This window comes from Camellia sinensis, chromosome 10, assembly GCF_055761805.1.
Source record: "Camellia sinensis isolate YWXY chromosome 10, ASM5576180v1, whole genome shotgun sequence".
Lineage (NCBI taxonomy): Eukaryota > Viridiplantae > Streptophyta > Magnoliopsida > Ericales > Theaceae > Camellia > Camellia sinensis.
Window position 1 is genome coordinate 149,480,578 of NC_138970.1, and position 72,089 is coordinate 149,552,666.

Below are 72,089 nucleotides of genomic sequence, written 5' to 3' on the forward strand. Positions count from 1 at the left end.
GGCTTGACCAAAAGCTTGACTCGAGGCCCAACGATCACCTACAACAACAAAATAAAAAAAAATGGTGAAAAAGCAAAGTCAAGTCAAGCCAAGCCAAACCCAAGCCCAAGCTCTGGCCCATGCCCATGCCCGAAAATGACCTGAATACCCATGGGTTTGGGCCTAGATTTTTGGAAACTAGGTCGGCCCAATCCGATTTTGGCTGGAACTTGAGCATGAGCAGGCATGGATTGGGCTGACTTGAGCCTGAGACTAGTTGGATCGAATTTACATCCCTACTCCTAGCATCCCCTAGCATGAACCTGCCGCATCATGACTTCAATTGTAGCTCACTACGATGTTGTCACCCACCATTGTAAACCCTAAACATCTTTCCTCACTCTCTTTTCTTTTCTTCTCCTATCTCTACCTCTCTCAAATTTAAATGAGTAATGCTAGAGACCCCAAATATTCTACCAAAAGTTTTACCAAGTGTCTCACATGGGTGTAAGACCTACACAATGTGGGTCCCATGTGGGTCCCACACCCATGTGAGACATTTGGTAAAACTTTTAGTAGAATTTTTGGGACCTCTAGCATTTTTGAATTCAAATTCCTAACTACTCTCAACTCTTAGCCTTATCACTCAGCCATCTTCGAACCAGCATTCAAAAATACCTCAAAACCCTTAATTGGCGGTTATGATTCGATGAGGAGGTGCTAGCATCAACCGGCAATATCTGATGAGAAGAAGACAACAATGAAGTTCATGAACTGAAGAGGATGCAAGCTCAGCGACAGTCGTAATTGCAAGGAAATGAGGCAGCGTAGACGGTCGCAATCCAAAGTTGCTATTCACATAATCATAAATATACAATAAAATTAATAACCATAAGAAATGTATTAGACAAATACAAAGGATGTGTAACCAATGAGAGTAATTTGATTGGCCATAACTCTTATTGCTCACTAGGAGGTCAATGATTCGAATATTCCCATCTACATATGAAATCAAATACAAAAGATACGTCGATAGACAAAATTAAACATCTAACTAACTATGTAATAAGATGCAAAATTAAAAGGAAATGTCCCCACTTTTGTTTCACAAGCCTAATTCACTAGGAAAATGATTTATTTACAATTTTTCAATAAAAAAAAATTCATATTAAAAATTATGTAATTAATTTTTTTTAAAAACAATCAAAATTCATTTAATCAATATTTATTTTTGAAACAGTGGGACTCAAAATACATTGAACCACCACCGAGGGGCCAGCTGGGTTGGTAAGGAGGTTTGCTCCCTTCCATACGGACCTGGTTTCGAATCCCCTAGCTGCTCAAGTGGGAGTCCGCTGGTTAAGGTGGCGCGGCTAGCTCCCCCCAGTTTGGCTTGTAGAGTCGGCTCCACTGGGGCCGGCTTTGGGGGTGTTCTGGGCATCAAAAAAAAAAAAAAAAAAAAAAATACATTGAACCCGCAAGTTGATATGACATTAGAAAAAGGATAATTTATATTGATTTTTCTTGAAATTTAAAAAAAGGGACTACATTGAGCTCACAAGTTTATCACAGTTATATTAGATTGCCTTAAGATTTTAATTCATATAATATTCACTCTCTTTTTATCTATAATTCATTAGTCATATGGATCTAAAAATAATTTTAGAAATATATAATTTGTCTTATTTATTCTTATTTCTTTATACCATCTGTATTAATTTAATTGCTTTAGTTTTATTAACAGATACAATTCAATTATACCTAATTTATATAATTTATTGTATTTTTCTTTGGATTAATTACATCAAGACTTTCTCAATTATTTGTGAATAACTCACTCCTCTCATCTATGAATCTGTAAATTTTATCATCTTTAATCATAAAAATGTATTACTCTCATTTCTTTTTAAACCACCTTTAAAATAATTTGGGTGACTGTTGTGCATTATGTGCAACCGCCATTGTTGTGTGGCTTTTGGGTCATAATGTGCAACAACCCCTATTGTGCGATTTTTGGGCGTATTTCGAGACTCATTCAGATGATCAAAATCATTTACTTTTTAAAATATATTAAGTAAAATATACCTGTAAAAAAATCTAATTTGACTGAATATCAGGATTACTTTTATCAAATCACTTTTGTATATAAAAAATGAATGGTGAGTATAATTTGAAGTATAAAATGTGGATGATTTTGATGTTTCATTTGGAAAGTGGGTTGATTTTTTTCGTCTGGGGTTAGAAAGTTCGTTTGGATTGGATTTTTTTTGTTTTTTTTTTACTTTTGTAATAGAAAAATTGATTTATGATTTTGATGTGATATTTTATCTCATTAACTTTTTAACCTATTTTGTCTTTTTTAGACAAATTAGTTCCCAATCTCAAAAAAAATAAAATAAAAATAAAATAATGCCAAACGGGGGCTGAATCATTTAAATGGGTCCAAAAGGCAAGACAATAGTCACCTCAAACTTTCTCTAAAAGAGATGTTTTTTTTTTATGATTTTTATAATTAAGGAAATGTATTATTTCAACATTTTTAGACCACTTTTTATAAGATGGTGTATTTGTACGAATTGTCTTTTTTTAAAATTTATTTATATAATTGATGGGGTTAATATTACATATGTAATTTGAGTGGGCTTAATCTAAACAATTTGATTTTTTTTCAGTATTTGGACAATATATTTTGAATTTGTTACCCGCTTGAATACAAATCTATAAGTTCAAATTAAATTTAAGCCGAACTTGAGTAAACACATTAAAACTCAATATACACAAATTATTAGTTGTTAGATAGTGTTAAAATAATTTGCATCACTACATCATATTCATTATATATTATGTATACATAGAGCACAATACAAAATCTTACTATTTTTTATTCTTGCTAAAATATGATAAAAACTACTATTGTCGCCCTCAATTCTCATATCTTTTCTCTCCATATTTCTTCCTTACAGTAATTATTATTTTTGATGTTATTAATGATTTTACAACTAAAAAAAAAAAAAGAAAGAAGAAAGAGAAATTAATAGGGTAATTTTAACAAATTAATCAACTTAAAAAAAATAATGTTAAGGATAATTCAGACAATTTGAACATAACTCAGTTGGAGTTAAACAAACAATCTGGGGTTGAAAATTGAGTTTGAGCAAGTCTAGGCAGCTCTTAGTAGAATTTGGGCTGAGTTTGAAAATTCTCTCAACACCCAACCAAATCAGTCCGAGTTACATTCCTAGCCAATATAAACAGATTCATAAATAAAAAATGAAATAGTATTCGCTAATAGTTAAGGGATATAAGTGTAATTAATCATTTTTTTAAAAAATTTCAAAACTAATTAATGTATTGGTTTAGGAATAGACTATTTAATTAATTTTTTAAATTTTTGATTAAAACATGAAGTGAAAAAAATAATATATTGGGATGAAGTAAAAAAAAAAAATATATTGGGAAAAAGTGAAAAAATAGAGAAAAAATAATTTTTTTTTTATATATTTTTAACTTTCTAATTTTTTTTAATGCTTTTTTAATTTTTTTACTTTTTAATAATTATTGTAAATTTTATCCTAGGATTTTCCTCATCGACTCGCACTCAACAACTTTGCTCGTGCCTGGTCCGCTCTTTCGTTTAGATTCATATAGAGAGAGAAAACCGAGAACAAAGAGGGAGCCAGAGAAAAAAAAAAGAAAGAAAAAAAGAAGCAAAGAAAAAGTGTGCTTTTTGCTACGTCCATTGTCTCTGAAAAGCAAGAGACACATAGAGAACTGTATGTAGAGAGAGAGAGAGAGAGAGAGAGAGAGAGGACAGAGGAGAGAGGAGAGAGAGAGAGATGAAATCTGGCGAATTCGGAGTCATTTAGGCGTTGTGAAGTCTGAATCTACAACCACAATCTGATCCTCTCTCTTTTTCGAGCATTTTGATATATAATGGCGACACCATTGACGGGTCTTCAGCACATAGCATTAATGGCGGGTCCTGTGAACCAGGTCGATCAGTCCAACAAGTCCTGTGCCAATAACTCGTCTCTTAGGTCGCCAATTTTGATTTTTTTGTTCTTCCACAAAGCCATTCGGACGGAGCTCGATGGCCTCCACCGCGCCGCCATGGCCTTTGTCTCCGATCAGGAGGGTGACTTGAATCCTCTGTTGGAACAGTATCACTTCTTTCGGTCAATCTATAAGCACCACTGCAATGCAGAGGACGAGGTTTGTTTACAAATTAATTGAGAAAATTTTGAAATTTGGACATACCTAGGTCTTGATTTTGAGTTTTATGGTGTTAAAAGGTTAATTGTTCCTTCTATTACTTTAATGCTGTGTTTAGTTTGTGTTTGGTTGGTGGATTGGAGTAGGGATTTGGCAAGAGAAATGAAATAGGCAGGTAATATGTGAATAAAATATATTTATATTTCATCTAATTTCACACTCTTTTTCTCTTTTTTTTTTTCCAAATCAGTCTCCAAATCTCCTAACCATAACCAAAAACACAGTGTAAAGCAATTGAATTTGGCTTCTGTTTATTTGTTTAATCTGATTATTCTGAGGAATTTAAGGGATTTATGTCGTGTTTGGTTGAGGGATTTTGGAATGGATTTGGAAATAGAAAGAGAAAAGGGAGGTGGAATAAGAATAAAATATTCTTACATTTCACTTACATTTTCCCTTTCTCTTCCAAAATCTCCCAACCAAACACAGCGTTAGGGTTTTATAAGTCATTGTATTCGTGTTTTTTTATTTCATCTTCTATGCTTGATTATAGAACCTTATATGTGCTGTAAATTAATTTTCTGTGGAGAAGTTTGCATTGGCATGGTGGTGATTGTTAAATTAAAGTGTAATTCTAATTGTGAGCAGGGTTCAAGAGTTGAATCTTTCTTGCATGTGAGTGTCTCATGTTCTTCCTAATGTGTTTGGCGACATTTCTGGGTTTACTTTGATAGCTTGGTAGGGGAAGAGTAACATAGTATTGGACAGAATGTTGACAAGTTAGTTCGTGTGCATTGTTGTGTGTGCATAAAATAGTCAGAATGCACCTACGTGTGGTTTAATCTGCAAATTTTGATCACTTTAGTGCTTGCCATGTGTTTCGCCTTGCTTGAAAAAAATGTAGATACTTAAATAGCTGGAGTTGGTGTCTTGTTCCTCAGTTGCTGAGGTTAACACAATGATCAGCGCATGAATTTGTTAAAACCTATCACCTACTTCACCCACTAAACCTAACCCACTACACCACTACCACCTCACCTACTCCACTAAACCTAACCCACTACACCACTACCACCTCACCTACTCCACTAAACCCACTACACCACTACCACCTCCACTTCACCTACTCCACCTACCACCTACTACCACCTACTCTTCTATATATAGGAATCATTGTAGCATTCAATAATTAAACAATTACAAACATCAATCAATAATACAATTCTCTTTTTCTCTTTATACATTAAATTTCTACATGGTATCAGAGCAAGGTTAAACACTTAGTATTTTTCGCTTCACCGGCGGGCGGCAACCTCGCCTTGGCCGTCCGCCGGACCTCAACCTAATCTGCTAAAATTTTTCTACACATACCTTGAAATTTCCTTTCTGAGTGCACTACTGTTCAGTCGCCGGAGACCACCACCGCTTGCACGTCGATGTCCCTTTGCCAAAGCTCCGTCGCGACACCGGCCTTCCTTGCGTCTGGTCTCAATCCCCTGCTATTCCAAGCCACAAAAAAGGGCATGACTTTTGAGGGCTCGATATCTATATCCATGTATATCTTTTGGGCAGTCTATATACACACTCATATAGTGTCTTCTACACCGGTAACATGGTACAAGGGCCCAACCCTTCTTGATGCCCTCGACATGATTACAGAGCCCAAGAGGCCATCAGACAAGCCTCTTCGTCTCCCACTTCAGGATGTCTACAAGATTGGCGGTATTGGTAATTTGGCCCACTTTTTTGATCAACACCAGCATATAGTTTCAAAGAGATAACTATATTATATAATTTTTTCTATTTTAAAATATTTTTTCACCGTCCAAACCTTTTTTTTTTATCTTATATATATAAAAAATTGGATGGAACTCACGTGGGTGCTACTTTTTCTTTTTCTTCTTTCCACAGCCCAACTTTTCCTTGAACCTCAATTTTTTATTATTAAAAATAAAAAAAATTAAAAAAAAAAATAAAAAAGTTCATTCCATCTAATTTTTCTGCTCAGTCTTGTACCTTCAAGCCATTCGGATTTGCACAATACACTCATTTTATTTCTATCGGGATTTCGCCCTGATCACAATTTTACACCCAAAAAAAAAAAAAACAACAACAAACCCAAACAACCACATCCACAGGCGGGATTTTTCTTCTCTACTCTGCCGCCGGTCTCTTCTTCTTGCCTCCGTCCTGAGCGGCCCTTGCCGGTGCTGCCTCCGTGTTTTCTACGCCGCCCAGCACGTTCACTCCCCCATACTCCTCCACTGCAGCATATGGCGGACCTCCAAATCGGAACATCACGGTGGCCTTCCGCTTCAGCTCCTTATTTTCCGCCTTTAGCACACTTATCTCTGCTCGCGCATCCTTATACATGCGCTGGAGCAGAGCCAGTTGGGCGTTTAACTGCTGCACCTCATTTGTCCTACTCTGCAGCCGGTGCGACAAGTTTGTGACCGCAGTCATGGTTTCCACACATGACTTCAATGTATACTGATTGGCCTCAATATCCGTTTGCACTGCCATTTTTTGCTCCACCGACCGCATCGGAAAGTTCAACGGAGCAAAACCAGAGGTGTTTGGTTGAGGTTCACGGGCCACCGCACCTGTTATCTCTCCTGTTGACTCGTTGAGGTCGGGAAAGAGAGTGAGCAGACCACGGGAAGATGAGGCCATGTTCTGGGTAGCTGAACGGGAAGAAGAGGCCATGTTTTTTGGGTTGCTGAGTGTTTCCGAGAAGGGTTGGATACAGAGTATTTACAGATTGTTTCAGAATGACAAGTTCAGAGGTTTCAGTCTGGTTTGGTTTCCTCCGCCTCCGCATTGGTTTATATTGACACTGACGACGCGGCCGACACGCCGCTCTGTCGCTCACGTGCCTCGCCGCGTCTCCGGCTCACCTTTTGATGGCTCGACGCTTTCTGTTGGGCACGACTTTTGATGAAGTGGGCGCGCCTTTTGAGGGCGCAACTTTTGATGGCACGCCTTTTTATGGATTGAGCACGCATTTTGATGGCACGTTTTTTTATGGATTGGGCACGCCTTTTGATGGCACGCCTTTTTGAAAAATTAGGCACACCTTTTGAGGGTGCGACTTTTTAAGGGTCCGACAAGACTCTGTAAACTGTCCCGACATTGATTCCGGTTAGCTCCTTCATGGGTCCGACAAGACTCTGTAAACTGTCCCGACATTGATTCCGGTTAGCTCCTTCATGGGTCCGACAAGACTCTGTAAACTGTCCCTACATTGATTCCGGTTAGCTCCTTTATGGGTCCGACAAGACTCTGTAAACTGTCCCGACATTGATTTCGGTTAGTTTCTACAAGGGTCCAGCAAGACTCCGTAAACTGTCTTCTACAACGGTCCGACATGACCCCATAAACTGTCTTCTACATCGGTCCGACACGAGCCAGTGTCTTCTACATCGGTCTTCTACAACGGTCTGACACGACCATACAGTGTCTCATATCCTCTTTTATTTTTTATGTATTTTCTTGTTTTGTTACTCTCTCCAAACTCAAGTTGGTTAGTTCCTATCCCCCTTGAGTTTGCGGGGGGCTGTTAAAATCTATCACCTACTTCACCCACTAAACCTAACCCACTACACCACTACCACCTCACCTACTCCACTAAACCTAACCCACTACACCACTACCACCTCACCTACTGCACTAAACCCACTACACCACTACCACCTCCACTTCACCTACTCCACCTACCACCTACTACCACCTACTCTTCTATATATAGGAATCATTGTAGCATTCAATAATTAAACAATTACAAACATCAATCAATAATACAATTCTCTTTTTCTCTTTATACATTAAATTTCTACAAATTGCTAGGATGCATATAATAAAATTGGAATGTGTCCGTGAATTTTATTAATTAGGACAATGCAATCTGTTTAATCTGCACCAGCCATCTTGTCACATTGATGATTGTCATATGTAACATTTGGAGTTGGTGTCACATCCTTGTTTCCTGACATTAACACTTGATGTTTGACGTGGTAGTTGCTTGTATTCTTGCAACTTCATGTTGTATTTATTTATTTTTACTTTATGTACTTCCATTGCTTGATAAGGGGATAAAGTTAATTACTTTCAGTTTTATTTGCTAATTATTTATTTTTCAGTTCTCATTTATGCAGTTTGGTATAGAGTTGAACTACTATGTTGCAGTGATACATATCACTGATCATTGACTAGGGTTTCAAGAATGAAGCTGTTCATAATCTGTTAGGGCGTAGCTTGCTAAGTTGTTTGTTCAAGCTAGTTTTCACAATAAACAAATCAGTGGCAATCTTTATTTTGAAGCTCCTTTATCATGCAAGCAGCACATGAGCAAAGCCCAAGCTAAGCTTAGTCTAATTTGTGAACCTCAAAACCTGTGAACTAGTGAATTTCAATTTGGTTCTACTAGATGTGGAGCCGAGGGGGTTGGTAGGGACCCAATTGTTCAGGCATTAAAGCATCCGGATCTCCCTATTTATTAGTAATCATGACTCTTTTCTTCCTCCCTCTTTTATTTTGGACTTCTTAGATTAGGAAACTCTTAAATATTCATTCAACTGGTCAATATGTTCAAAAATTTGTCAAGATCAAATAATCTCTAAAGCTTGACTAGTTTTTTTAAGTAAGAATTTCATCATTACTTTCTCCTACTGTTTAGATAAAACCATGGACTTTAATACCCTTATGAAGTCCCCTTATAACGACTAAAAGTGATTATAGGTTAATGGACACAGACACGAACAACACAATGTATGATGATTTCCAAAAAAATTTAAGTCATGGGTACATGACCCTTTATGTGTTTGTGCTTCTAAGGTGGTGTGGTAATACCACCAGACCAAATATAATGAGTAGTGGAGTCTTGAGCTAAGCCTTGGCTAAACCTTGAAAATTTTAATTGTTTTTAATCTACAACAAGAAAATTTTATTGAATATGAAAGAGGAGTATAAATTACAAATACATTCCCTGCGGTTTACTGAAAATAAATTTGACTCCCTTAGGTTCTGGAAATTGCATCTCACGTCTTGAGGTTTAAATCACATAACAAATACTCCCTTTCGTTAGTCAACAGATTGGTCAACTAACTGGTTTTGGTGATGTAATCAGTTTTATTTTCTAAAAAACATATTTTACCCTCAACATACTGCATCTCTTTCTTTGTGAAACCCAAGACCAATGGCACAATCCCTCTCTCCCTATTATTCCTTTCCCTTCCTTCATCTTCATCGTTACAACTCTTAACTAACTTAGATGGCATATTTGAAATTCTCTCTCTTTGAGAAATTATCTCTATATTTTTCTTTGATTTTGGGGTTCAATGGTAGATCTGAGGTGGGGGAGGGTGGAGAAAGGGTTGGTGTGGCAAAAGAGGGTATGGGAGTGGTGGATGTGGCGAGTGAGGGTAGGGACATGGTGTTGTTTAGCAAGGAAGGGGTTGGGGGTGGTGAGGGAGGGTAGAAGAGGGTGTGGGATTGGATGACTGGGTGTGAGGTTGGTGGGTGACTTTGGTGCCTAGTTCGATGGCATTGGCGATGGTGTTCTATGACCAATTGGTGTAGCCTTGTTCTCCACCACAATCACTATAGCCTTGATTTTTCTATTACTTATTAATTGTTATCATCTTAGATTGCTTTTGAAATAATTACGGGTATTCAAAGACTTATGATATCCCAGTGTTTTAAAAGGCGTGCTTAGGCAAATGCCTAAGCGCGAGGCGCAACCTTGCACTTCAAATAGGTTGAGGCGAGACGCAATATGTAAGGCGTAACAAATGCGCTGAGGGGAGGGCTTTTTTTCGAGGCGCGAGGCGCTCGTTTCATGGGTTTTACTTATTTTTCTACTCCAACTGTTGATTAAATGCTTTTTTTTGTGGGCATACCCACAAGGAATCAAAATTCTTCAATATAAAATGACCAAATGTGGTCAAAAGAGAGCAGAAAGTGATTAAAAAAAATCCTAGGTCGAGAAGATTAAAAAAAGCAATCAGAAAGTAAGAAGATGACACGATTTTGACTTCTTCTTTTGCTTCTTCTCTTATCTTCTCTTCTCTTCTCTTCCTTTCGATGGGTTCTCTTGGTTGGGTTATCTCTCTGCCTCTCTGTTTTTCTTCCTTTATTTTTCTTCTCTTATTCTTTTCTTCTTCTCTTCTTCAATGGGTTCTCTTCATGGGTCTGTCTCTGTTTTTTCTTTCCTTATTTTTCTTCTCTTCTTCTTTTCTTATTTTATTCTTCCCTTCTTTTTTTTCTTCTCTTGCTCCTTCGCTAGGTTATCTCTCTGTTTTTTCTTCTTTGTTATGCTTGTGAAACTTGCTTTATGATTTTTGGAATTCTATATATATTTGTTACGTTGAAAAGTTTGCCTATTTTATAATTTTGCTTTTCTTCTACTACTTGCGCCTCGCGCTTAGGCTATAGGAGACCTTATCGCCTCGGTGCGCCTAGAGCCTTTAAAACACTGTGATATCCTATTAAAATTGTGGTGGTTTACTGTGTTCCTATCTAAATGGTGTCTAGGGATGTATGGATAAGGGTTTGGGTTTGGGTTTGGGTTTGGGAGAGAAGGGTTTGAGGATAGTAAGATAATTTTGGTTTTTGGTATGAGAGGGTAGTTATGCTGTTTTGATTTTGTGTTAACCCTGTTAAAAGGGTATTTGTAATTTTTCAAACCGAAAGGGGCAGTTTGTGTTTTTGTTAAACCTTAAGGGGTGTGTTTGTAATTTACCCAAAAGAGAAAGACACAACAAAATTCAAGGAGGACCAGAGGTCTTCCAAAAAGAGAAAATAAATAAATAAATAAATTACATACAACTCTCAAATCCCTAAATATAAAAAACAGAGGAACCCTTTAAGAAGAGTTGTCACTTAAGCCTAAAAAGGAAGACAAATAACATATCTCATCCTATAACCTTTTAGCATCTTCAAATTTATCTTAAAATATTTTTGCATTTTTCTCCAGTCAAATTACCCAAAGCACAACTACCAATTGCATAACCCTAAAGAACTCAGGCTCTCTTGTTTGAGCCCAAACCATTATAATCAATGAAAAGAATCCAAGCACAGGAAGCTAATATCAAGTTATCCTCTGCCAACCTACCATACTGCCACAGCTATAGGGCAATGTAAAATCAGATGATCAATCGTCTCCTCATTCATCTTAATGCCATAACGCTAATTGCTAAGAGATCCATTTGAAGAACATGGTGACTAATTGAAGTAGCAAGCCTCTAACAATGGGCGGCTGATACTTTAACTGAGATAATGAAAAATCATTTCAACTTGTTAGTTGGAAGTTTGGACGGTTCTCGAAAAAAGATAGTGAAAAAAATAAATAAATATCCCAAGAGTCAAGACAAAGAGATAAACCAAAATTTTCCCTCTCTTTGGCATTTCTTCTTTTAGATTGATACATCTGTCCACTTCAATGTGTCATACAATGTTGATTAGAATTTTTAGATTGTCTTTTTTATTCTTAAAATTTTATAATAGCAACATGATGATAATCAAACTTTACCTTTTTAAGTCTTGAAATTTATTCAAATAAAATCTTATTATTAAAAAAAAAATTATAGCATTCCGCTGTCTAAAACATATTCAGAAGTTACTGTAGTTTATTATTATTTTTTTAAAAAATGTTTGGTTTGTATGATAGGAGTGCGAGTTCATTATTTATTTATTTTTGATGGTGTGTTGTTTAGGACAACTTTATTGAATGCACAAATTCCATTTGATTGACTACATAATATCAAAGGCAAACTCTTATTATTTGTCCATTTCAGTTCCATTTGAATATCAATACTAATTCCATCCTTGATCATCATGTTCAAATCCTTTCAGGTTATATCCATATCTATTTATCTAAAATGAGCTACTTGATTGATATCTTAGAATTGAGTTTGTATTTTGTAATATTGTTAATATATAATTGGACAGGATTTTTTCTCCTCCTTCGTGGATTCACACAGCAAGCATCATGTGTTCATGTAGGTCCCATCTTCTCCAAAAAAAATGGTGGTCTCATTATTTTCAGAATATAGTGAGTCCTACATGTGCACATGGTGTTTGATTCTGTGCATTGACTTGGTTCTGCTCTTGGGTTCAATGCCTGTTTGTTACTGACTATATTGTAAGATCAAATTTTTTTTTTTTTCCCTGTGAAATATGGCATAAAATTGGAGTAATGAAGGCATACAATTTGCATACTGGCGTCATACTTGTCATTGATCATCCCTTTTTCTTGACATATATGTTCTTAGGATAAATATTTTTTTGCATCTACGAGGATATGGCAAAGGGTCACAATTAAATAAAGATCTTTAAATAAAAAAAATTGAGAAAATATTTCCTTGTTAATTAAGCCGAATTACTAGCTTTGAGTGTAGTGAGTACTTGCTGGGCTTAGCTTGAATAAAGGTTGCCTAGCTTAAGCCAAGCATAAGACACTGTTCTGCCGAGCTGGGCTTTACATACTCGTACTTGCTAAGCTCAGTGATTCTTTAGCCCAAACAATTAGTTTTTTCTAATAATTGGTTTACCTTGATAAATGATCACTGCTTTAATATGCCTGCATCAGTGTATTGTCTAGTAGTGGTAGTACTTAATTTACCACAATGTGTGACATTGTTTTGCACTCTTTACAATGTTTAAAGGCTTCATAGTTAAAGTCCGAAGTATGTCTTGTATTTTGTGATATGAAATAATGCCTAAGAATGGAAATGTGGAGAGTATCTATTTTTACGACTCCGCTCCAAAAACAAATAATGTTTTCTTGAAATATGTATAATCTGCTGTGCCAATCTTTGGATCAAAACAGTTACCTTGTAGATTTGTAGTCAAAGCTGATGTTTTCCTGCAAATCTTTAGAAGTGTATGGAATTAGTTAATGGTATGTTCTTTTGGAACCACAGGTCATCTTTCCAGCTCTTGATATACGTGTGAAGAATGTGGCACAAACTTACTCCCTTGAGCATGAGGGAGAAAGTGTTCTTTTTGATCAGTTGTTTGCGCTCCTGAATTCAAATATGCAAAATGAAGAAAGCTATAGGAGAGAACTAGCCTGTTGTACCGGAGCTCTTCAAACATCTATTAGTCAGCACATGTCCAAGGAAGAGGAACAGGTAATCTTTCGTTTCATCCTGTGATGATCGTCTTCCATTTTGTTTGTGATAGTATTAACTCATGCTTGGCATCTTTGATGCTTAACATATCAAATATCATTTTGTTGCAAGTGTAAGTATAATACAGTGGGAATTGTGCTAGAATTAGTTCTTCTATACATTCACTAGCAAACATTTTTCACAGTTTTGCTATGGTGTATTTGAGAAGTCTAATGATATTTCAGTAAATTAATTTTGTGGTTGTCTAGTTCATTCTGGTTTTCTTAACTAACAGAGAATTGCTATGGTGTTTTCAACCAATGATAGAGCATCGCTAATAAGGCATGATATTAGTTCCCTTGAAGGGTTTTGGAGAATGCTCTATGAATTTGCATCCAAGGTTGTTAAAATCGGGATCCTAAGTAGGATCGGTGAGAGGGTCTGGTGGATCGGATCGTAGGATCGGATCGAGGATCGTAAGATCCTACTTTCTATTAAAAAAAAAGATAAAAATAAAAATAAAAATGATACATATTAAAAATAAGGTGAAAAATCATAAAATCTACGATCCTACTTGCGATCCTACCTATGATCCTATACGATCCTACACGATCCCATGCGATCCTACCCGATCCTACTTGCGACCCTGTTATAACATCGATCCTACAATGATCTGGATCGTTTTGGCAAAGTAGGATCGTTGGATCGTACGATCCGGATCGGGATTTTAATAATCATGTTTGCATCATTATTTGATTGAAGGTGACTCCACCAACCCCACGTTTGTGGTGGGTTATGTCAATGGATGAAATCTCACTCCTTGGTTGGTAGGGTATTCATCTAATGGGAGAGAGAACTGATTTTTCTATGCTCTATGAGAGTTGGATTCTGTATTCAGCTAACAAAAGAGCTGCTTTTTTGGCTAAATGAGTGACTACTGTATCAACTCTTAGGTGCCGTTATTTTATAATTTATTGTCATTTTTGGTAAGAACAAGGGGTCATTATTTTTGTTCCCAAGGTTCTGTCGAAGGTTGGTTGGTTGTGCTACTTGGGTTTAGGTCCACAAAGCCTTCTGTAACTAGACGTATTTTGTAGCTATCCTCCTTAGTAATGTTTAGAATGATTCTTCATTGTTCTTATCTTTCCAAACTCCTCTTTGTTACCTAATTATATTCGTTTTGGTTTCTTACTGAAAGCAGAAGACTAAATTAAATATTGGAGGAAGTGAACAGATTCCTATGTGACTTAGAAAATGAAAAAGTTTCCTACATAATGCTGTGCTGGAAACTTCTACAGGGATGTTTCATCTTCTATATTATGAATTTATCTATGAATATGGATCACACTGAATATTATGTGCTTATTCGTCCATGTTAAATGAATTGTTCTCTGTTGACAATTCACTTAAACAAAATGGGGCATCATATATTCGAAGGTAAAAACATAATCAAAACATTTTAAGGCTTTTGGCCGAATTGGTGCTTGTGCAGGGTAGTTGTTGAGTTACTGACATCCAACAACCAAACCAAGAAAAAAGTGGAAATGAATGGATTAAATAGAATAAAGCACATTATAGGCATGGACTATACTATAATCATGTATCTTGTAGTATTTTATTTTTATTTTTTTTATCATTGGCACATAGTTCAAAATTCCCAATTAAGTGAATAATTTTGGATTTGGCAGGTCTTCCCTCTGCTTATTGAGAAGTTTTCATTTGAAGAGCAGGCATCATTAGTATGGCAGTTTCTGTGCAGCATTCCTGTAAGTATGATGGCAGAGTTCCTCCCATGGCTTTCTTCTTCTATTTCATCTGATGAATGCCAGGATATGCGCAAGTGCTTGAGCAAAATAATCCCAGCAGAGAAGCTTCTTCAACAGGTGAGGGTCTTTCTAATGTCACCATGTGCTTCGAAAGTCTTTGTCAAATATTATTTTGTCTGATGTTATTTTCTCTGTATTTAAGGTTATATTCACCTGGATGGATGGGGTGAAAACTAATGACAAACATAAGAGTTGTGAAGGTTCCAAGGACCAAAGTTCTCCAGACTCTGATGCTATCACCTTAAATAGTTCAGCAATGAAAGCACATTGTGCCTGTGAATCTTCCAGGACTGGTAAAAGAAAATGTGTGGAGCCAAATTGCAATCTTGAGGAGTCCACTCTGTCTCGTCCAGTAGATGAAATATTGCATTGGCATAAGGCTATAAAAAGAGAATTGAATGATATAGCTGAAGCAGCCAGGAGGATACAATTGGCTGGAGATTTTTCGGATTTATCTGCATTCAATAAGAGGCTGCAATTTATTGCAGAAGTTTGTATCTTTCACAGGTATGGTTTATGTTAATATTTTCCCATTTGATGTTCCTTTTTCAGCATCAATAATTTTTGTTTTTTAAATACAATGATTACCATGCTTACATATTGCATTAGTTGGAATATGCGCGGCTTTCTCATATAGGAATTGATATCCTTATTGAAGCCTGTGCCCTAATATATGAAGAATGGCCTGCCTTTTTTATTTTTATTTTTTGGTCTGTGAAGAATGATCTGCTTCATGAAGACCAAAAGTTGGATATTTTAATCCCATCCTCCTTTTTGAAACCATCACGATTTTGTTTTTGGCATTTGTTTTGTCCATGAAACAGCAAGGACTAGCAATTGTAAAAAAAATGCATGAAATCACAATGGCATTGGCTCCCTTATGTGCCCTTGCATTTTTTGTAACAAGTTTCTCTTTTCACTGGGACTGCAGTGTCGCTGAGGACAAAGTTATATTTCCTGCTTTAGATGCAGAACTCTGCTTTGCCCAGGAGCATGCAGAAGAAGAAAGTCAATTTGACAAGTTTAGATGTTTGATAGAAAGTATTGAAAGTGCTGGAGCCAACTCATCTTCTGCCGAATTTTATTCCAAGCTGTGCTCACATGCTGATCACATAATGGACACCATACAGAAGCACTTCCATAATGAGGAAGTTCAGGTGAGGATGTTATTTATGCGATATGCAATTAGTTTCTCTGTTACATGGACTCGCTGGTTTAGGGCAGAGTACCTATCTCGACACGACACGACACGACACGACACGGGTGCGGGTGTGAGATATGTGTCGGATTCGGCATGGGTTTCTCGGACATGGCTGACATGAGAGGAGAAAGAAGAAGGGTTGTTGAGAGAAACTTACAGTGGACTAGTGGTAGCAGGAGGGAGAAGATCTATGTCGATTTGTGTCGTCTCGTCTTCGTCTTCATCTGTGTCAATCTCCTCTTCTCTCTCTCTCTCTTCTCTTCTTTATCATCTCCTCGCCGTTTTCTTCTTCGTCTTCCTCTTCATCTCCCTCTTCCTCTTCTCTCTCTCTCTCTCTCTCTCTCTCTTGTCGATTTGTGTTCTCTATCTCTCTCCCTCCCGTTTTGAATATATAATAAATAATATAATTTGTTATATAATAATAAATCTAATTAAATCATATATAATATAAAAAAATCTAATAAAATTTATAAAATAAATCATTCAGTTTTTATTTTTTATTTATTTTAACATATTTTATTATTCCTTATTTGTTATATTTTTTTATTTATAATAAATATATATCAATTAAAAATAAAAAGATAAATTACATAAATAAATTAAAAATATTATCAATAAAAATAATACATAAGATAAAAATAATAAATATATTTAGAAATAACGATTTAACTCATCTTTATATAATAAATATATTTAAAAAATAACTATTTAGCATATCCCCGTACCCGTATCTAAATTTGGATCCATATCCACGTATCTTCAATTTTTACTTTTGAAGTATCTAACCCCTAGATACGCATTTGCACCCAATGCCCACACCCGAGTCCGTGTAATATAGATTAGTTTTACAATCTTTCCTAAAAAGTTAGTGTAAGAGTTGAGTGATTGCTAGATGGCATATGGAAGCAAGCTCAGCTTGCATAGGGGCAGGGAGATGTGCATTTTCTGTTTTCGTCAGTTCCTTGAATCTAATCTGTGTGAAATGCTGCCTCAGTTTGTCATTGTTTTTGGGGTACAACAACAATTTGAAACTTGCAGTTAAGCACCACTTGCTGTCCTTAAAAGACATCTTACATTTGTAGGTTCTTCCACTAGCGCGAAAGCATTTTAGCCCCAAACGCCAGCGGGAACTTCTGTACCAAAGCTTATGTGTGATGCCATTGAGGCTGATAGAGTGTGTCTTACCCTGGTTGGTTGGATCACTTAGTGAAGAAGAAGCAAGGTCTTTCCTTCACAATATGCAGATGGCAGGTTTGATTTATTTCCTTCTTCTGCTTCTGTTAAATCTATTATCGCTTATTGACAATAGGTAATAGGTAGGTCAACAGGTGTGTGATCCTTTTGCTCATTTCTAACCATGCATGGTATCTGATGCAGCTCCAGCATCGGACACTGCACTGGTTACACTTTTTTCAGGTTGGGCATGCAAAGGTCGTCCAACAGATGTTTGTTTGTCTTCCAGTGCAATTGGTTGTTGTCCTGCAAAAGTTCTAACTGAAACCAAAGAAAATTTTCATAAACCATCTCGTCCTTGCACCTTGTCCACTGAGGAAAATCTTGCATTTGTTGTGCCAGATGATCACAGAAGGCCATTCAAGCGTGGGAATTCAATGTCATGGGAAGAAAGTGATGCTTGTAATCCTTCTGGAACTGCAAATATGCAAATATTATCTTGTGGTAATCAGTCATGTTGTGTTCCTGGGTTAGGAGTGAATACCAATAATCTGGGAATGAGTTCCCTTGCTGCTGCAAAATCTTTGCGTTCCTTGTCATTTGGTCCTTCTGCTCCTTCCCTTAACTCCAGTCTTTTCAACTGGGAAACTGATATAAGCCTGACTCACAGTGGCTATGCAACTCGACCCATTGATAACATATTTAAATTTCATAAAGCTATCCGCAAAGATTTGGAGTATCTGGATGTTGAATCTGGAAAACTTCGTGATTGTGATGAAACTTTATTCAGGCAGTTTAGTGGTAGATTTCGCTTGTTATGGGGCTTATATAGGGCTCATAGTAATGCAGAGGATGACATAGTGTTCCCAGCATTAGAATCAAAAGAAACTCTTCATAATGTTAGCCACTCTTACACTTTAGACCATAAGCAAGAAGAAGAACTATTTGAAGATATTTCGTCTGCACTTTCTGAGCTTGCTCAGCTTCATGAAAAATTGAAGCATGCAAATTTGAGTGGAGATTCAAGTAGAGAGAACTTTGGTTCTTATGACGGTAATGAGTGTTTGGGAAAATACAATGAGCTTGCCACAAAGGTTCAAGGCATGTGCAAATCCATAAGAGTCACGTTGGATCAGCATGTTTTCCGTGAAGAACTTGAACTCTGGCCTTTATTTGATAGACATTTTTCTGTGGAGGAGCAGGACAAAATTGTTGGTCATATAATTGGTACCACTGGTGCAGAGGTGCTACAGTCAATGTTGCCCTGGGTAACATCTGCTCTTACTCAGGAGGAGCAGAATAAAATGATGGACACCTGGAAGCAGGCTACCAAAAACACAATGTTCAGTGAGTGGCTCAAGGAATGGTGGGAAGGAACTTCATCTGCATCTTCACAGATTGCAACATCAGAGAATAGTATATCACAAGGTTTGTGCCATGCTTTTGTTAGTACTGTTGATTGTGTACTTTTTCTGCTGACCTCTATTCTTTATGGAAAACTGTTGCTTCTTACTTCTCAAGTTGTGAAATTTGAAATTTCACGTTGCAGATCATTTTCTCATGTCTTAAATTACGTGTTTTAGGCACTGATGTCCATGAAGCCCTGGACCAAAGTGATAGTACTTTCAAGCCTGGCTGGAAAGATATTTTCTGGATGAATCAAAACGAGCTTGAATCAGAGATAAGAAAGGTTTCCCGGGACTCAACTCTTGATCCAAGAAGAAAAGCATACCTAATTCAAAATCTTATGACCAGGTTTGCCGGTGTTATAACCGTCTTCATAGATTTTCTGCTACTATTTTCATGATAGCACATCCTACTCACTCCAAATTATTCACTGTTTTTGATAGTCGCTGGATTGCTGCTCAGCAGAAGTTAACTCAAGTAGGAATAGGTGAAGCTTCGAATGATGAAGATCTACTTGGATGCTCTCCATCTTTTCGTGATCCAGAGAAATGTGTGTTTGGGTGTGAGCACTACAAAAGAAACTGCAAACTTCGTGCTGCTTGCTGTGGCAAGTTATTTACTTGCAGGTTTTGCCATGACAAAGTCAGTGACCATTCAATGGACAGGTAACATTTTCTGTTCGTCATGCTTTATTTATTTATTTATTTTGAAGTTTTACATATGATATTATGCCAATTTATTTGCAGGAAGGCTACATCTGAAATGATGTGTATGCGCTGCCTGAAAATTCAGGCTGTTGGGCCAATTTGTACAACACCTTCTTGCAATGAACTCTTGATGGCAAAATACTATTGCAGTATCTGCAAATTTTTCGATGATGAAAGGTGATACAGCATGGATTAGAACATCTCTTTTCCCTACCTACCATCTATGAATACAGAATGTTTTACTGCTATAAATTTTTGCTAGAACCCTGAAGTTCATTAAAAAATCTGCAGATGAAATTACTTGTGTTAATTTGAATTTTGTTAGGTATGTACCCAATCTTCCCCTCGCAGACCCCAATCCAATGAGGACTAAATTGGGAGTACTCTTAGGGCTATGAAGCACGGACACGGACACGGGACATGGCAATTTTCAAAAAATGGGGACACGGACACGGCAGGGGACATGTCAAATTTTTTTTTTTATAAATATTTTTATTTTAATATACGTTAATTATTTTATTTATTTATTATATTTTTTAAATAATGTGTTTCTGATAATTTTTTATTTTATTTTATATACGTGTTTTTTTTATTAATATGTATAAATAGTATATAATATGTTATATCTACTTATAAAATAATATTATCTTATTAATATTGTCTTATATATACTAATACACACGCACACGCACACACACACACACACATATATATATATATAAAAGATAAGAAAGAAGGCGAGAGGGATAAAGTTGGCGAGAGGGCGCGAGCAAGAGAGAGAAGACGAGAGACGCGAGCGAGAAAGAGAGAAGACAATGCGAGTGAGAGAGAGGAAGAAGACGATGCAAGCGAGAGAGAAGCCTAGAGAGAGAGTGATGCTTATGGTGGAGGTCGTGAAGTCGAAGGGATACAGATCGTTGACGACTGGTTGTCGATGTAGTGACTGGATGTTTGATCGATCAACTAGATGTCTTTGATCGCACGACAGGTTTGTCTCTTCACTCTCTTCCTTTACACTCTCTCTCCTGTGTCTCTGTCTCCTCGACATGTCTCATGCCGTGTCCAGATTTGGACACGCGTGTCCCAAGCATGTCTCCTACAAAGAAAAAAAACAATTAAATTAAAAGGGACACGGCAGATGGCGTGTCCCGGTGTGTCCCCGTGTCCGACACCGCCACGGTGCTGATTTTGCCGTGTCCATGCTTCATAGTCTTAGGGTTTGTTTGATTGGGCTGATTATATCATAGGATTAAGATTATTAATCCACGGGACTCACATTCCATTATTTGGTTGCAATGTAATTGTGATTATAAATTTTCATATCTATTGCAAAACAAACGTGGACCAGAAGGGATTATATATCTCACTAATCCAGTTGGATAATCAATCCTACATTAATCTCATGGATTGTTAATCCTCTCACTATTAATCCTGCTAATCAAACAAGCCCTTAGTGTATTAATGCTTTGCTTGTGATATCTGGATATATTGGACCTACAAACTGCTATAAATAAATAAATGGCTAATCGAGGGTGTTAAAATTGATGTATTATTGATTGATGTTTGTAATTGTTGATTCATATCTATTACAATGATTCATGATTCCTATATATAGAAGAGGGTGAGTGTGTAGTAGGTAAGGAGTAGGTGAAGTGGAGGTGGTGGTGGTGTAGTGGGTTAGGATTAGTGGAGTAGGTGAGGTGGTAGTGGTGTAGTGGGTTAGGTTTAGTGGGTGAAGTAGGTGGAGAGTAGGTGGATTTTAACAACCCCCCGCAAACTCAAGGGGGATAGGAACTAACCAACTTGAGTTTGGAGAGAGTAACAAAACAAGAAAATACATAAAAATAAAAGAGGATAAGAGACACTGTATGGTCGTGTCAGACCATTGGTGAAGACACTGGATGGTGGTGTCATAACGTTGTAAAGGACACTGTATGGGGGTGTCATAACCATGTAGAGGACACTGTATGGTGTTGTCATAACGGTGTAGAGGACACTGGATGGCGGTGTCAGACCGATGTAGAAGACAGTTTATGGGGTCATGTCGGACCGTTGTAGCAGACAATGTTGTGACAGTTGTTGTGACAGTTTACGGAGTCTTGCTGGACCCTTGTAGAAACTAACCGGAATCAATGTCGGGACAGTTTACAGAGTCTTGTCGGACCCATGAAGGAGCTAACCGGAATCAATGTCGGGACAGTTTACAGAGTCTTGTCGGACCCCTAAAAAGTCGTACCCTCAAAAGGTGTGCCCAATCTGTCAAAAGGTGTGCCAAATCCATAAAAAGGCGTGCCATCAAAAGACGTGCCCAATCCATAAAAAGGTGTGCCAGATATGATGGCGAGGCACGTGAGTGCCTTGGCTGGCGCGCCCGTTTGTCGTTTGGCGTCAAGTGGCGCGCGATACACGTGGCTGCCTCGGCTATTTAACCAAGACGGAGGCTGAGGCGAAGGCAGAGGCTGAGACAAAAAACCTGCGAAAATCCTTTGAAAAAACCTCTTCCGTTTCTGAGAAAGAGATTCTGGAACACTCTGTTGCCTAGAAAATGGCCTCGTCTTCCCGTTCAGCTACCCAGAATATGGCCTCTTCGTCCCGTGGTCTGCTCACTCTCTTTCCCGACCTCAACGAGTCAACAAGAGAGATAACTGGTGCGGTGGCCAGTGAACCTCAACCAAGCGCCTCTGGTTTTGCTCCGTTGAACTTTCCGATGCGGTCGGTGGAGCAAAAAATGGCGGTGCAAACTGATATTGAGGCCAATCAGTATACATTGAAGTCATGTGTGGAAACCATGACTGCGGTCACAAACTTGTCGCACCGGCTTCAGAGTAGGACAAATGAGGTGCAGCAGTTAAACGCCCAACTGGCTCTGCTCCAGCGCATGTATAAGGATACGCGAGCAGAGATAAGTGTGCTAAAGGCGGAAAATAAGGAGCTGAAGCGGAAGGCCACCGTGATGTTCCGATTTGGAGGTCCGCCATATGCTGCAGTGGAGGAGTATGGGGGAGTGAACGTGCTGGGCAGCGTGAAAAACACGGAGGCAGCACCGGCAAGGGCCGCTCAGGACGGAGGTAAGAAGAAGAGACCGGCGGCAGAGTAGAGAAGAAAAATCCCGCCTGTGGATGTGGTTGTTTGGGTTTGTTGTTTTTTTTTTTTTTTTTTGTGTAAAATTGTGATCAGGGCGAAATCCCGATAGAAATAAAATGAGTGTATTGTGCAAATCCGAATGGCTTGAAGGTACAAGACTGAGCAGAAAAATTAGATAGAATGAATTTTTTTTTTTATATTTTATTTTTTTATTTTTAATAATAAAAAATTGAGGTTCAAGGAAAAGTTGGGCTGTGGAAAGAAGAAAAAGAAAAAGTAGCACCCACGTGAGTTCCATCCAATTTTTTATATATATAAGATAAAAAAAAGGTTTGGACGGTGGAAAAATATTTTAAAATAGAAAAAATTATATAATATAGTTCTCTCTTTGAAACTATATGCTGGTGTTGATCAAAAAAGTGGGCCAAATTACCAATACCGCCAATCTTGTAGACATCCTGTGGGAGACGAAGAGGCTTGTCTGATGGCCTCTTGGGCTCTGTAATCATGTCGAGGGCATCAAGAAGGGTTGGGCCCTTGTACCATGTTACCGGTGTAGAAGACACTGTATGAGTGTGTATATAGACTGCCCAAAAGATATACATGGATATAGATATCGAGCCCTCAAAAGTCGTGCCCTATTTTGTGGCTTGGAATAGCAGGGGATTGAAACCAGACGCAAGGAAGGCCGGTGTCGCGACGGAGCTTTGGCAAAGGGACATCGACGTGCAAGCGGTGGTGGTCTCCGGCGACTGAACAGTAGTGCACTCAGAAAGGAAATTTCAAGGTATGTGTAGAAAAATTTTAGCAGATTAGGTTGAGGTCCGGCGGACGGCCAAGGCGAGGTTGCCGCCCGCCGGTGAAGCGAAAAATACTAAGTGCTTAACCTTGCTCTGATACCATGTTAAAATTGATGTATTATTGATTGATGTTTGTAATTGTTGATTCATATCTATTACAATGATTCATGATTCCTATATATAGAAGAGGGTGAGTGTGTAGTAGGTAAGGAGTAGGTGAAGTGGAGGTGGTGGTGGTGTAGTGGGTTAGGTTTAGTGGAGTAGGTGAGGTGGTAGTGGTGTAGTGGGTTAGGTTTAGTGGAGTAGGTTTAAGTGGGTGAAGTAGGTGGAGAGTAGGTGGATTTTAACAAAGGGACATAACAATTCCAAGTTCTATAAGGATGTAAATGGGAAAGGATTAAGAAGTTTATCAAAAGGTTAGAGGTTGGATCTGGGTTGTCCGTGAAAAGGGAAGGCCTAATTATAAATAAAATTTTTTATTTTATTTTATTCAAGGTTGCATTTATCAGGTGGGGTAAATATGTGAGGAATTGAAGGTTCGTATTTGTCTCCAATCGATTCTAGCAAGTCTTGTTGCTTGGAAATTTTTTTGATAGATTGGAAATAGAGCAACGGTTTTTGAATGCGAAGGGGACAAGTCCCTGGGCCTTGATGGCTTGTTGGCTTTTCCATGGTGGTTTTTCAAAATTGTTGGATTATTTTTAAGCAAGAAATGAATAGAGTTTTTTATGATTTTTATTTTTATTTTTATTTTTTTATTTATAGAATGAAACTGTTTATACTTGTACTAATGAGTTTTTCATTTGTTTGCTTCCCAAGAAGGGAGAGCTCTCTAAAGATCAGTGATTTTCGACCAATCAATCTAGTCACTTCTTTGTGTAAAACTTTGGCGAAAGTTTTGTCTAGGAGGTTGATTGAGGTTTTGGGGGATACCATCTCTTATTCTTAGGGTGCCTTTGTTGAGGGATTTCAAATTTTGGATATTGCTTTGATATCAACTAAGGTGGTGGAGAATTACTAGAGTACAAACAAGGAAGGTATTTTCTTTAAAAAAAGATTTTGAAAAAGGATATGATCATGTTGAGTGGGAATTTTCGGGCTTTAATATGCTAAAGAAAATATTTGGTGATTGATGGGGAAAATTGATTCGGGGTTTATTTATCCTGTTGCAATTGATTGGTAATAGTTAGACGGGCAATAGTTTTAAGGCCACTAAAGGTCTTAGGCTGGGGTATCCTTTATTCTCCTTCCTATTTACCTTAGTGGTTGATGTTCTATCTAGGATGAGTGTTAGGGCTAAGGAGGTAGGATTAGTGGATGAATTTGTGATTGGGAGGGATAGTTTCTGCGTGTCTCACTTACAGTTTGTTAATGATACCATTTCCTTATCCTATTGTGAGGAGTCTAAAGTAGTTAATCTGCCTTTTGTTCTGAGAATTTTTTAAATGTATTTTGGGCTTAAGGTTAGTATGAATAAGAGAGTTGGAATTAATTTTTTGTGGGATAGATTGCATAGAATGGGAGGACTTTAGGATGTGCCATCGAGTCTTTGCCATCAAATATTTTGAGCTTCTTTCAAGAGGAAATCCTAGGTTTGAAACTTTTTTGGGATCCATTCATTGGGAAGATTGATAAGAGATTAAAAAAATGGAAGGGGGTATTGATATCTAAAGGGGGCAGATTTACCTTAGTTTAGTTTGTTTTGTCAAGTGTTCCATTTACTATTTATATTTGTTTATAATTCGAGTAAAAAATGATTATGAATTTCTTGTGGAAAGGTAGTGATGAGAGAAATAATGACCATTAGATTAGTTGGATGTGGTTTCTCTTCCAAAGAATAAGGGGTTTTGTTGTGTTGTGTCGTGTGTAATAATATAGCCAAGAACATTGCTTTGCTTGTGTTTTTGAGATTTTTGATTAAAGTGAGTCTATGGCATTCTTTTATTCAGAGTAAGTATGAGATTTTGGCTAATGGGTGAGATTCTCGTTTGGTCAATTGGGGGATTCTCTATCTCCATGGAAATTCATTTCTCAAGGACTCTTCTTTTTTCCTTTTTCTTTTTTGATTGGTGTACTCATTTTCTTGTGGGAAATGGGAAAATGTTTGTTGTGGGAGGATGCATGGAAGGGGGAGGTTTCTTTTGAAATTTTATTTTTTCATTCGTATTGTTTGTCTCTATCTCTAACTCATAATGTCTCTATTGCATCTATGGATTTTTCTTTATTTTCTCTGATTTCTTGGAATTTAATTTTTTTCAGACATTTTAATGAGTGGGGGAGGCCAATGAGATGAATTCTATGTTATCTATCCTTGATGGCGTTTCTTTGATACATGAAGAGCTTGATTAAAACAAATTTGGTCTATTCATTCATTGGGATTATTCTCTTTCAAGTCTTTCTTTGATAAGATTATTGATGATCCTAATGTTTCAATAGTTGACCCTCATAAAGTGATTTGGAGTGTATGCATTCCTCTTAAGTGTTTGCATGGCTAAGTCACTAGTTCCTCGTGTGGGTGTGGGAGCGGGAGCGAAAGTGTGAGAGTTTCAATTTTCAAAACTTTTAAGATTGAGAGTGGCACGAGAGTGTTTGTATTATATATATTTTGATATGATTAAATATTTATTATTAAATATCTTATACTTTAATATAATCAATTCTTTGTATTATTAAGTATTGATAGCTCTATGTTTATGCATTGTATGATTTTTATACTATACAGTTATCATATATAATGTTTAGTTTGACTAACCAACTAAATGAAAAAGTTGGCACAGTGGAGTTTTGACTTGGGAAAGAGTAGATTCCCTGTTAGATTGCACGTTCAATCCTTGTGGTTTACAATTTTAGCATGCACTTATAAATTTTTATGTCGGATCGTAAGTAGGATTGTTGGGTTTGTGATTTTTCACATTAATCTTAGGCGGTGTTTGGGAACAAATTTTTTAGGTTCTTTTTTGTTTTTTTTCACTAAAAGACAAATTGGTTACAAAACAAAAAAAAACAAATCCAAACAAAATATCACATCAAACCCCATAATCATTTTACTTTTTCTCTCACAAACATTACATCCAATCACAAAAAAATCCAACTATCTTCCCAAACTCAAAAAAAAATTTCTCCAATAATATCCTACAACTAAAAAAACCTAAAAAAAAAACCCACTTCCCAAACACCCACTTAATATGCAGTATCCTTATTTGCATTTTTATTTTATTTTTAATAGAAAGTAGGGTTCACGATATGATCCATGAGGTCCTCTCACCAATCCTACGTAGGATCCCTATATTAACAACCATGGTTGTGTTCTATTGCATGTGCAGCGGTGTCAGTAGTGCAGGTAACTGTTATCTCATCAATTGATTGGCTGAAATAAGAAAAAAGAATCACTGTGAATCTGCCCCCTCAGACAATGAATTCACAGATCATAATTAGAGAATTCACGAATTTGACTCTCCAATTCATGAATTTAAAGTGCGTATGTCACCCTCTATGCACACAATAAGCTCAATACCAATGATATGATTCAGAAAAGGAGGCCTAATTGGCATTTACTTCCACAATGGTGCATTATGTGTAAGGGAGGAATGAGGATTAATCATTTATTTTTGTATTGTCCAGTGGTTTTAGCCTTATGCACAAGATGTTTCAGTTGGTGGATGTTTCAGATGCTTTTGATTGATTATGGGGGCTTTGGCCGTAATAAGAAGGCTTGGGTCCTTTGGAGTTGTGTGCTTTTTGTATGTTTTTGGGTAATTTGGTTGGAAATGAATGCAAAATTTTTTTGAGGATAAATTTAAAGAATTGGGAGAGTGGTGATTGATTAGATGCTTGTGTGTCTAGCGTTTGTCACCATGTCAAATGAGGATCTTGAAATTCTGGTATTTTAGTGTTTAGGCTCAGTTAGTTGTAATTGTGATGATCTGCCAGCTAATATGGATAACTTCTGTTGAAGTCTTGAAGTAAAACTGACATTTTTGCCTCTATTTTTACTCTTTTCTCACCACAGGACAGTTTACCATTGCCCTTCTTGCAATTTATGCCGTGTTGGAAAGGGACTTGGTGCTGACTTCTTTCATTGCATGACGTGCAATTGTTGCCTGGCAATGAAGTTATCAGACCACAAGTGTCGGGAGAAAGGTCTGGAAACAAACTGTCCTATATGTTGTGATTTTCTGTTCACATCCAGTGCAACTGTCAGAGGCCTTCCTTGTGGCCATTTTATGCATTCGGCTTGCTTTCAGGTCTATTATTTATTGGCTTAATTGTTTCGGTATTGCTACTGTATCTGTTTTGTTGCTTTGGCCTTTAGTGCAATGAAAACAATCTTCCATCTAATGCTCAATACTTGAGACCTCTGTTGTGTTCCTTTTGTCAGGCATACACCTGCACTCACTACGTTTGTCCAATCTGTAGCAAATCTTTGGGAGACATGGCGGTAAGAAGATCCTTTTCCTTTTTAAAGCAAACTATACTTTTAACCTATTAATGATTTCTCTTTAGATTCATTGCCCAATGAATTTAAGTGTATTGTTGGTGAATGAGACTGTTGTTTGCCTCAAGCTCACATTTTCTTGAATGTAGGACACCTTTTGATAGTTAATTTCACTCCCTGCTCAATCGCTACCTACCTTCCCTGCCCAATCGCTACCTACCTTCCCTGCCCTTCGATTTCAATAAGTGGGAGTGCCTTTGCTCCATTGCTTAGGAATGTTTGGAAAGTTTATTTCTATCTTTAACTATTCTGGTTCTTTTTGTTGAGGACACGATCTTCACCTATTATCCAAATGCTTCCCAAAAAATTTAAATGATGTAGTTATGTCTGACCGTTCTCAAACCAAAATGGATAGAGAAATTTGAGAAATTCTTATTTGAGGTTTTTTCTGAGATTTCATCTCTTACCTTTCATTCAGGTCTACTTTGGTATGCTTGATGCGTTATTGACTTCTGAGGAGCTCCCTGAAGAATACAGGGATCGATGTCAGGTAAACCATACATTCTATATATGCATATTGTTGAGAGGTCCCTTATCTTATCTTGCTTGAATTTAAATGAATACATTTTTGCTTATGTAGGATATACTGTGCAATGACTGTGATAAGAAGGGTACTTCTCGGTTTCACTGGCTATACCATAAGTGTGGGTTTTGTGGATCGTACAATACAAGAGTAATCAAGGTTGACTCCAGTTCCAATTGTTTGACATCAAGCTAGCTCAAGAACATTGGGCATTCATGTGGTTGATCAGGTGTGCAAATGTCTTGTGCGACTTACCAATTACACTTTTCTCTTTATTTATTTATTTATTTATTTGTAGAATGCCAATTCAATTTTTTCAAATTTTGTCTCTACAAAAGGGTTGGTTGTTCTCCTGGCTGCTATGAGGCTGTTGGGACAACGCCATTTATGGATCTTGTGACACCTTTTATTATCAGGTGCTTACTTGTAGAGGCACTGTTAAAATTTATCAATAAACCTACCACCACTACCACCTCACCTACTCCACTAAACCTAACCCACTACACCACTACCACCTCACCTACTCCACTAAACCTAACCCACTACACCTACACCTACATCTATATAAGGAACCATTTGTAATAGACAGAATATATCAATTTCATCATACAATAAACACATCAATCAATAATACAATTCTCTATTTCTCTTTATACATTAAATTTCTACATGGTATCAGAGCAAGGTTAAGAAGCTAGTAATTCTGCTTCACCGGCGGGCGGCAGCCTCGCCTTGGCCGCCCGCCGGACTTCTACACATACCTTGAATTTTTCACTAACAAGGCCCGCCATGTTGCTATACAACCATCACCTTAAGATCAGTTGTGATTCATGATCCGACGGTCCAATTTTGTTACTGCTTTTCAACTTCAATAGACCGTACAACTTCCGTATCTCTTTCACTGGACTCGCCGGAGTCATCCGCCGACGGTCTCGGCGACGAGCTCTACCATACAAGAGGACCCCACCAAGTTGGTTGAAGATCTCTTCTCAGGATGTTGAGGATAATATCTGCAAGTTTGCTAAGAAAGGCATGACCCCTTCTCAAATTGGTGTCATTCTTCGTGATTCTCATGGGATTGCCCAGGTGAAGAGTGTCACTGGAAGCAAGTTTTTTGCGTATTCTCAAGGCCCATGGTCTGGCCCCTGAAATACCTGAGGACCTGTACCACCTCATTAAGAAAGCAGTCGCAATCCGGAAGCATCTGGAGAGGAACAGGACGGATAAGGATTCCACGTTTAGGTTGATCCTGATTGAGAGCAGGATCCACAGACTTGCTCGTTACTACAAGAAGAAAAAAAAAAAAAAAAAAAAAAGCTTCCACCCGTCTGGAAATACGAGTCTACCACTGCCAGCACTCCACTTCTATAAAGATGAGACAATTAATGTTGGAACAGACATCTGCTAAAGCCATTGCCCCACATGGGCATGACTCTCACCGCCCACTTTCTGAATATAATATAACCCACTCTCTATCTGATGTTTGTCCTCCACAATGGACAACCACCCACATGCCTTCTCTCTCTCATCTTTCCACTGTCCAACCCACCATTTTTTAATCACTCCACTCTCTCTCCTCACTTTGCATCCACCACCCAAACTTTTTTATTATACAGCTTATTGGTGCACTCCTTGTTCCCCACTTTCGTTATTTTATATATATCTATATATATCTCTTTTTATTATATTATATTAAAAAAAAAAAAAAAAAAAACATCATCATCTCTCCTCCGTCTGCTTTCCAACTCCATTATTTTTTATTTATTTTCTCCAAACCATTTTCCTTATTTTCCCATCTTTCATTTTTTATTTCAATTATATTTTTATTATTTCTTTCTTTATTTTTCTTTCACATTATTTTTAATCTTTTTCCACTTCCATTCATACCATATAGCTTTGCACACCAAACCATATTTTATTCATCTCAGGGATCCACCCCGATCACAATTTTACACAAGAAAAAAAAAAAAAAAAAAAAAAAACACACAACAACAGCTTTGTTTTCTTTTCTGCAGCCGGCCACCAATCGACCTCACTTCTTCGCCTATTCCACCGGTCTCTTCTTCTTGCCTCCGTCCTGGGCGGCCCTTGACGGTGTTGCCTCCGTGTTTCCTTGTCCACAGAGCACGTTCACTCCCCCATACTCTTCCACTGCAGCATATGGCGGACCTCCAAATCGGAACATCACGGTGGCCTTCCGCTTCAGTTCCTTATTTTCCGCCTTCAGCACACTTATCTCTGCTCGCGCATCCTTATACATGCGTTGGAGCAGAACCAGTTGGGAGTTTAACTGCTGCACCTCATTTGTCCTACTCTGCAGCCGGTGCGACAGGTTTGTGACCGCCGTCATGGTCTCCACACATGACTTCAAAGTATATTGATTGGCCTCAATATCAGTTTGCACCGCCATTTTTTGCTCCACCGACCGCATCGGAAAGTTCAACGGAGCAAAACCAGAGGTGTTTGGTTGAGGTTCACTGGCCACCGCACCAGTTATTTCTCTTGTAGACTCGTTCAGTTCTGGAAAGAGCGTGAGCAGCCCACGGGAAGAGGAGGCCATGTTCTGGGTAGCTGGATGGGACGAAGAAGCCATGTTGCTGAGTGTTTCAGAGACGGGTTGGTTACAGAGTATTACAGAGTTTCTCTCTCAGCAAAGGAAGAGTTTTTTTCAGAGGATTTTCAGAAGTTTTTTGTTTCAGAGGATTTTCAGAAGTTTTTTGTCTGCCTCAGCCTCTGCCTCAACCTTGGTTTAAATAGCCAGGGCCGATCCGCGCATCGTGCGCCACTTGCCGACAGACGACAAACGGGCGCGCCAACCAAGACACTCACGTGCCTCGCCATCATGTCCGGCACATCTTTTTATGACTTAGGCTCGCCTTTTGATGGCACGCCTTTTTATGGATTGGGCACGCCTTTTGATGGCACGCCTTTTTTGAAAGATTGGACACACCTTTTGAGGGTGCGACTTTTCAAGGGTCCGACAAGACTTTGTAAACTGTCCCGACATTAATTCCGGTTAGCTCCTTCATGGGTCCGACAAGACTCTGTAAACTGTCCCGACATTAATTCCGGTTAGCTCCTTCATGGGTCCGACAAGACTCTGTAAACTGTCCCGACATTGATTCCGGTTAGCTCCTTTATGGGTCCGACAAGACTCTGTAAACTGTCCCGACATTGATTCCGGTTAGTTTCTACAAGGGTCCAGCAAGACTCCGTAAACTGTCACAACCCCTGTCACAACATTGTCTGCTACAACGGTCCGACATGACCCCATAAACTGTCTTCTACATCGGTCTGACACCGCCATCCAGTGTCCTCTACAACGTTATGACACCACCATACAGTGTCCTCTACAACGTTATGACACCACCATCCAGTGTCTTCACCAATGGTCTGACACGACCATACAGTGTCTCCTATCCTCTTTTATTTTTATGTATTTTCTTGTTTTGTTCCTCTCTCCAAACTCAAGTTGGTTAGTTTCTATCCTCCTTGAGTTTGCGGGGGGCTGTTAAAATTTATCAATAAACCTACCACCACTACCACCTCACCTACTCCACTAAACCTAACCCACTACACCACTACCACCTCACCTACTCCACTAAACCTAACCCACTACACCTACACCTACATCTATATAAGGAACCATTTGTAATAGACAGAATATATCAATTTCATCATACAATAAACACATCAATCAATAATACAATTCTCTATTTCTCTTTATACATTAAATTTCTACAGGCACACTTCAGAGAAATTGACGGGAAATCCGAAAAATAGTAATTATACTCAACTATATCTACCATAAAAGAGCATCAATTCACTTCTGCCAAATAGCTCTGTTTGGTTGAGTTTTCAGTATTAGTTTTCTGAATTTTTTTTTGAAAAAGTAGAAACTTTTAAACTAGTTTAAACACCAAAATAAGAAGATATTTTTTAATTTTTAAAAATTATTTTCTCCCAAAAAAGAGAACCATATGAAAATAACAAGTGGTTTTTATTTTTTGCATTTTCTTCACCAACTAATTTTTGAAAAAATTTAGGAAACAATTATGAAAACTCAACCAAACTCTGGTTGGTGGGTGACTGATTTTGTGAACATATTAGAGCATTGGTGGGCAGTAAGTTAATGTGATTGAAGCACTCCTCGGTGCATTGGAACACTCGATACAGAGATACCCACCCCAAGGATAACATAACAGTAATCAATATATATTGAGCACTGAATCTTGACTCTTCAATGTTTCAGAGAAGTGGTGGCAAAAGCGCAATTAGATGGGCAGGTAGTAATTTGTAATCACAATGGTTGGATGTTGTTTGTTCAATTTTATCTCTTCACTAAAAAGACAACAGTTGAGGGCCATAACATGTTAATCCAAAGAACACAATCATATAAAGATGTTGAAATTTCAGCTTACAAAAGTGATGATATAGATTGATGAATTTCGCTGCGTTCTGTATTTTTGTTCTACTGTTTTGCCTTCTGTTTTCTTTTCATGTCTTCAAACTGTCACAGAAGAAAAAATTAGAACTCATTTTCCTTCTCTCTGTGACAGGGTCGCGCAATTATGAGTTGGCCTAACACATCGGATATGTTGCTTAAACAAAGCTGCTATGATGTCCTATCAACAAGCTGTGAGAGGTGATGATTAAACTGAACCTCGACTCAGTTGATGTCCAAACTCTCTCCATTTCTGCATGTTGCATTGTAGCGATTTATCTCAGCACTGTTTGACAGATGCAATTTGTAAATTGCTGGAAAGTATTCAGTATAAAGCCTGCAAACAAAAATATTTTTTTCAAGTTATTTTGGTTGTAAATTCGATGCACTGAAGATTTGTAAGCGGAACTTACTGTTTAGCAGCATTCACTTCTTGCTGCTGAACCATGTTTTTAACAAATTAGTTTAGCTGGATTCTCCCTTTGCATGCAACTGCTGGTATCCGGTCTGAATTCATGAAGCAGCAAGTCTATGGGCATAAAATTGATCACGTAAAACATAGGTGAAGCAATTTAAGTGGAACTGTATCTTTTATAGTAAAATGCTTGGTGGCCCGAAAAGGAGCGGCTCAAATAGCCTGAATGGGTGTTGGCCGGTCGTCCGCCCAGACGTTTGCCCGAACGACCGGATGAAAACTTGTCTATCGCAGTTGTCACTTTTGTCGACCACGGTTGTCAACTTCCTCACCAGACGATCGGCCGGACATTGGACAGACGATCGGCAAGGTGAAATTCAGGGCATTGGAGCCAATCTCCTTTTGGGCCACCAAGCATTGCTCATCTTTTATAATAGGCTAGATCATAACGTTTCGTGTCCGTTGACTTCTTGTTCTTGAAAAGGAAATATACATTTGCCCTCAAGTCGCATCAAATTGAGTTGGGGGCAAATGATATTGAAGATAGACAGACTAGTTGTGGTCGGGGCACTCTACTTACAATTTGTTTTAGGATCTGTTTGTCTTTATGGATTTGAAATGCATGGAGTAGGCATTAATTATTCAAGGAAAAAGCAAGAAAAATTGCTTAAAATTTAGATATGAGAATACATTTGAAATACATACCTAGTAATTTGAAATCAAGCTATGAATTCTCATTTTAGCTACAAAGATGTTATTAAAATACATATTTTCTAGTTTTTTTATACACTAATAGTTTACTCTCAAATATTTTATAAAATCTGACCTTAGTTCCTTTGATTTGAAATTCACATCTATCCAAATGAACATTAGTTTTATCTTCACTTTAGCTTGTAGTTGGGATAGTTTTTTCTTCCTATTTGTCGAGTAGGGCTCTGCAAAAATCGGTTTGAGTTTTTATTGGTGGGAAAATATTTGCTGGATTACCTCGGTGGATTGGGAATGTTTTTGAGTAATGCTAGAGACCCCAAATATTCTACTAAAAGTTTTACCAAATGTCTCACATGGGTGTGAGACCTACACAATGTGGGTCCCATGTGGGTCCCACACCCATGTGAGACATTTGGTAAAACTTTTGGGGCCTCTAGCATTTTTGAATGTTTTTTGACTCATTCTCAAATTAAGAAAAAAAAAATGTATGGTAGGTGTCATTTAATGATGATATGGTTAAGGAGAGATTGTGTAGGTAAGTGCATGACAATTTCTATATTTATGGGTGACAAATTTTAAATCAAAGATCCATTGACATGTTAATTGTTATTATTGGGAAAATAACCTACCTCTGGTAGGTAGAAGACGTAATTACAAAAAATTACAAACATCATAAATATTAATAATTATAATTATAGGTTTTTTTATTAATACATAATAATTTTTAATAATTAGCACTGAAGGATAATTTCCCTTTTGTTATTTAATTTGTCCAAGCGAACTTGTCCACCTTCATGTGTCTTAATGCTCTATAATTACTTTATGCCTAATAAAAAAAATTAGTGCTTTTGTTAATGATAGAAATACAGATAAATATATTAATAAACATATGAATTAATTATATTATTAGGTGGGTGTTATATTAAATTGAGGGAACATAATTTTCGCCGTGTTTATTCGGATCCGAGATAATCGGAGGACTTGAGTCTTAGTGGGTGTTTGAGAAGTGAATTTTTTGTAAGTTTTTTTAATTGTAAGATATTATTAGAGAAATTTTTTTTTGTGTTTGGGAAGATAATTATGTTTTTTTGTAGTTGGATGTAATGTTTGTGAGAAAAAAAATAAAATGATTACGAGGTTTGATGTGATATTTTATTTAGATTTATTTTTTTTATTAATTTTGTAACTAATTTATCTTTTAGTAAAAAAAACAAAAAAAACCAAATAACTTCTTTCCCAATAAGACAAATTCTTATATTGGATACGAAAAAACTCATATCAGATGTTATTCTTATGGAGAATAAGTGTCCTGTTGAAACAAGACTTCTAACACATTTTCTTATATAAAACTCCATAGATCAAATGTATGTTTTTACTCGTAAGTGAATTGTTGAATTGTTATTTTGTGATTATTTTTGAGATATATTGTTACTGACTTGATTATCAGAGTATTCTTCTGATTAGTAGCAATACTTTAGTTTAGGTTGTGGATTACATCTAGTGCACGTATTCTTCTGCTTTGTTCCTAGGATCTTAGGAAGAAGATTAGAGTTGGTTGTGTGATTATATTTTAACACACACATAAATGATAAAACTTAGATGTAAATATTATGTTAAAGCAACTTTAGAATTACAATTACTCTTAAGTTGTGTTTGTAGTATAAATTTGACCAGAAATTTAGAAATAAAAATAAAAAAATAAATAAAATATGAATGAAATATAATTATATTTCACATATATTTTCAATTGGTAAAATTTTATGTTAGTGTAGATTTAAAAAAAATATTCACAAATTAATAATAAATTTTACAAATATTAAAGTGTGAAATGATAAATTTTTTCATCAATTAATAATTAATTTCTAAAAATTCCACTTAGCACTAGTTTCCCCTTTTTTTATTTTTATTTTTAAAAATTTTTATTCAAATTCATACATCAAATCATTGTCTTATAGTTGATGTGACACCATATATCTATTTACCTTTACCTTGGTTAATAATTGTGGGTACTTCAATTGACGGTTAGGTTCGAAGCATCAATCACACTGACTTTAAGGTCCAACACTTTTGTGTGGTTGGTTGGCTTATCAAAAGATAATTATTTTTTTTATTTAAAAAAAGTTAGAAAATTTTAAAAAATGTATTTAAATTTTAATTAAATGTGGATTGGAGGATTCATATAAAACTTATATGATATGGGCTTCATATTCATAGACATATTTAATAAATTTTTTAAAATTTTTAACATTTTTTTAAAATTTTTTTTAGTTCTAAATAATTGAACTTTGGCCAAGAATATTCAAATTTTGATTAACTTATCTAAAATTTGTAACTTTCATATAATAAAGGGGTGTTACGGGTTTTCAAATTGGAAAATGAGGGGAAGCTTTAATTAGAATTATCACTAATGATGCGGTAGTGGGTTCCACTCACTGTCACAGTATGTATTGTGTCTGTTGTTGTTTTTTTTTTTTTCTTATATTTTTTCACCTCATTAGTAGTGAGTTTAGAACCACTAAGGCCTAGTTTGGGAAGACTAAATAAGTGTATTTTTTGACTTTTTATAAAATATGGGTTGGATTTGGGTTGGGTTAGAAGTGATGTGTTAGAGAGGTGATGTGACTTAAATAAGATGATGTGACTTAAATAAGATAATGACTTTTTAACTTTTTATTTTTTTTAATAATGCCAAACTTGACCTAAATTAGTAGTCTCTAGATGATTGTTTCAAATTACTTCCCTTAGCTGGCACCCTACTTTTTGAAATTTTGACCTATTTGTTATTTATTTATTTATTTATTCCTATTTTCATGAACACAACGTATCATCAATCACTTTTATTTATTTTTTCAAGAAAAATTATCAAAATTCAAATCAACTTTTTGGTATTTGGAAAAAAGTTTGGCTGTTTTCACAAGAAGTTTTCAAAAAAAAAATTTCAACAAAACATTTTACCAATGAAGTTTTTAAATAAAAATCAAAAACAAAAATCATTCCAATCAGCCATTTAAAGTGTTTTCTTGACTTGTTTGGAAAATACTATAATATGCCCCTTTATAAAGGTTCACATAGTAAATAAAAATTATAATTTGTAATTTTTATGATAAAAATTATAAATGACAAAATTATTATATGCATTTCTAAAATTATGGATGAAAAAATTATACATTATATTTTTATGATAGAGCAAAAAAACCTACATTTTGTAGCAAAAAGTGCATACTATATATATATATATATATATTCTTTTTAGAGTGCACATGTTAATCATTTCCTTTTTGTTGTTAGTTTCTTCTTAAATGGCATATTAGGATGAGGTGACCCCCAGAAATCCAATTGAAGTCTCCTTTCTATTTCAATGTTTGGGCAAATTACATATACACCCCTCGAGGTTTGGTTAAATTACAGATACCCCTGAGGTTTGAGAAATTACGAATTCCCCCCTAAATGTTATATTTGCATAAGAAATTAGGGGGTAATTTGTTATGAAATATAAACCTCAGGGGGTAAATTGTTATGAAAATACAAACCTCAGGGGGCGGGATGTAATTTCCGAAACCTCAGGGGTATCTGTAATTTAACCAAACCTCGAGGGGTGTATATGTAATTTGCCCTTTATGTTTATAAAGGAGAGACGTATTACATCATATGTTATTTTTTTAATTTAAAATAATTATAAATTTAGATTCTTATTTTATTTTACTGTCATTAGATATATAATAAAACTTTTTTATTACAAACATATATTAGAAAGGATCAAAGTCGCTAAATATGTTAATAAGTCCTCGTTTGAGAACATGTTTTTTTAGTATTTTTTTGATTTTTTGGTTAAAATATGATGTAAAAAAAATTAGTATATTTGTGATGACTTTTTAACTTTTTACGAAAAGATGTGCAAAAAGTAAAGAGAAAATGAAATTTTTGACTTTTTTGTATAAGTTGTTGATTTTTTGACTTTTTTAATAACTTTTTAATTTTTTGACTAAAAAAATCACTTGCCAAACAAGGCCTAAATTTTTAACACCATTCAAATTTTATGGTGATCACACTACAAAATTTACTAATCATTTTGTGTTATTCTATTAGTAATATATATGAAATGTTTTGAAAAGTTTGTAAAAAGTTAAGTTGCGTTTGGTTGTGTTTTGTAAATGTGATTTGAGAGTATGAATTGTATTTTGAGTTTGTGTGTTGTAAAATTATGATTTGAGTGTAGAAAATTTGTTTGGTAAAGAGTTTTGAAAATAGTTTTGGAAAAGAGGTTTGATTTGAGTGGGGAATTGTTGATGTGATATTTGATATGTGATACAAAAATTTACAACTCATAACTAAATATACAACTCAAAATTATTTTAAAGCACATTAAAAATTAAAAAAATTTCAGAAATTTTTTTTTCCAATTATATAAATCAATTGCAAAAAAAAAAAAAAAAAAAAAATCCTGTACAGCAGAGGACATCCGGGTGGATGTCCCCAAGGACGTCCGGGCGGTAGTCCCTAAGGACGTCCGGGTGGTCTTCCCCTGGCCAAAATTTTCACAAAAAACGCAGCTATAATACAGAGCTCTCTGCAGAGGTTTGGAAAGTTGATTCCAAACACACAACCCAACATCATACTAAAATACACCTGTGAAATTACATTTTGAATTCACAACCAAACAGAGCCTTAATTTTTTAACTTTTTAAATATATTTTATCTTATTGTGGGTAAAAAATATGAGAGGTGATGTGACTCAAAATAAGTAAAAAACTAAAAGCTGCATTTTTACCCTCTTTCCAAAAGATTTCTATATATATATATATATGAATGATAAAGATCTATTGAATCAACCCAGGGATGAGTGGCCTTATGGTAAGAACATGGGGATTAAACCCGCAGGTCATGAGTTCAAATTCCCTTGGGCCAATCTCTTAGGCGTAGCAGAGTTGGTTAGGAGGTTGGACCTCAAGTTGTCTAACCAGCACTTAGTGTGTCTTTACAAAGGGGCGCTCTGTAACAAAAAAAAAAAGAAGAAGATCTATTGAATCAATGCAATAATGACAAATGAGATGATAAAAATATTTTGACACACAAATGTGATTTCTATAATATTAATGTATTCTCAACCTACTCCTATCATAATATTGGTAACATACATGAGATGATACCAATACTTGTTCTGTTATTAGGGCTGCAAACGAGTCGAGCCGAGCTGAGCTTTAGTATGTTTGGACTATTGTTTATTAAGATTTTAACGAGTTCGAGCTCGAGCTCGAGTTGAATAAAAAATTAATGAACCGAGCTCGAGCCGAGTTGGCTTAGGCTCGACTCGAGCTCTAGCCTGTTTACGAGCCTTAATGAGCCAAAAAAATTATAAATTCATACTTGCATGTGCGACTAAAGTTACAATTAAAATTTTGATTATACAATTATATATACAATATATATAAACATACTAAAAAAAATCCATATTTTACTAAAATAATAATATCTACTACCACTATTATATAAATGTACTATCTATAGTTAACTATTATTTATATTTATATTTTTTAAATATATAAATATCATATTTCTCTTATTTTTTATACATATTTTTATATTATTTAATATATAAATAATAAATATTAAACGAGCTAGCAACGAGCCGAGTTTTAAAATGTTTGGGCTTATTTATTAAAAATTTAACGAGCTCGAGCTCGAACGCAAAAAAAAAATTAACGAACCGAGTTCGAACGAATTCTTACCAAGCCGAAATTGAGTCTGTTCACGAACGGCTCTGTTGATTTGTAACCTTACCTGTTATATACGTTTCTATGAAAACACCATGATCAATGTGATCATGCTTTCATTATGTAATTATAATCCATTTTTATTTATAATATTTAATTTTATAAGAGTGTATCTTTTAGTATAATTCATCTATAATGTCGTTGTTATGAATGAAATAATTAGAACTTTGTTATCAATTTTTAGGGTAAATTATAAACACACCCCTTGACATTTGATTAAAATACGAATTGCTCCCTATAGTTCTGAAAATTACATTCCACTCCCTGAAATTTCTAATTTCATAATAAATCGCTCATTTTATTAATAAATTATCAAGTCAAATAACAATTTTTAATGATATTATAAGCCTCCGTTTGGGAAGTGGGTTGACTTTTTGACTTTTTGGCTTTTTTGGCTATTTTAACCTAGGCTAAAAAACTTGGTTTGGGAAGACTTTTTGGCTTTTTAAACTTTTTTTTATGAGAGAAAAGTATAATGATTATGGGTTGGATGTGATGTTTTGTTTGTTGTGGCTAAAATAGCCTATTTTATTTTTTGTGGCTATTTTAGCCTCAAAACCACTTGCCAAACACCACCTAAATATATTTCAATTAATAATTTAGGCAATTTTATTATTATATAAGAGAACAATTATGAATTTTATTTTTTCAGTTAATTCTGTTAAATAAAAAAATTATGATAAGGGAGTATTTGTAATTTTTTAAATCACAGAAGATAATTTATATTTTAAGAAAATCTCAAAGAGTATATTTGTAATTTACCCCAATTTAACACATACAGTTTGGCCTTCGCTTTGTTACAATTTCTATGTCCACCATTAATTGTAATGGATAAGATAATGATTTAGCTACGGTAGTGTTGTGTGGTGTTGAAAAGAAAAGAAAAGAAAGGTGATGGTGTGTAGTGGTGGGTATGATGAAGGGGGGAAATATTTGGTCATGTTAGTAATAACTAACAATGCCAGAGAGGGCAAGTAAAGTAATGGATTTGTGGGGAGTTTATTAGAAGGTGATTTTGGAGATGGTGAGAAGAGAAGGAAGATAATAGAGGTTGAGATTTTGGATTGGTGGGTGGTGGCAATGGAGATTTAGGGGGTTGGGGATGAGATTTCTAGTTGGCATATGGTGTGGCGATGACTAGTAGGGGTTAGTATTGAGTGGCTAATGTTGGTCATTGGGAGAGAATGTGGTGGTGGTAGTTTGGCACAGGTAATAACTTGCAAGAAATATGGAGGTAGATGAAGTGCATGTGGAAGGAAACATATAGAGGAATGGAGAATGTAGTAGTAATGATAATGGCTATGGAATGAGGGATGCCAATGGCGGTCTGATGGCAAGAGGAAGAAGATAAAAGGTGAGAGGATATAAGGATTAAACTCTTTGGTTTCGTTTTTTTGAAAACAGTTTTCAAAAAATTTTACTTTTTTATTTTTCGTATTTTTTTGTTTTTATTGAATTTTTTTAATATTTTAAGCAAATATATATTTTTTTAATTCTTAGACACACTTAATATAAATATACATAAAAGTTATAATTTTTGTGAAAAAATCTTTTAAAAATTCAATAAATACCAAAAATACCAAAAATAAAAAAAAATACGAAAATTTAGCATGTTTTTCGTATTTTTATGTATTTATTAATTTTTTAAAATATTTTTTCACAAATTTTTTACTTTTTAGATACATCTAAAAAAATATAAAAAATGCTTAAAATTTTAAAAATATTCACTAAAAACAAAAAAACACGAAAAACAAAAAGCTCAATTTTCAAAAAACTTAATTCAGAAAACTCAAACCAAACACACTGTTTTGTTCCCCGAATCTCCCGGCTGCCCAAAACGACGTCGTTTTGGATTCTCTTACCGGTAAGATATATTAAAATTCTCTTACCGGTAAGATAATTTTCATTAAATAACCCTCTCGTAAAACGAAACTACCGTTTAAAACGACGTCGTTTTGGATTCGGGGTAAATTCGAGCTTAGAAAATTTCGAGCTACGTATCATTACTGTAAGGATAATTAATAAGAAATTTTCTTTAAAAAGAAGGTATTATTGTTTTTTTGACATTGATGTTAATTTAACATTTGAAATACAAAAAGAGTGCTACTATTAATACCTATCTAATTTCTTTAGACCTCCTAATTCTCACTTATTTATTTATTTATTATAATTATACACTGAAGTACAATTACATTAAAGGGCAACTTTTAATAAAACACCCACCTACCAAATGAAAATAATTAGAATAATACTCTACAATATTCTACGCCCACCTCCATCCCCATCTATACATTTTCCTTAACAATCTAAATCCTAATTGTATTCTTCTTCGTCACTATCCTAAAACCACGTATTCATCTTTAGCGAAAAATATTTGAAACTACCTAATCAGTTAACGTTTTGTTCGGTGATTTCAAATGTGTTCGGTATTCCAAATCAGTTAACGTTGCAAACAATCTTATTACAAACTCCCAGTTTGTACATTTGTGGTCATTTTCACCATTCATTGATACTTATAGAGTAATGGAGGATAATGACAACAATTCTGATGAGGTTGCCATTGCATTGATAAGTTTATCTATTTTGCATTTACAAGTCTGGGTCATTTTTGGTTTAGTATTGGTATGTCGACTGTTAAGGTTTTGTTCGGTAATATAATATTGAACAGAATCATTTAGTTCAGTAATACAGTGCTGAACATAGGGGTGACTATTAGTTTAATGGCTAAGAGTTGACCTAACAACCTTGAGGTTATGGGTTCAAGTCATGAAACTATCACTTTGTGCATTATGCCAAAGGTTAGATATGTACTCAATCTTTTTCCTCTCAAACACACATTAATGTGTACTAATTGGGCGTTATTATTATTTTTTTAATACAGTGCAGAACATAAACATTTTGTTCAACACTAGAATACCAAACGGTTCCATTTTGTAGGATTTTCCCCTATTTTTATTTTTTCTAAGGATTTTTTCCTCTAAAACCCCCCCGTATAGAGGGTTTTACCCCGAAATATATGTGTGTGTGTGTGTGTGTGTGTGAAGGGGAGTTGGAGGTTACCTAAGAGAAGAAGAAAGTGACCATCGAAGAGATTTTCGATGAGATTTCCAACTGAGATACCATTATTCATGGCGACAAGGAGAAAGAGACCAACGTTTATGAGAGAAGGAAAAGAAAGTGACAGTCGATTTGTCTCTCAATCGTTTATTGTTCTCAATCGTCTCTCAATCGTCCATTGTTGACTGAGAGAAGAAGAAGAGAGGGTGTGCAAAATTAGGTGGGCGTGCATTTAGGTGTGATGATATTATGAATATGGGTAAAATCGATATTGAGTGGAGTGTTCAAAGAAATTTTATTAAATTTAGAGTTTAAGGTGGGGTTTTGTCACGACCCAAACTCGCCCCTATGGGTTTAGCACCGTAACCGGCCAGTAATCCGTGATTACCAAATGCCTGCTTAACAGTAGAGACAATAATACAGAGTAAGGGGCTGGCGGAAGCCAAAATAGTAAATAAAAGGTGTTTAATGAGCTGTGACATTCTGAATGCAAAAAGACTTTCCTGAACATATTCACATTCAAAACCAAAACAGTATATACATACGTCATATATACAAACATTCAGGTTAGGGACCAAATCCCTACCACAACAGTACAGTACAAGTCTTAACATTTATTACAGAACAAAGGCAAAAGGGGAAATCTAAAACGCCCCAAAGCAGCCATGGCTTGAAACGACTTGGAACCTCGCAGTGAGGCACAACGGTTGGCTTGACAAAACGAGAGCTAACCCGACGCTCCTAGCTCCGGTTCGGTGCCTGGACACCTACATATATATATAAACAATGAGTTAAAGCCCAGTGAATAACAGTTGTGTAAAGAGGTTAAGAATGAATGTCATTTCAGTAATTAAATAGTCATATCAGTCATTTAGAAACCATAGCAGTCATATGTGGTACATCCAATAGCAAAACAATACAGTACGTCTTAACAGACCGAACAGTCAGTTGATGGCCATCATAACAGTAACAGTAGTGATTCCAAGCTTGGGAGCTGACAGAGATCTCTATGATAGTAGCAGTAACAGTACAGTAACAGTAAATTGCTAAGGATGTTACGAATACAGTTTACAAATAGGACAAACATTCGTTCATTAAGCAGTAACGTTTCAGTAAACAGAACAGTTGATCATTCAAAAAATATTCATAATTGAACATATCTTTACAACATTGTTACTCACAGAGCACTGGGCTATAAGCAGCTAATGAGCGTTCTCGGATGTCAAACCTACATAGTTACAGAACGAACACATACTAAGTTACACACTTGGGAATCAACAACTTAGTCCCTATCTTGACTCGGTGTGGTTCTACACCAATATTTTCATTAAGATGCCTTAAACATGGCCTAGGAATGCCTAGGATGAAAAGAGGATGCAAAGATGCACTTTAAAACACTTTTTAAAATTTTCAGAAAACAGGGGTCTCGCTCGAGCGTGGCTTTCTATGCTCGAGCGGACATGCTAACAAAGGATCTCCGCTCGAGCGTGACTTCCTTCGCTCGAGCGGACTGTAAACTTCATGAAAAGTACTAGATGCATGCAATTCACGCTCGACGGACGCTCGACGGACGCTCGACCTCCGCTCGAGCGTAAGACTCAGGTCATCGCTCGAGCGTGAACTCTCTCGCTCGAGCGGATTGTAAAACACAAGAACTTCTGGGTACAAGCATTTCACGCTCGAGCGCAACTTTACACGCTCGAGTAGAAGTGCACGACTCAAAGGGTACGCTCGAGCGTGAAGTCCTACGCTCGAGCGTGGGTCCAAAACCTGAAATTTCCAGATTCATCCCCAAGCACAAAACTCAAGCATTTAAGCCTTAAACTCGATCCTTTTGGGCTAATTTTCTGGAAAAACACTTTAAACCCATAATATAACATGTTTCAAAGATTAATTTGAGAAATCAAAGCCCAAGGATGAGTCAATTGAACACCATTTTCAAATAAACTTCAAGAACAAAGTTCAAACACAACATGCATGTGTTCAATTGAATTCAAAGCTTCAAATACATGGTCAAATAAATCAATCCTTCCAAAAACATGATGAATTCTTGAACTATAATCAAAATATGAACATGCATGTAGCAAATTTCATCGAAAAGACCTCAAAACTTAAAAATGTGCACATGCATGCATGAATTAGTTCACAATTCAACACTTTAATTTAATTCTTGACCTTAAGCTCCTAAATTACCATGAACCTTGCAAGATACAACTCAAATTCACAATGAGGAAGGTGAAATCTCTACCTTAGGTCTTCAATTTTAGGTATAGAAGCTCAATTATGCAATCAACCTTCAAATCTTCTAAGTTTCCAAGCAAAACTCTTGATGAAACCAATTTTCCTCTACTCTCCCTCTCTCTCACGGTTTGGCCTAAAGAAGTGGCTGAAAAATTATGTATGAAGGTGCCAAACAAAGTTTGTAGGAAATGGCCACTCAATGGCAATTTGGTAAAAAGTGAAAACTAATGTGATGCAATTTATTTAATCTAATTTAATCACTCCCAATCAAATTTAAATTAAACCTACCATAAAATCACATAAATTCTAACTAACATATAATACAAATCAATTTCAGATTCGGTCGCCGATAAGACCTTCAATTTGCAGTTCGAACTTAAAACATGAACAGATCAATTAACAGTCAACAGATAGAAAATGCAATCAAGCAACATACTCATGCGTTCAGCTCAGAATTTCAATTCGTTCAATTACTTATCATGCTTAATCATGGATTAGCACTAACCAGAGGTGAGGGTTGTCACAGGTTTAAAGAAATGGGGGGTCCAAAGAAATTAGGTAAGCGCTAATACTCTCTCCCATACAACATATATGAAGTAATTTCATTACTTCGTTAACATCGTTTATTTTACCATTATTAGAGAGGTTAGTGTAATTTTCCAAACTAGTAGGCCTAACTCTAAAAAAGCATTAAGGTAGGTACCCTACTCAATATTTGCCACCTTAACATGTATGTACATATATATTGGCACATGTAATGCATGTACAATTTAAATAAATAAAAATAAGGGATACTTATATGTAAGTCCTAATAGATGGACTTATTATCCAATAAATCCTATGATAATTAATGATATTTTTTTATTAAATACTATTAAAAAAAATCACTAATTGTTAATTTTCAATGACAGTTTGAAAATTTTATCACAAAAAATGTCATTAGTTATAAGTTTTAGTGACTGTCTAAAAAAATCGTTACAAAACAATGTCACTAATTTTTAACTTTCAGCAACATTCGAAAAATTTGTCACAGGAAAAAGTCACTAATTATAAGTTTTAGCGATAATTTATAAAAATTGTGACAAAAAAACCACTAATTGTCAATTTTTAGCGACATATGCTAAAAGTCGTCTAAAAAAATTATTTTTAGCGACAATTTACTATGATTAATGTAATAACCCGACCCTCTTATACGCTTAAATCTCTCATTAAATGTGTGATTATATGCGTGTTTATATGTTTCACATGAAATTCCATGTTTTAATGTGTGAATTAAATAATTATGAAACTATATCTGTTAATTATGAGAAAATCTGTTGAAAATGAGACATTTGGACTAGAAATTGAAAGCCTTAGAGGCGTAATAAACCGAATTTGACTTTATAGTTATGATCAACATGATTTTTAGGACATAATATGAAGTTTTGTAAAAATTTGATTCGTAACGAATAAAATTGAATTATTTAGGCTCAAGACTTAATAAACCAAATTAGGCTCATAATTCAAGCCTTAGATACATATATGAACCTAGAAAAGAGATTTAGACTCACATTTTATAAAATTATCTCCTACGAGAGCTCTAGAGAAAGAAAAGAAGAGAAAAGAGAGAGAGAAAGAGGAGATCAACAAAGAGTTTGAAGAAGTTGAAGGAATTCAAAGATTGAAATTCAAGGTGAGTGTAAATCAACTCAAATACTCAAAATCTCTCTCCAATTGCTTAGCATCAAGCTTTAAAATGGAGTTTTCTACTCACCTAAGCTAGGGTTTTGAAATAGCAACCATGGTTGGGGAAATATTCATGTAAACCATCAAGATTCATGGTAAGTGTTTGATTTGAGAGTTGATCTTTGTGTTTTAAGTTATGTTGAGTAGTTTAAGAGAAACTACCTCCTAATCTTTAGTGTTTGCATGCTTTGCTCTCATACATGTTTATATGTTTGTATATATGTTTGGTAAATTATGGAAAGATGAAGACATGGAATGAATGTGACAATTTGGGGTTGTAATTATGTAATTAAAAGAGTTATGATTTACTTGAACATGAAAATCATGTTTATTATGTCTATATACTATTGTTTGGGGAATTAAATTGCATGATTTAAAACTTTGAATTGTTTTTTGAAGGCATAATTGTTGAATTTTCAGATTGCCCAAAACAGAGCCAGATCTGCATGTGCGGGGCCCATGGCCGCACGTGCTGGGCTTACAGCAGCACGTGCGGAAAACAAGGGAGACAGACTGGGGCATTCTATAATAAAAGCACGTGCCGTTGGGGACTTCCGCACGTGTAGCCAATGGGGGCAAAATTCTGTCAGCTTTTAACCCTCTGAAACTGTTAATGTGTATATTTGATCATTTTAAAACGCTTATAACTGAATGCGAATTTAACGAATCGGACAATGAAAAAGATAAAGAAAAGTGAATAACTTACAAGTTGTGTGTGTGTACCTTGTATAGGTCACGTGCCAGAAGGAACCGTTGTTCATCCACATCATTGTGAGTAATAGTAGTGTAAAACACTTATATTTATTTTGATAAGTTAATGCGTGATTTTATGAAATTGTGTTATTCGAATGCATGAGCTACAAGAAATGGAATATAGAATGTGGATATGAGATGTGACTTATTTATGGTGTTATTATTGGGCTCGAGGCCGTTCTGTTATTATTGGGCCCGAGGCCGTTCTGTTATTATTGGGCCTAAGGCTGTTCTGTTATTATTAAGCTCGAGGCCGTTCTGCTATGATTGGGTCTGAAGCTGTTCTGTTATTAGAATTGGGCCCGAGGTCGTTCTGTTAATCAAAAAGGGACATACATGTGTTACATGCACGCTTTACATTTGTAGGGCACACGCTCGTTTACATGCCTTAGTACATTATTATTATTCACTGAGCTTGGCTCATTTCGTATTCATGTATGTTTTGTAGGTGGTCAACCTGGAGGCCAGTTCTAGGCCAGCTCTAGGAGTTTTTTTTTTTTTTGTTGTTGGTCTAGTCTGTCAAGCCTCCTAAGTGAAACACTTTTGTTTTATTTTGGGTTTCTTTTGTATATCCCATTTTGCTATGGATATAGGTACATTGCTAATATGTAAATTATAGATCATAGCCCTTTTTGTTTAGATTGGCATGTCATGGATTTGTTGTTTTTTTTTTTGAATGGTATATGTAAATGTGGATGTATATGATGTGTGTACTAAGATCCTGGCATTTAGATATTGCTCAATGGACGTCTCTTTTTGTCATTATACTTGCTTTCATTTTAGGCCCCGATATTGTATAAATTATTTATTGACTACTTTGTTTTGTGGCTTAAGTTCAGATCGGTCATGTTCAAACTTTTAGGGACAGGTTTGGGTCATGACAGTTGGTATTAGAGCACGAGTAAATACCTCACACACGTGTCCATTGGGCTATAAGGAGTTTAGAAAAGACTTAGGTTGCATGCATAATGTTTTCTACGTCGTGAATATCATTTGAAAGATAACTAATGATCATTATCTATATACACTTGTGTCTCTTTTTGTGTGTATTATAATATTTTGATATGTAGATCATGGTAAGGACAAGAATGGATGATATGGAAGAATCTACCTCTGTACGGCTACATCGGTTGGAAAGAATGATTGCGGATATGGCAGAAGCTATGAGACAACAACAGGAACAGCAACAGCAGCAACCACCGCTGCCACCAGTGCCTGTACCACCACCAGTAGTGCAAGACCATCAAGCTGAGGACTAAACCATTACACTGACGAAAGAATTTAAAAAGATAAAGTCACCACCGTTTAAGGGAGGCATTGAGCCAGTGAAAGCTGAGGCATGGGTATTGGGGATAGAGAAGTTATTTGAGGTCTTTTTGTGCACAGAAGCACAGAAGGTACAGTTTGCAGCTTTTACCCTCGAAGACGAAGCACGAAGGTGGTGGATGCTCACTCGAAATGAACATCAAGGTTTGACTTGGGCTCGATTTTTGGAGCTCTTTTATGGTAAATATTTCCCACAGTGCATGCGGGATGAGAAGGTGACAAAATTTGAGATGTTGAGACAAGGAAACAAGACAGTGACAGAGTATGAAGCACAATTTTCGGAGTTATCCCGTTACGCACCACATATGATGGATATGGACTACAAGAAAGCAAGAAAGTTCGAAGTAGGACTCCGAAACTCAATTTTAGATAAGATTAATGTGTTGAAATTGCCTATCTATGTTGATGTGTTAGAAATGGCGATAGTAGCAGAAGGTAATATAGCTGCTCAAAACTGAGTTTCTGAGTGAAGGGGGAAAAGACAGAATGCACAAACACCAAGAGGACCAGTAGCGTCACAGAACAAAAAGCCGAACTTGGGAATTTCTAGTACTTCCACCTCTACTTGTGAATCAGCACCAACTTGTCCATATTATGGGAAAAGGCACTGTGGGATTTGTTATCGGGTAACGGGGGCTTGCTTTAAGTGTGGAAAGACGAGACATTTAGCAAGAGACTGCCCTCAGAGGGATTGGTAGAATGGGCATAGAACTACTACAAGTTCAGCCGGCTCCACTCCAGCTCTAACTACAAAGACTATTGCAAAATCCATCAATACCAAAGACAATGCTAGGCGGGGGAGAGTATTTGATCTTATTCCCGGTGATATGCAGAATACGAAGGTTGTGGTGTTAGGTACATTTCCTATCGATGGTCACTTTGCTCATGTATTATTTGATTCGGGTTCTTCCCGTTCTTTTGTGTCGGAAACCTTTGCTAGTAAATTGAATAGATCTAAAAATTGTTACATTATGTGCTATGTGTTTCTTCACCGTCGGGGGGCTCCATGTTGTATACATTTATTTACCCTGCCTGTGAGATCGTTATTAGGAAGGTACAACTATCTGCTGATTTGTTGCCACTGGACATGGCTTATTTTGATATAATTTTGGAGATGGATTGGCTAAGTAAATATCATGTGACCATTGAGTGTATATCTAAACAAGTCACCTTTCGACCCCCGAGGCAACCTGAATTTAGGATTACGGGACATGGGGTGATTCCTCCGTCGTACTTAATCTCCGCCATGAAAGCATATAAGCTATTACAAAAGGGTTGCTGAGGGTATTTATGTAGCATTTTGAATGGACAACCAGCAGAGGTGTGTGTTGATAACATTCTTATGGTATGTGAATTTTCGGACGTGTTTCCAGAGGAGTTTCTAGGGAAGTTAGTGGATCGTGAGATTGAATTTGTGATTGATATAGTACCAGGAACCCAACCAATTTCAAAAGCCCCTTATAGAATGTCACTGGCGGAAATGAAAGAGTTGAAGATACAATTGCAAGACTTGCTTGATAAATGATTCATTTGTCCAAGCACTTCTCCTTGTAGCGCATCGGTTCTTTTTGTTAAGAAGAAAGAAGGAACACTTCGGTTGTGTGTAGACTATCAGGAGCTCAATAAGGTGACTGTGAAAAACAATAAAGGTGAAAGCTGCAGACATGAGAAGATTGCTTTTCGCACCCGATACGGGCATTATGAGTTTCTTGTTATGCCATTTGGAGTTACTAATACACCGGTGGCCTTCATAGATTTAATGAATCGTGTCTTTAAACCATACTTGGATGAATTTGTAGTTGTGTTTATTGATGACATCCTTATTTACTCAAAAAATAAGGAAGCTCATGAGAACCATCTCTTATTAATTCTTTAGACACTTCGAAATAAGAAACTATACGCAAAATTGAAGAAATGTGAGTTTTGGTTACATGAGGTGACATTCTTGGGGCATGTTATAAATGAGGAGGGTGTTTTTGTTGACCCATGTAAGATCGAAATTATTGTGAATTGGCCAACTCCTACCAATGTAACAGAGGTGCATAGCTTCTTTAGTTTAGTCGGTTACTACCGAAGATTTGTTAAAGATTTTTTCAAAATTGCTATGCCATTTACCTAATTAACCCAAAAAGGTGTTCCATTCGAGTGGTCAGAACAGAGGGAGTTTGCTTTTCAAGAGTTGAAGACACGGTTAATTATAGCACCAGTTCTTGCCTTACCATCTGATACTGAGGGATTTGTGATTTACAGTGATACTTCTTACAAAGGATTGGGATGTATACTCTTGCAGAATGAAAGGGTCGTTGCGTATGCTTCTCGTCAACTCAAGCCTCATGAAAAGAATTATCCTACACATGACTTGGAGTTAGCGGCAGTGGTCTTTGCTTTGAAGATATGATAGCATTATTTGTATGGTACGATATGTGAAGTTTACACCGACCATAAAAGCCTCAAGTACTTCTTTATCCAAAAGGATTTAAATATACGTCAAAGACGGTGGTTAGAGCTTATCAAGGATTATGACCTGCAAATCCATTATCACCCCGGCAAAGTTAATACAGTTGCAGATGCTCTTAGCCAAAAAGGTATGGGAAATTTGGCAAGTTTACTCACGAGACGGAAAGAGTTTTTATTCTATTTAGAAAGAATAAATGTGAAAATTGTGTTACATAGTCAAGATACAATATTGGTAGCAATGTCAGCTCAACCGACACTCATTGAAGAAATTAAACGACGACAAGGAGAAGACGAGTTTCTAAAGAAAATTTATGATGAAACGGAAACGAAGCCAAAGCCCGGATTCTTAGTTGAAAATTCGGTGTTGAAATTTCAAGACATATTGTGTGTCCCAAATGTGCCAGAAATTAAAAGGAAGATTATGGAGGAAGCACATACATCGAAATTTTCAATGCATCTCGGTAATACTAAGATGTACCAAGATTTAAATCAGAATTTTTGGTGGCCTGGTATGAAGAAATAAATTGCAGAATTTGTTTCAAGATGTTTGCAATGTCAGCAAGTAAAAACGGAGCACAAAAGACTGGTGGGTTTACTTCAACCCCTTCCAATTCCGGAGTGGAAGTGAGAGCATTTGACTATGGATTTTATTGTGGGCTTACCACGAACTCCCCAAGGTATGAATTCCATATGGGTTATTGTTGATAGATTAACTAAATCTGCTCATTTTCTACCTGTGAAAACTCAATATAATGTGGATAAACTTGTTGTGGTGTATGTGAATGAAATTGTCCGACTACATGGTGTCCCGATTTCAATTGTATCCGATAGAGATCTGAAATTTGTATCCAGATTTTGGCAAAGTTTATAGGATGCCATGGGAACAGAGTTGAAGTTCAGTACGACATTTCACCCTCAAACAGATAGCTAATCAGAGAGAACAATACAAACGTTGGAGGATATGCTTCGAATGTGTGCCTTAGAGTTCCAGGGAAGTTAGGAAACGTACCTACCATTGGCAAAGTTCTTATACAACAACAACTGTTTTCACTCAAGCATAGGAATGACACCATATGAAGCTTTGTACGGAAGGAAATGTCGCTCCCCAATGTGTTGGGCTGAAGTTGGTGATAGATCATTATTTGGGCCCAAAATTGTACAAGTGACTACAGAGAAAATCAAAGTCCTTTTGGAAAAATTGAAAACTACTCAAAGCAGGCAAAAGAGTTACGCGGATCATCGACGAATGGAGTTGGAATTTGAGGTGGGCGATTATGTTTTTGTGAAAGTCACCCCGTTGAAAGGGCACACAAGATTTGGCAAAAAGAGTAAATTAGCACCCTGGTATGTAGGTCCGTTTCAAATTCTGGAAAAGGTGGCTTCGGTGGCTTATTATATTGCCCTTCCACCGAGTATAGGACAAATACATAATGTCTTTCGTGTATCCATGTTACGGGGCTACCTCTAAGATCCGTCCCATATTATAGATTACCATGAGCTTACCTTGGATGACAACTTGATCTATGAGGCAAAACCAATTCAAATTCTGGATCGTCAAGTGAAACAATTGTGACACAAAATGATTCCGATGGTAGAAGTTGAATGGCAAGAATACTACGGGAAGGAAGCTACTTGGGAGAGGGAGAAGGAAATGAGATAACGGTATCCGGAGTTAGTCTTAACTTGAGGTAAATTAAGTTTGAGGGACCAAACTTCTAAAAGCAGGGAACAGTGTAATAACCCGACTCTCTTATACGCTTAAATCTCTCATTAAATATGTGATCATATGCGTGTTTATATGTTTGACACGAAATTCCATGTTTTAATGTGTGAATTATATAATTATGAAACTATATTTGTTAATTATGAGAAAATCTGTTGAAATTGAGACATTTGGACTAGAAATTGAAAGCCTTAGAGGCACGATAAATTGAATTTGACTTTATAGTTATGATCAGCATGATTTTTAGGACATAATATGAAGTTTTGTAAAAATTTGATTCGTAATGAATAAAATTGAATTATTTAGGCTGAAGACTTAATAAACCAAATTAGGCTCATAATTCAAGCCTTAGATGCATATATGAACCTAAAGAAGAGACTTAGACTCACATTTTATAAAACTATCTCCTGGGAGAGCTCTAGAGAAAGAAAATGAGAGAAAAGAGAGAGAGAAAGAGGAGATCAACAAAGAGCTTGAAGAAGTTGAAGGAATTCAAAGATTGAAGTTCAAGGTGAGTGTAAATCAACTCAAACACCCTAAATCTCTCTCCAATTGCTTAGCATCAGTCTTTAAAATGAAGTTTTCCACTCATCCAAGCTAGGGTTTTGAAATAGTGACCATGGTTAGGGAAATATTCATGTAAACCATCAAGATTCATGGTAATTGTTTGATTTGAGAGTTGATCTTTGTGTTTTAAGTTATGTTGAGTAGTTTGAGAGATACTACCTCCTAATCTTTAGTGTTTGCATGCTTTGCTCTCATACATGTCTATATGTTTGTGTATATGTTTGGTAAATCATGGAAAGATAAAGACATGGAATAAATGCAACAATTTGGGGTTGTAATTACTTGAACATGAAAATCATGTTTATTACGTTTATATACTATGGTTTGGGGAATTAAATTACATGATTTAGAACTTTGAATTGTCTTTTGAAGGCTGAATTGTTGAATTTTCGGACTGTTTAAAACAGAGCCAGATCTGCATGTGCGGGGCCCATGGCCGCACGTGCGAGGCTTATAGCTGCATGTCTGGAAAACAGAGGAGACAAACTGGGGCATTCTGTAATAAAAGCACGTGCGGGCCGCATGTGCAGCGCACCTTCCCGTACGTGCGGTGGGGGACTTCCGCACGTACGGCCAATGGGGGGAAATTTTGTCAGCTTTTAACCCTCTAAAACTGTTAATGTGTATATTTGATCCTTCTAAAATGCTTATAACTGAATGAGAATTTAACGAATCGGACAATGAAAAGGCTAAAGAAAAGTGAATAACTTACAAGTTGTGTGTGTGCGCCTTGTGTAGGTCACGTGCCAGAAGGAACCATTGTTCATCCACATCACTGTGAGTAATAGTAGTGTAAAACACTTATATTTATTTTGATAAGTTAATGCGTGATTTTCTGAAATTGTGTTATTCGAATGAATGAGCTACAAAAAATGGAATATAGAATGTGGATACGAGATGGGACTTATTTATGGTGTTATTATTGGGCCCGAGGCCGTTCTGTTATTATTGGGCCCGAGGTCGTTCTGTTATGATTGGACCCGAGGCCGTTTTGTTATTAGAATTGGGCCTGAGGCTGTTCTGTTAATCAAAAAAGGACATACATGAGTTACGTGCACGCTTTACATTTTGCAGGGAACACGCTCGTTTACATGCATGCCTTAGTACATTATTATTATTCACTGAGCTTGGTTCATTTCGTATTCATGTATGTTTTGTAGGTGGTCAGCCTGGAGACTAGTCCTAGGCCAGCTCCAGGAGTTTTTTTTTTGTTGGTCCAGTCTGTCAAGCCTCCCAAGTGAAACCATTTTGTTTTATTTTGGGATTCTTTTGTATATCCCATTTTGCTTCGGATATAAGTACATTGCTAATATGTAAATTATGGATCATTTTCATTTTTGTTTAGATTGGCATGTCGTGGATTTGTTGTTGTTTTTTTTTTTTTTAGAATGGTATACGTAAATGTGGATGTATATGATGTGTGTACTAAGATCTTGGCATTTAGACACTGCTCAAGGGACATCTCTTTTTGTCATTATACTTGCTTTCGTTTTAGGCCCCGATATTGTATAAATTATTTATTCACTACTTTGTTTTGAGGCTTAAGTTCAATCGGCCATGTCCAAACTTTTAGGGGCATGTTTGGGTCGTGACAGACCCAATAATAACAGAACGGCCTCAGGCCTAATAATGACACCATAAATAAGTCCCATCTCATATCCACATTCTATATTCCATTTCTTGTAGCTCATTCATTCGAATAACACAATTTCAGAAAATCACGCATTAACTTATCAAAATAAATATAAGTGTTTTACACTACTATTACTCACAGTGATGTGGATGAACAATGGTTCTTTCTGGCAAGTGACCTACACAAGGCGCACACACATAACTTGTAAGTTATTCACTTTTCTTTAGCCTTTTCATTGTCCGATTCGTTAAATTCTCATTCAGTTATAAGCATTTTAGAAGGATCAAATATACACATTAACAGTTTCAAAGGGTTAAAAGTTGACAAAATTTCCCTCCATTCGCCGCACGCGCGGAAGTCCCCTACCGTATATGCGGGAAGGTGCACCGCACGTATGGCCCACACGTGTTTTTATTACAGAATGCCCTAGTCTGTCTCCCTTATTTTCCGCACGTGCGGCTGTAAGCCTTGCACGTGCAGTTGTGCATCCCGCACGTGCGGATCTGGCTTTGTTTTGCACAGTCCAAAAATTCAACAATTCAGCCTTCAAAAGACAATTCAAAGTTCTAAATCATGCAATTTAATTCCCCAAACCATAGTAGATAAACGTAATAAACATGATTTTCATGTTCAAGTAAATCATAACTCTTTTAATTACATAATTACAACCCCAAATTGTTACATTCATTCCATGTCTTCATCTTTCCATGATTTACCAAACATATTCACAAACATATAGACATGTATGAGAGCAAAGCATGCAAACACTAAAGATTATGAGGTAGCTTCTCTCAGACTACTCAACATAGCTTAAAACACAAAGATAAACTCTCAAATCAAACAATTACCATGAATTTTGATGGTTTACATGAATATTTCCCCAACCATGGTCGCTGTTTCAAAACCCCAACTTGGGTGAGTGGAAAACTCCATTTTAAAGCTTGATGCTAAGCAATTGGAGAGAGATTTTGGGTATTTGAGTTGATTTACACTCACCTTGAACATCAATCTTTGAATTCCTTCAACTTCTTCAAGCTCTTTGTTGATCTCCTCTCTCTCTCTCTCTCTCTCTCTCTCTCTCTCTCTTTTCTCTTCTTTTCTTTCTATAGAGCTCTCCTAGGAGATAGTTTTATAAAATGTGAGTCTATGTCTCTTCTCTAGGTTCATATATGCATCTAAGGCTTGAATTATGAGCCTGATTCTGTTTATTAAGTCTTGAGCCTAAATAATTCAATTTTATTCATTACGAATCAAATTTTTACAAAACTTCATATTATGTCCTAAAAATCATGCTGATCATAACTATAAAGTCAAATTCGGTTTATCGCACCTCTAAGGTTTTCAATTTCTAGTCCAAATGTCTCAATTTCAACAAATTTTCTCATAATTAACAGATATAGTTTCATAATTATATAATTCATACATTAAAACATGAAATTTCATGTCAAACATATAAACACGCATATAATCACACATTTAATGAGAGATTTAAGTGTATAAGAGGGTCGAGTTATTACAATTAACTTTTAATAGGACTTAATGAGAATTAAGTTCAACTATTATTAAGACCTATTGGTAGTTTATCCTAAAAAAATAAAATAGAATAAAATATTTACTATGTATTGTATGCCACTTAAGTGGAAAGAATCTTCTTCAAGTCTCACTCATTTCATATATTTATTTATTTTTTGTTTTAAATAGAAAAATAGACAATTAGCAACATAAAAGAGAAAGTTGCAAAACACCTGTTCATTTTATTATAACAGTATATATAACTATATAGATAGATAGATGACTATGGCCATGTGTGCTTGTTAGTTTATCATATCAGTCCTATTATACACTCAACATTTTTATCTTGAATTTTATTCAAGAATATTAATGTATGATTTAAATTCATTTTGTATATGAATTTCATAAAATATTCATTATATGTCATTCACACATAACAATTCTAAGAGTATTTCTTGGTAAAAATCTTGTGATCATAACATTAATATGTGACGACTGTTTCCTACTTTGTTGATCCGTAGTGTCCCATTTCAAGTATTTCACCCCTTCTAGGGCATTCGATAGAGTGACACCATCTCCTCATACCTATTTTTGTTATGTGCTGAAGGGTTATCTACTTTGATCCACCAAGTTGAGAGGGCTTGGTTACTGAATGGAGTTGGCATTTGTAAGGGTTGCCCAAAAAAATCACATCTCTTTTTTGCTAATGATTGTCTGCTATTTGCTGTTGCTATGGATCAGAGTGTCTAGACCATTAACACAATTCTTCATTACTACGAAGCTACATTTGGACAACAAGTCAACGTCCAAAAATAGGGCCTGTGCTTTAACCGAGATGTTGGTGACACTAAGTAACTGTGTTTGAGCTCGTCGATGGGGGTGGGTAGAGCTGTAAATATCTGGGTATGTTTTTCTGTGTTGGGCAATCAAAGAAGGAAGCTTTTGCCAATATTCAGGAACAGGTTTGGAAGAGGGTTAATGGGTGGCAAGAAAAAAGCTATTGGTGGCAGGACGCGAGGTATTGATTAAAGTAGTTGCTCAGGCGCTCCCGACATACATTATATCTTGTTTTGAGCTCCTGAATAAGTTGTATCAAGATATCGATTCACTCATTGTGCTTTTTGTGGGGTCAGACAGAGGATATGCACAAAATCCATTGGAAGAATTGGGGTAACTTGTGCCATACTAAATGGGAAGGTGGAATGGGATTTTGAATTCTCTCCGCATTCTATCTAGCTATGCTAGCAAAGCAAAGTTGGAGGTTACTACATAATCCCAATACTTTGGTGGGTCATTCTTGAAGGCGAAGTACTTCCTTAATGGGTCAATGTTAGATGTTGAGTTGGGATATAATTCATTCTATACCTGGCAAAGTATTTGGAAGGCTCGTTCATTGTTCAAAGCAAGACTGCATTAGTGGATTGGAGATAGTTGCCAAGTTTGTATCTGGAAGGATAAGTGAGTTCCTTGGCCGTCTTCGTTTAAAACTTTCTATCCCCCACAATTCTTGCAGGATGATGCATTGGTGACAACATTCATTGATGAGGGCTCTCGCCAATGAAAATAAGGTTATTCTTCAAAGCTGCTTCCTAGAATTTGAATGTCAAATGATCAAAGCTGTCTCGCTTCCCTTGCGGCTTGGTATTGATGTATTGGTTTGGCATTTTACAAGGAATGGTGTGTTTTTGTTGCGTTCAGCTCATCATCTTGAAATGGAAATTAGAGGTTATGCTAATGCTATGTTGTGGTCTGGTGGCAATGCTAGCCAAGGCCTTTTTGAAACGGCTGTGCCACTTTTAGATTCCTGGTAAAATTAAAATATTTGGATGGAAAATGTGACTTAACATACTCCTAGTTCACGCTCAACAAGCAAAAAAATTCCTGATGATGAGAGGTTTATAGGTCGACACCAAAGTTGACTACCCATTGCTTTTATTAAGTGTGCAGTTGCCTGTGAGGTTTGGGAATTTGTTGATTTGGTGGTGGTGGTGGTTGTTCGAAATGTCACTAACTTTTGGAATTGGATAGTGGATCGATGTGAGGGTTGGGATGTCGATGGTCTAGTCCACTTCTTGGTCATGTGTTGGAGTCTTTGGAATAATTGGAATTCACAGCTATTTAATGGTACTTGTTGGCCTAATAATGATATTGCAGCCTTTGCTTGTGAGTACCTACAAGAGTACTCCACTACACAAGTTCTAGTTGCGGTGCCGCAAAGCTCTTCTTCTCTAGTGCGATGGTGTCAGCTATCCAATGGTAGTTATAAAGTCAATTTTGACGGGGCTCAGTTTAAGATGCATAGAACAATGGGGTTCGGGGTTATTGTTAGAGACTATTGTGGGGATGTAGTTGCGACTATGTCGAGGAATCTCGCTACTCTGGTTGTGCCAATAGTTTGGAAGCCTTAGCTCTGTTTAGTGCAGTTGAATTTGTTAAGGACTTAGGACTTAGGACTCTAGTAGGTGCTATTTGAAGGGGATTCTTTCAGTGTAGTGAATTATGTTTGCTGGTCCGAGAATTGTTTTGTTGCTTATGGCCATATTGTGCATTCTATACGCAATTCTTTATGGCACTTTGATGAGAAGATGGTGCAACATATGTAGCGTCCAGGCAACTTGGTGGCTCCACTACCTTACTCGGATGGTTGTTGATCTTGAAGACCAAGTTATTTAGATGGAGGAGGTTCCTCCCTCGTTAGTGCAATTGGTGTTCTTTGAGGCCTATGTTTTACCAGTCTAATGTCTTTCATTTTGCTTTTCATCAATCTAAAAAAAAAACATTAATTTTATCAAAAAATGGGTAAAATAGCCGGATTAAACACGTGTGAATCACATATTGTAATAACCCTCACCACTGCTTACCGATAAACATTGATTACCGTTAAACTGAACTGATTATGACTGATAACTGAACTGATTATGACTGATAATTGAACTGATTAAAGTACTGAACTGACTGACTGAAAACTGGAACTGAATTGACTGAGTATGTACGTTTGAATTGCATTCTATCTGTTGATTGTTTATTTGATCTGTTCGTATTTTAGTGTTTAAACTGCTAATTGAAGGCCTTATCGGCGGCCGAATCGGGAATTGATTGATGTTTTATGATCCTCATAATTAATGTGAATTTATGGTGTATTTACCTGAAAACTGATTAGGTATGATTAAATTAGATTAAAATGAGTTAATTGCAAAGTTTGCCGTAATTACCGTTTTGCCACCGAGTGGCCCACTACCTAGTTATGCTAGAGCCTTGCATACTTGACTCTAAACATATCATAAGCTCCATTTCTTGCACACAAACCGACCATAGGGAGGCGAGAGTGAGAGATTGAGTTGTTCATCTTGAGTTCTTGAAGATTTGGCTTAGACAACTTGGAGAATTGAAGGTTGGTTGTTGATTTGTGGTTCTACACTTATAATTGAAGCTCTAGGTAAGAGAATTCAACCTTTATTGATGTGTTTGAACTAATTCTTGCATGGTCCATGTTAAATTGTAGAGCTAAGTCATGTTTTAGTTCATACATGTTGATATAGAGCATAATTCATGCTTGTATGTTTGAATTGTTGAGTTGTGAGTTGATTTCATGGTAAAATGGTACATGCATGTCCATAACTTTGTAATGGTCCATGTTTTCAACTTGTTTTTGGATCAATAGGCTCCTTAGAGCATCAAATTGAACTTTGAAGTTGTTTAAAATTCATACATGTTTGCATGTTCATATTGTTCTTGAAATTGGTTTGAAATTGGGTTTCAATTAAACACCCTTGGGCTTTGATTTCTCAAAATTGAGCTTTGAACCATGATATTCTATGTGTTTACAAATGTTTTCTGGAAATTCAGCCCAAGAGGTCGAGTTTTGAATTGTGAAAACCTGGTTTTGGCTTGGAGGTGCAATCTGCAATTCCCAGATTTTGCACTTCTGCTCGAGCGGGGAAATTGGCACTCGAGCGTGGAATCCGAGCATCCAGTATTTCTCTGTACTGTTTTACAGTCTGCTCGAGCAGAGGATTGGGCGCTCGAGCAGAGACATGTGTCTCATGATCGAGCGGGCGTCGAGGGCCCGTCGAGCGAGATTTCGCCCATCCGGTACTTTTACAGTACGCTCGAGCGGGAAAGTTGACGCTCGAGCGTGTACCTCTGTTGCATGACCGCTCGAGCAGGGAAACCTGCGCTTGAGCGGGACTCTGTTTTTTTCTGATAAATTCTGAAACTGCTTTTTGAGTACATCCTTGCATCCTCATCCCATCCTAGGCATGCTTAGGCCTAGTTTAAGGCATCTTACTGAGGATATAGATGTAGAACACACCGAGGCATTAGGGGTTAAGTTATTATCTTTCCCAACTGTGTAGCTTAGTGTGTGTTCAATCTGTTAACTGTATAGGGTTGGCGACTGGGGAGGCACGCTCTAGCATACTGTAGCCCGAACTCTGTGAGTAACGATTGTGTAAAGATATGTTCACAAATGATTATCTTCTGAACAACTGAACTGTACTGTTTTCTGAACTGATTACTGTTAACTGAATGAATGTATGTCCTATATTCTGAACTGTATTGTGGCGTCCTTAGCACCTACTGTTTACTGTTATTGTGACAGAAATCTCTATCGGTTCCCTTGTTGGAACCACTACTGTTTACTGACTGATGGCCATCATTTACTGCTCGGTCTTTTAAGACCTACTGTTTACTGTACTGTTATGCTAATAGATGTACCACATATGATTGTACTGACTGAATGACTGAAATACTGTTTAAATGAACTGTTTTCATACTGTAAGGACATTCATTCTTAACCTCTTTACGCATTATGTTATTCACTGGGCTTTAGCTCACTGCTCATATATATATGTAGGTGTACAGGCACCAGACCGCGGCTAGAGGCGTCAGGGTTACTCTAGTTTTGTCAAGCCAGCCTATGTGCCTCACTGCGAGGTTCCGAGCCTATCGTGTTAAGGCTTAGGGGCGTTTTGCAATTCCCCCTTCTGTACCGTCTTACTGTTCTGTATAGACTGAATGTTACTGTACTGTTATTTAGGGATTGAGTCCCTAGTCTGAATGATTGTAAATATTGTGCATACTGTTCTGTACTGTTTACGTATAAATGTATGGAAAGTCTTTTTGCATACAGACTGTCACAGCTCATTGGGCATTGTTTCTTTACTGTTTTGGCTTCCGCCAGGCCCTGTACTCTGTATTACTGTACTACTGTTCTGCAGGCCTTCGGTAATCTCAGATTACTGGTCGGTTACGGTGCTAAACCCATAGGGTCGGGTTTGGGTCGTGACACATATTGTAGCTCGAATTTTTCACACCTCCTTTCGGAAGTTTGAAAGAAAGCCCTACAGTTTGGACTCCCGCGGTTCTGAATCTAATCTCACAAATACAATGTGAAATTGATAAACACCAAAGAGTCAAAATCTGGCAAATCGTTTGGAAAATTGATTTTTGAATCAAAATGCCAAAATTGGACTGCTTTGCCAGATACAGAGTCGTCACTTAAATATTTTTGAGAAATTTAGGAAATCCATGACTCGTGCCAAAGGCCACGTGTCCGTCATCACCAAAGTTACCTCAGCTCGGGAACTTGGATACGAGAGGGGAAGGTCATGAATACATTTGAGCATCCCCGCTCGCCTGATCAAAGATCGGTCTTTACTAATCATGATATGATTCTTAGTTACATTATATGCTCTTGTTCCGATTGATTAGGCTAGTATTTATTATGTGATGTGCGCACAAAAATTATAGACTAGTTTGTCCGGATTGGAACAATTCAATTTCATGTTTGTTTTTCGAAAAATGGTTTGAATTTGCCACTTAAACAAAGTGGGCTTAAAGCTTGAGAATTTGCCACTTGACAAAATGGGTTTAAACATACATTTATAGAATCATTCCAATTCAAGTAACAAACCTTCATCGACAGACACTTAAACAATTATAGCAAGTAAACACTTAGCCTCATGGCAAGCATGCTAGTCATGACAATCACTCACACTCATGCAAGTATGCTAAAGCACTAAAAACTCACTTAGTACTCTAAGCCAGGAAAAGAGAAACTAGTTAGAAAAATGCATGATTTCTAACTATACAAAATGTCTAATGTAACACATGCGATATGCAACTAAAATAGGCTCGACTACTTAACATGTTATTTGCAATTTCATGGCATGCGTTTAAACACATATTCAACGAGGTATTGAAACGATGATGCAAATAGAATGATAAACCAAGCCTCGGTGTATGCAAAACAAATGAATGGGTGCAAACATGAGGTATGCTAATTGAAACATGATGCCCCTAATCTAATCATTAAAAACGGATAAATAAAAGGAAAAAAGATGTGGGGTTGGAAGACATACACGTTATTACATTACATTCTCCTGAAGGAGAGTCCAAATGAATAAATTAAGCTAACTAGCAACTAATTAAGCTAAGCTAATTAATTAGGCTAAGGCTAATTAAGCTAACTATTACAAATTGAAATAAATAACGAACTAAACTAATTAACTAATTATTACAACATTTCAATTAATAATTAAACTAAGTAATTAATTACTCCGCTTCGAAAAATGGGAGATGTGCATGCGTATGCTCGGATTCCACCCGAAAAGACCACCGCTTTGCTCCCGAAAGCCTCTGTTTGCACAGTTGAACCTTTTCAGAACAACTTTGCTCCACCTTACCAACACTTTGCTGCACTTTACATTAGTGGCCAGCCGACCACTGGTAAAGCTTGCCAGCCACCTGCCGGCCATCAAAGATGGTCTGTTGTCCACCTACCGGCCACTGATGCACAGGTTCATCTTGCTGCAACAAAGGACAAACAGAGCATATACAAGGTATTTCAGGGGTTTGTTTGCATAACTCATCCCTCATTTTCATGAGCAAATCCAAGGAGTGGTGAACTTAAGCCACAAACCACCAACTAAAGCAATTTCACTGCATGATGGCTTGTTACTCAAGATGTGCAAGCTCAATAAATACAAAACAAGACACGAGCCTCGTCCCTTCAGGAAAGATCAAGGGAAGAATTTGACCTTGGAGACTTGGATCATTTCATCACTAACAAGTATGAAATGGCCCAAGTTTCCTTGTGTTCAATTAACGTCCAATTGAACACAACCAAATTATTATCTTGCTCACTTTTAGTTCCAAGTTTTAGTTACTCATTTTAACTTACCAACCATTCTTTAACCAATTAAGTCCATAGGGTGAATTAAAGTCCTCTAATGGAAAGAGGGCTCAAAACACAAGTTGTCTTGGGTATGAAAGAAGCATCATACCATTGGTAACGAACCCCCAAAGGGATTAAACCATTAAGTATGAAACCTCAATTTCACACTTAGGCAAGCAAGTGACTTGAAACCACTTTCAAAGCAAAATTAAAAGCCAAGAAAGGAGGGAGGTTGTAGAGATTATTAGTGCTGAAATTAAGTGTGAAAAGCACTAAAACAATGCAATCAACTCGAACAAGTGGTGTCTAAAGGCCTAAAACACCAAGTTTGTGGGGACTATTACACTAGAAGCATGCAAAACAAGACTCAAATGACTTAACCAACCCAAAATAGAGTTAAAATAGTCCAAATCAGAGGCTAAAACATGCTGGAATTATGCTAAAACAAGCTAAAAAAATAAGCTAACACATGGCACCAACTAGGCTAGCAAAGAAGACACAAGGAGGGGAGGCTAACCCCTCCAAATTTGGACTTCAAAACATGATTTTCACCACTGAAAAAGCTCTGAAAATTAGTGTTTAAAATCTTGGAAAAAGATAGTTTGAAAGTGGGAAATACAAGTGGAAAGGTCTTACAAACAAGGTACAAAGAATGGTGAACCACCCCCTATCTTAAATGGCCTAAAACCACAAATTTCAGCCCACAAAGACAGAGTTTTTATAGCCCAAAAACAACCCAAAAAAAGTGGAAAAAAGATAGAAAAACAAGTATGCAAAGCAAGCTAATAAAGCAAATATTATACCTCTTGAAGAGAAGAGCAATTCCAAGATACAAAAGCAAGCAAGTACACCCTCTAGAGCTCAAACCAAGCTCAAGAATATCTCAGCTCAAAGATGAGAAGATTTGGTTAAGGGTGTATAGGCAAAGGTTAAGGAATTGGAGGCTAAAGTGTAGAGAAATGCTAGAGAGAGAGAGAAAAATTTTTGAGTTCAAAAATTTCTAACCTTGCTACAAGAGAGGGGGGTCTCTATATATAGAAAACATGACATTCCTTCAAGAAGATCCAGCCCTACACGTGGAGATAGATGGGTGTATCTGTGCAAACAGTTGACATAGCTGGCATAAAATATTTGCAAAATACATTGGTGGCCGGCAAGCCACATCAGTGGTCGACAAACCAAAAGTGATAGCCGGCAGCCTCTAGGGATGGTCGGCAGGCCACCAGAGGTTGTAGGCTGGAAAGACCAAAGCCCAAAAATGAGACAAAAATGGTGCAAGGTTTGAAAGGCTTAAAGTTATGGCATTCCGCTGAGGACTTCGAGCACTTGGCAAGCACATGCGTTCATCATCGAGCGTGCATGCGAGGATGTCCAAGTTGTAAGGACCGTCAAAAATAGGGTGTCTACAGTTGTCCCTTTTTGACAGAACTTGGAGTCATGAAATGACGTGAGTGAATGTTAAACCCCAGAGACGACCAATTTTGACAAGGCCGTAAGACTTGGACAAACAATCAAGACAAAAAAGAAATGGTTGTGCTCGTAGGCTGCCTACGTATACCTTTGCAAAGAATCAAACCAGTGTAGTTCTGGGACAAGATACAAATGATATACACAATGCAACTTTGAAAGTTAGACTTATACGCCACGCGAAGCCAACTATTTTGAAAACTTATGATCATGTAAGATGATGCAATAAGCAATAACAAATATGATAAGCAAGAATGAATACAATAAGCGAGATAACAACACATGAATGAGCAACTTCATGCTTAAAGTAGATAAAACCACACTCTAGCCACTCCAAAGCAAGAGACGAGAAAAGAAAACACTGCTTGGGGTTGTGTTTCATGCATCCTGAGAAACTGAGAAAACCACTCGGGGTCGTGTTTCACACGTCTCAAGGTAAAAGAGAAACTGCTCAAGATCGCATTTCACGCGTCCCGAGATAAACAACCGCTCAGGGTCGCGCTTCGCATGTCTTGGGAAAAATCGTTCGGGACAGTGTTTCACACGTCCCGAGGTAAAAGAGAAACCACTCGGGATCATGTTTCACGCGTCCCAAGATAAACAACCGCTCAAGGTCACGCTTCGCATGTCTTGAAAAAACCACTCAGGGCTGTGTTTCACACGTCCCGAGAAACAACCACTTGGGCACGTGCTTCGCACGTCCCGAGGTAAAACCCGTCCAGGGCTGCGTTTCACGCATCCTGAGAGACAACCACTCAGGCGCGTACTTCGTACATCCCGAGGTAAAACTTGCCCAGGCCGCATTTCACGCATCTTGAGAAACACCACTCGGGGGCGTACTTCGTACGTCCCAAGGTAAAACCCGCCCAGGGCCGCATTTCACGCGCCCTCAGAAACAACCACTCGGGCGCGTACTTCGTACGTCCCGAGGTAAAACCCGCCCAGGGCCGCGTTTCACGCATCCTAAGAAACACCACTCGAGCGCGTACTTTGTACGTCCCGAGGTAAAACCCGCCCAAGGCCGCATTTCGCGTATCCTGAGAAACACCACTCGGGCGCGTACTTCGTACATCCCGAGGTAAAATCCACCTAGGGCCGTGTTTCACGCGTCCTAAGAAACAACCACTTGGGCATGTACTTCGTACGTCCCGAGGTAAAACCCACCCAGGGCCACGTTTCACCCGTCTTGAGAAACATCACTTGAGTGCGTACTTCGTACGTCCCAAGGTAAAACCCGCACAGGGCCGCATTTCACGCGTCCTGAGAAACACCACTCAGGGGTGTACTTCGAACGTCCCGAGGTAAAACTCACATGGGGCCGCGTTTCACGCGTCCTGAGAAAAACCACTCGGGCGCGTACTTCGTATGTCCCGAGGTAAATCAATAGAGGGGTGTGCAATAGATGCACAAAGGTGAACAAGTACGATAAATGCACAAAGAACTTCTCTGAATGAACTGTACATACAATATCGTTTGCCTGTGTAAGAAAAAAACTTAACAAGTACGATACAGTAAGAATGCATGTTTTATGCAAGACCAACAACCAAGATACAATGGCTTGTTCCATGCGAGAAACAAGAATGGAAGCATATTCTATGCATGAAACAAGAGCGAAAGCATATTCTATGCATGATTCACAACGGATGCAAGACGCGTATGCAGTATATATGTGAAATGCATATCTTATGTAACAACATATGTGAAATGCATATTTTATTCAACAAAGTGAAATGCATGTTTTATGCAACAAAGTGAAATGCATATTTTACGCAAAGCACAAAAGCATAATTTGACAAAAAACAAATTCAGTAGCAACTTTCGATTTACCTCTCGTAAGAGTTACAATATGTTTAAAGGATACACTTCGTTCATGTTGACAAGTGACGAATATCGCGCACCGAAAACACAGTTTTGAGCTTCAGTAGCAACTTTCGATTTACCTCTCGTAAGAGTTACAATATGTTTAAAGGATACACTTCGTTCATGTTGACAAGTGACGAACATCGCGCACCGAAAACACAGTTTTGAGCTTCCGTAGAGACAATTTGAACCAAATAGTGAACCATCCCTACACTTCTTGGAAACCAAGGACATAAAACAGCATCAGGACCCCATGGGAGGCCACCAGCCACCAGCCGGCCACAAGAAGAGGCTGTCGACCAGGTGCCGGCCACTAGTGAGCCTTGTCGGCCACCAGTGAGAACGATGGCAGACTCGGGGTATTTTGGACCTTTTGCCTCGGGTCTTTAAGTATAGGTCTTGCCACTTCATTTCCACACAGCCTCATGCCCGAAATTCTTCCCCTTCTCTCTCTAGACGCTTCTTTTCTCTAGATTCATGCTTTCTACGCGTTTTCCAATTCCCCACGCGAAGTTTATTCACTAAAACCTCTTTGTTTCCTCTATTTTGAACTGATTGAAATTTGACTTCAGTGTTTTTTCTTGAAGTTTCACCATTCTAGGCTTGTTCCCCTCGAGTTTCTCTCGAGTTCTGTACATTTTTCCCGGCTTTGACTTTTTCTTTCATTTTCTCTCTCCTAGGGTTGGCTTTTTCCAAGTTTACCCTTTTTTCTTCATTTCTCTTCACTTTTTTACCTACTTTGCACCCATTTCCAGATGGCAGATGATGTACTACATGACAGGGCTCCTCCAGAGACTCCCTAACAGTTCCACCTATTCCTAAGGTAGTAGAGCTAGCAGCTGACCTTGAGGCCAACCTTGAGGCAGAGTTCGAGCTAGAGCCGCTACCACTAAGGGTATAGCCTTTCGATCCAGAGAGATACCATCCTCAGACACATATCTTGCCTGTCTTTGGAGGCATCAGACGCTTCACTCAGTTTGCTCGTGGTGCACCAGAAGACCTCCTGCTGAGGGAGCCAGCTTCTCACTTGTTAGTCATTGTTATTGAGGTATGAATTTTGTTTTCATGCATTTCTGTCTTTCTTTATTTGCATTTCTTGCACTGTTTTTTTATTCAACCATACTATCATCACTGCTTTATCTAATCCATATGCTCTTTACCACAGGGTGAGTCTCGTGCCTTCAAAGGGTACGGTGCTACGACCGCCCGAGACTGGTACGACAAGCTCTTTGCTGGAGTTTGCGACATCATAGATGAGGCTAGCTTTGGCCTATTGTGTTCTGGCTTGACGCGGGTCACTGCGAGCCGCCCTCTTCTGGGAGCACTCGTAGAGAGATGGTGGGACACCACCAACTCCTTCCACTTTTTCACAACAGAAGAGATGACGATGACTCCCTATAATTTCGCCATGATCACCGGCTTAGATGTAGGGGGTGATCCAATCCCTCTCGATACATACATGGAGGAGTGAGAGGTGGCCTGGTTCGAGCTACTAGGAGCACATCTACCTATATATCGGACATGCATGGTCAGATACACCTGGTTCACCGAGTGATTCAGAGGGATCGAGCCTGAGATGATAGAGGAGATAGAACAGTACGCCAGAGGCTTCCTGATGTTCATCTTCGGTACCACCTTATTTTCAAACAGGTGGCACACTGTGGGCCTATATTTGATAAGCACCCTGGTGACCCTTCCTCGGGTGCACTTTTACGATTGGGGCGGAGTTGGCCTCGCCACCCTATACGGATGCATGAGCTCGACCTTCCATCTGAGAGGAGACTTGATCGGAGGCTATTGGCGAGCTTGGGAGGTATATATCTCAATTCCCTCTTAGCACTTTACATTTTTTGCTTTACAGTTTCTGCTTTACATCTGTTCAATACCTGTGTTTTCTGCTTTGCACTTTCTGCATCTGCTCATACAGTGTGCTTTCTGCTTTACACTTTCTATATCTGTTCATACACTGTATTGATCATATATCATTGTATTTTCTCTGCAGCTATGGGTGTACGCATATTTTTCAACTCTGGCACCAAAGCCTGTAGAGGAACTTCTATTGGTAGTCCCCTATTCACAGAGGTATGACAGCAGGCTCCGATGTAGGACCCGCGAGCCCTTCACATTCTTCAGGCAGTACTTTGACATAGTAGTTGCCCATGAGGTAACCCGAGACACAGTCATTTTAGCTTTAAAACTATTCTAATTCACATTTAGCAACTAACAACAAATAATCATTTGTAAAACTTCTATTCGCAGATCATGTGGCAGTTATGGGCCACGATGCCAATAGGGATTCAGGACCAATATGCTGGGGCCTAGGCCACTTCCCGTTATCGCATTCTACTCGAGGGCCCAGTCTGTCGGGCTTGATTCTTGGGCAAGGGGTCCGTGCGCCAGATTGTGGGCCTGCCTGACCCGATCATCCCGATAGCTCTACCAGAGTCCATGCGATCTGCAGATGGCCCATCCGTTAAGGAGGTCATTCAGTTTATGGTAGGCTTGGATGCTAACTACTTACGAGTAGAGGGTGATTATGGAGCTTTCATTCAGACACATCTGATGCCACCCCTGACCGGTGTTCGTAGAGGTGAGGAGACGAGAGCTCCTGCTGTGCGAGGGACTTCTCGAGCGACCAGGGCCCGTGGTAGAGGGGCTTCCCAGGTGAGGCAGAGGACCAGCTGGCCAGAGCTTCCTACCACGCTAATATGCTGGTGGCATACCGAGGAGACTTACCAGGTCTCGATTGAGCCTACAACAGTTGGGCACGAGCTTGTCGAGGTTCGAGGCCAAACTTCGGCATGAACTACACTTTAGCACTTACACTTCACATTTAATTTCAGATATGTTTACTACGAACACTGATCATTCGAATACATTTGCAGGCATCTATCGAGTACACATGAGGCACTCTCGAGTTGATAGCTTGGTTGATGGGGATGGTACAGAGGAGGGAGACGTTACTTAGTTTCCACAGCATCCCGATAAGTTCTTCAGTTTGTACTCCAAGTATCAAATTTCCAATGACACACTAACACTGACATTTCAACTGAAAACTTTCCAAACTACACTGATACACTGCATCTGACACACTGCACTCACACACTGTATTCATACACTGTATTTGATTTTTGCGTACACTCATTCTATATACTATGCCTGCATCTGATACATTTACTATAACTGATATGTGACAACTGTTTTTCAGATCTCACCCATACCGATGGCACCAGTGGCAGCTGCAACACTTGCACCAGCAGTATGGAGGAGAGAGAGACAGGCTCCAGTACGCGGCTGAGGCAGAGCTAGGGGTGCCCAAGATGAGATTGCTCCTTTAGAGCCCATTCTGAGTGATGATGATGTTGAGACGAGCAACTCTGAGGAGGCAGCGAGTTAGCATTCGGAGCCATTTGAGAGTGGAGACGATACTGGCTTGGGTTCCAAGTGCGGAGGGGATGCCGAGGCGAGCTCCCGAGCAGAGAGCGGAGATAACACTGGCTCGGGCTCTGGTTCAGATTCAGACAGCAGCACTGATGGAGATAGTGCCCCAAAGTCTTTTCCTCTTAGAAAGAGAACAAAGAAGGGCTCTCGAGCCTGGGGCGACTGACGCTGAGTTTTTGTATTTTTGCTTAGTTTCTTTTTGTTTAGAGCATTAGCACATTGTATAGCTTCAGACAGGTTTCATTTTTTTTAAAACTTTGTGCTCCTCTTTGTAAAAACCATGATCGGAATAAAAATAGTTTTTTTTTTTTAAAGTGTTGTATTTTGCATCATGAGCACCACATAGCATGGAATGGACATGGAATCGAATTGGCCAAGATAACACTCTTGATTGAAACAAAATCTTAATCGGGTAATGAACCGACTAACAACTAAAATACAAAAAGCAATATACAACTTGATAAACAAAAGAACAACAACTCGATAAAGCAAAACAACGCAACAACAACTTAAATACACATAACAAACTTGCTAAAGCCGAAAAAACTCAAAACAAGACCTTAAAACACTTGAAAATCAAAACAAAACATATGCTTCCAGCATTGCCCAACATACAGGTGGACAGCAGGTCAGAGTGAGAGACTGCCGACCATAAATAGGAATTGCCGGCTACAAGCTGGCCATGAGAGGTGGACATCCCTTGCCGGCCACCAATGTGGCTTGCCGATTACCTGTCGACCACCTACGGGTCATTAATGTGAAGGACCTCCAGATTATTGACACTTGGCTTCCACTCACTGCCTTATCTTCTACAAAAAGTTGAGCTTCGTGATTTCTTCATTTCAATTGCAAATTCTTCACAAATGGAGCCATTTTACGCTGAAAAACTCTCGGATTGGATTGCGACTTTAGACGGCTCGAAAAAGGTGAATTTTTGGGGTTTCAACATAAATGTGTTTTTCCCGTTGAGCCGTTCTCCGCTTTGTTTTTCGTTCCTTCATGCCACAACTAGATGTTGGAACTCGATTACACATGTCTTTAGCTTCGAAGGATAAGAGATATGCTCGACAATCGAAGAATTTCAGGCGCTAATGGAATCCTAACACGATGAGGAGATCATACCTCAGCTCCGTTTCAGCCACATCCAAGCTCTGGGACAAATGTGTGGGCTTACTCTACATGAGGCTCGATCTTTGGTTCACAATGGAGAGTTGGATATTCCCAACCTGATTCACCGATTTTTTTACGCAGGTGACCGAGGCAACCTTTTTTCGCAGGGTTTTCAGTAACGC

General features: G+C 37.4%; 1 protein-coding gene across 3 annotated transcripts; it reads left to right on the forward strand.

The window, feature by feature from the left end:
- Positions 1-3,494: 3,494 nt before the first annotated feature.
- On the forward strand, positions 3,495-33,453 carry LOC114275426 (zinc finger protein BRUTUS). 3 transcript variants are annotated; one of them, XR_014342732.1, is made up of 15 exons: positions 3,495-4,191; positions 13,113-13,322; positions 14,990-15,184; positions 15,270-15,634; positions 16,059-16,284; positions 17,411-17,579; positions 17,706-18,929; positions 19,085-19,256; positions 19,352-19,573; positions 19,655-19,792; positions 27,509-27,743; positions 27,878-27,937; positions 28,413-28,484; positions 28,575-28,949; positions 32,262-33,453. XR_014342732.1 is itself a non-coding variant. In XM_082892591.1 (15 exons), exons 1-14 carry the CDS (start codon positions 3,913-3,915, stop codon positions 28,710-28,712), a joined length of 3,705 nt encoding a protein of 1,234 aa, XP_082748717.1. In that variant the 5' UTR covers positions 3,495-3,912; the 3' UTR covers positions 28,713-28,746; positions 33,077-33,453. The 3 variants fall into 3 exon arrangements, 2 of the variants coding, with proteins under 2 accessions (XP_082748717.1, XP_082748718.1); XM_082892591.1 differs by having other exon boundaries at positions 28,575-28,746; positions 33,077-33,453; XM_082892592.1 differs by lacking the exons at positions 27,509-27,743; positions 27,878-27,937; positions 28,413-28,484; positions 28,575-28,949; positions 32,262-33,453 and adding an exon at positions 19,941-20,419.
- The last annotated feature ends 38,636 nt before the right edge of the window (positions 33,454-72,089 follow it).

Excerpts from the sequence above, each read along its gene's own strand:
- LOC114275426 (XM_082892591.1), top strand. The coding sequence starts at position 3,913 with ATGGCGACACCATTGACGGGTCTTCAGCACATAGCATTAATGGCGGGT. Across the intron at positions 19,574-19,654 it reads AGTGACCATTCAATGGACAG|GAAGGCTACATCTGAAATGA; the intron begins GTAACATTTTCT and ends ATTTATTTGCAG. Across the intron at positions 19,793-27,508 it reads AAATTTTTCGATGATGAAAG|GACAGTTTACCATTGCCCTT; the intron begins GTGATACAGCAT and ends TTCTCACCACAG.